Genomic DNA, 72,089 nt, shown 5'->3' on the forward strand with positions numbered 1-72,089 from the left:
GAGATGAATTAAATATCCAACTCAAAGTGAGAAAAAGCAACAAAATATACTGGGATTTTATAGCTTAAAATATAAATTAATACCTTACTCGGTATCAGTAATTACAGAACCAGGAGGACAGACATGTTCAGGAGAACATGCGTGCATTTAAGATTTCAAAAAAGAACAGTTTGGATGATAGAAGGTGCAAGGTATGGCTGTGACTGCGAGAAGCTTAAGGGGTCTGTAAGCGATGAACACTGGAATTAACAAAGTCAAGAACGGTTAAAGTACTGAACGGACGCCTTTCAGGACGATGGTGGCAGTCCGGATGAAGAGCTAAGAGTGTGAGCCAGTACCACGGGAAGGGAGGGCTCAATAAGGCGCAGGTGACAGGAATCTGGAGCGTTAACCACCCCGGTGACACAGGTTCAAAGGACTGTAGAGCACTGAGGAAACTGAACAGGTGCCAATTGTGCGCTGGTAGTATCTGTGGGCAAAGAGGGTTGTTTAAACCAAACAGCTGATAGGCAGGTCCACAGCTTGAGGTAAAAACAGACTTTGGAGAATAGCGCAGATAAAGGGGCGCAGAAGCAGTGTGCAAATGAAGCGTCTGAAAATAAGGAAGATGCCTTGAAGTTTTGTTTGGAGCACTGGCTAGGAACGACTAGGAAGGAAGGCAAGCTGGAATGAAGTTTTCTCCAGTTTCTTTTCCAGCTGATCGATCCTGCCACACTCGGTATTTCCACGAGGAATCAATACCAGTCATTCCCAAACAGACTGGTGAAACCACTTTCATCAGGTCGAGCGCCTGGAGACTGCCCCCAGTTACAGAATGGAAGAGAGGCCGGCGCTAAACGCTGTGTATATGTGCTCTCCGGCGCAGCCCACGCCTCCCCCGCTCCCCGTGCCCTGCTCCAGGTGGTCCCGCAGAGACTGCGGAGCCGAGCGCCGCGCCCGAAGCCGCCTCACTGCGAACCAGCCGACACGCTCAAGCGGGATTCCCAATTCCGCACACCCGCGTCCTCACCGCCCGCTGACCCAGTGATACCTGCGGGCACCGCTCCCAGCGGGGGCTCCGTTCGGTCACACCCAGGCGCCAGATCCGCCAGCAGCCGCGGGGGCCGCCGGCCTCGCGGGCGGAGGGAGCCGGCGTGGGTAATCACGCCACAGCTAAGAAGCCGTGACCACACCAGGTGCTTAAACGCCGCCGCCAGATCTGTGTCTCGGAAAAGCCGACGCGCGCCCCCGGCGCACGCATGCGCACCACCCCTGGAAAGAGCCCCCAGCAGCCCTCGCGGCCCCAGTCCGCGGACTTGATGGGGGCTTCTGCAAGTCCCGCCCCCTTCCCCAGACCCCGCCCACCCCGTAGACTGGCGACCAACCCTAGGGCCAGGAACGGGTGGATGGGGGCCTTGGTCAGGGAGGAGGTGAGGGGGAGGTGCAGGGAGAATGGCCTGTCAAACATTCTTAGCTTCCCCCATCCCATCCCGGATAACTGGCCAAAATCTTCCTCACCTTCTCCGTGCTACCCCCACCCCATTTGCGTGGAACCAAAAAACATGGCAGAATTTCGAAAAGATACCGATTTGTGTATAACATGTTTTTCACTGATTGGGTCACTCATTCATTCCTTCTGTTTTGCGTCCAGGTGAAAAGTTTCGCGGAAGTCCATGAGTTCAGTTTTGGCTTGTTGAGTATGAGATACTTTGTGATGTCCAAGAAGCATTATCAAATAGACATGGATAGAAGTGTCTGGAGCTTCGAGGTGTCTCGGGCAGAGGTATGAAATTTGTGTCAATTCTGGGTAGATGATAGTTGAGGCTATGCGTGAGGATGACACTGCAGAAAGAAAGAGAAAAAGCGAAAATGCTAAAAGGAGAGGGTCCAGGATTGAGCCCCAGAGGAAGAACTCAAACTAGTAAATCAGGGAAAGCCTCTCTGGGACAGAGCTTTAAATCTAGACCATGAGTTGAACAAGGTAAAACAAAAGGGGAGCTAGAAGATTTTTTGCTAACTTCCTCTCTGTTCACTACTGTCTTAAGCAAATTAGAAATATCATCTCATTCATCACCACAACACTATGAGGTAGAGATTATCATCCCCCAGTTTTTGGAAATTAAATCTGACAAAGCTAAGCCCCAAGCTCAGATCACTTACTTGTACCACTGCTGTTCACTCAATACTTCAATATTTAGGGGGCCATTAGTAAGTTATTGCAGAATTATGGATGGATATTTTCCAAGTTTGGGGGTACACTGTGTGCTATGAATTGTTTGTGATGAGGTTGACCTTTACAACATTCATATTAAAGTAGCTAGGCAAAATCAGAAATTTAACTTGTAAGTATTGCCAGTACATAGGCTCAAACATGATCCATACCCAATGAAGAGCAGGGAAGTGGAAAAGACACAAAGCAAGAAGGAGAATGACCAGGCTTTCTCTCTTACCTTATGGATATGAGGTTACTGACCATGTGCCTTCAAAGGTCCCCTGAAGCACTAAGACTGCTGTCTAATTGAATGGGGTAATTTTCAGGGTGCAGTCACTTCACTAAAGGACCAGATATTTTTTAATGGAACAGTCTTGTAAGATTTCTCTCAATGTATGACTTTCACTGTAAAGGTAAAGGACTCTGAAGCTATCTGGGACTTGATCCTTGAGATGCATGCAATTGTTTGCTACAAACTCCATTTCCTTGTAGCATCATGACATCCAGATGTTCTGAATTAGAACCTGTGTGTATTCATTTAAGAAAAAATACAGAGAAAACTTGAGTTAAGCCAATCCATTTCCTAGACCACATATTCATTCAGCAATTTTTTATTGATGATCTAATATGTGGTAGATATTGTACTAGCTGCAGGGAATACATTAGTAACACAATCAGATGAGGACTATCTTAATGCCCAACAGAAGCATTCCCTGTGCTAAACCACTGTATCTCTTTACTCAACATTTTGTTTTGTACACATGCTCAGAATATTGTGTTATGTAGATTATAAGTTATACTGGTCAGTCTGGAATCTGTAGGTAGTCAAGACATTAGTGGGAGTGATTTGGTTTCATAGGCCATGTGTAGTGGACATTTGTCAGTTTTTGGCTTCTGATCATTTGAGTACCCTTTCCATATTTATAGTCATCTGGGAGTCTTGGACTAGTTAGAGCCTGCCTCCCTTCATACAAGCTGAATCCACTTGAAATTCACTTTCTTTGTCTTCACTGCAGCTAGGGTATAGCATGTATCTTGGACTCAGTCAATTAGATACTCCCAGTCTAGACTCTGAATTAAGAGCTAGTGCTATGAAAAAGCAAGGACAGCAGACTGTTTCTTTTCTTTTTAAAAAATAGACTTTATTTTTGTAGATCAGTTTTAGACTTACAGAGAAAATAAGAATTACCCTGAGTCTTCATATACACACTTTCCCCTATTATTGACATCTTACATTATAATATGGTATTTGTTACAATTAAAAAAAATCAACATAGATGGCTTATTATTTTTTTTAATTTTATTTATTTATTTATTTATTTATTTATTTATTTATTTATGAGAGTGAGTGTGAGCAGGGGGAGGGACTGGGGGATTGAGGGGGAGAGAGAGAGAGAATATCCCAAGCAGACTCCACATGCAGCGTGGATCCCCACGTGGGGCTGGATCCCACAATCCCAAGACCATGCCCTGAGCCAAAACCAAGAGTCAGATGTCCAGCCAAATGAGCCACCCAGGCACCCCATTGATACCTTATTATTATTTTTTTTATAATGATAATTTTTTTTAAATTTTTATTTATTTATTCATGAGAGACAGAGAGAGAGAGGCAGAGGGAGAAGCAGGCTCCCAAGGAGCAGAGAGCCTGATGCGGGACTTGATCCCAGGACCCTGGGATCGTGACCTGAGCCGAAGGCAGACGCTTAACCATCTGAGCCACCCAGGCTCCCTATTAACTAAAATTCATACACGATTTGGATGTCCTTTCTTGGTTTTTTTTCTTTTCTTTTCTTTTCTTTTCTTTTCCCTTTTATCTCTTTTCTGATCCAGGATCCCACCCAGGATGCCACATTACATTTAGTTGTCATGTCTCTTTAGGCTCCTCTTGGCTGTGAAACTTTCTCAGACCTGTTTTTGGTGATTGTTGCAGTTTTAAGGAGTACTTGTCATGTATTTTATAGGAAGCCCACATAGTAGAATTTGTCTGATCTTTTTCTAATGATTAGACTGAGGTTATGGGTGTAGGGGAGGAAGATCACAAAGATAAAGTGCTATTTCCAACACATCACCTCAAGGGTACATACTGTCAACGCGACTTATCACTATTGCTGTTAACCTTGTTCACGTGACTGATGTAGTGTTTGTCAGCACACAGTTTCTTTCCTTTTCTGTCAGTGGCTGAATAAGCAAGCACCAACCCAAATTCCAGCCTCAGTGAATCTTCAGCTCCAGCAGCTGGTCCTGGGCTGATGGTGTTGGCAGAGTAAATTCTGCCATCTAGTGCTGAATGGCAGCAATGTTCTCATCACACCCATTCTATATGATTTTGGCCTGGGGTGCTGGCTGCAGGACCAGAATTACCATTCAATATTTTTCCTTTTAGCTTAAATCACACATAGTCGGCCTCTGTTACTTGCAACTAAGAACCCTAATCTATACGTTATCTTCATTATTAATTTTGGGTGTATGCTCAAAATTTTTTCTTTTGAAGCTTTCTGGCCGTTTATTCCCTCCCCTCCATAGCAGGAGAGATAGCATGTTTTGGGGTTTTTGCTTTTTCTTTTCTTTTGAGAGAGATAGCAGCTTTTATTAGTAGTGTGAACAAGCCCTACAGGCATCTATTTTGATGGAAGGAATGGGAGAATAATTCTCTCAGCATTTCAGTTATCCATTGCTGTATAACAAACCACCTCAAAACTTACTGCCTTGAAACAGTACCCATTTTATTTTGCTTAGGATCCTGTGGTTTCAGAATTTGGAGCGGGGATGGCAACCATTGGTAATGGGAATATTAAAGAAATGACTATGGTGTGGATGGCTGAGATCGGTGGAGGAATGAAGATCAAGGAATTCTGAGAATGCAGAGTAGTTGGAATATTTCATTTTATGTAAAAATTAGAATACTTAAGATCTATAACAGGAGTAGTGTGTTGGGGAAAGTGACAGTGATCCAGGGGTGAAAGTCTTCAAGGAAATGGGAGAAGTGACCTAGGAATCTAATTTAAAAAAAAAAAAAAAGCTCACAATCCCACTTTCTCATCCCTTACTTCTTTCTTCTTTTCCCCTTTGGCGAGACTTCTCTAAATTAGTGTCCAAATTTTCTGTTTACATTTCCTTACTTTTCCTCCTGTTACTGAAATAGATGTCATTTAGATGATCATGGACAGCCAAGTCACCAACTTCACCTATTAGTGTTTTATCCTTGTCTATATCACTTGTCTATATCCTTGTCTATATCACTTTAACTGCTGTTTGTCTGAGATTGTTCTCTGATCCTCACAGCCCAGATAAGAGTTTGTCTATTGTAGTGCAGCTCCAGTAATTTTAAAAGGGTAGTAACAAATGCAAAAATGTGTACTGAAACACACATTTCATTGTGTGAAACACACATGTCAGTCATTGCTCTGGGCATATTGGATAAAAGTAGAGTCGGAGAAGATAAAATGAAATAAGAGCTCAATAAATGGTTTTATAATGAATGCATGGAGGGCGCCTGAGTGTCTCAGTGGGTTAAGGGTCTGCCTTTGGCTCACGTCATGAACCCAGGGTCCTGGGATCGAGCCCCTCTTTGGGCTCCCTGCTCAGTGGGGAGCCTGCTTCTCCCTCTCCCTCTGCCTCCTCCCCCTTCTTGTGTTCTCTCTCTCTTTCTTTCTCTCTCAAATAAATAAAATAAATATTTAAAATGAATGCATGGGTGCATGAATGAAAGAAATAAGAATTTAGCTACTAGATCTTACTTCACTGGGGAGGTCTTCTACTGCAGAGTCAGTAGTTCCTGACTACTGAGGTCTGTGGTTCCTGGACTCGTATCCATGGCAACTATGGAATGGTTGTCATGGAATCCCCTCTAAACATGTGATTGAGTAAATGTTCGGGTAAAATAGGCAAGTGGCTGTTGGCCAGATTGTTTGGACTAAGGGTTTATGAAACCTGAAGTGGTCCCCAGAATCGACCATTCTAGACACGATGAGCCACAGTGAGACGTGGTTACAGACATCTAAGCCTATGGAGGGGTCAGCCTCAGATTGGGAAACTCCAATTTTAAAATCCCAATTTCTGTTTGGTTTTGGAAGAGATATTCATTGGGTAAAGCGGGCTCATTCGAAGGAGGGTGACCAGAACGAATACAGGGTGCCAAAGCATGTCAGATAAAGGAACTTTAAAGAAACAAGTAGGTGGTTGGCTGTGAGAATTGAATTTGGGCCAATACAGAAACTTACTTCAATGAGTTCTGGTATAGAATACTGAAAATTGTTCTAGGACTAAAACTAGAGAAGTGGGTTCAAGATACAGGATAATTGATTTTGACTTACCATAAGGAAGGTCTTTGTAATAGCTAAGAACCATCTATAGTTGAACAATGCAGGTTTGTACTGCATGGGTCCCCTTATATGTGTATTTTTTTTCGATACAGTACAGTACTGTGAATATATTTTCTCTTATGCTCTTCTTTAAAAAAAAAAAAGATTTTATTTATTTGAGAGAGAGAGTGAGAGAGAGAGAGAGAGAACAAGCCAGGGGACAGCAGAGGGAGGAGCAGAACTGACTCCCTGCTGAGCAGGGAACCTGATATGGGGCTTGGCCCCAGGACCCCAGGATCATGACCTGAGGTGAAGGCAGATGCTTAACCGACTGAGCCACCCAGGTGCCCTCTTATGATCTTCTTAAGAACATTTTCTTTTCTCTAGCTTACTTTATTGTAAGAATACAGTATACAATACATATAACATAGAAAATATGTGTTAATCGACTGTTTATGTTATTGGGAAGGCTTCCAGTGAACAGTAGGCTATTAGAAGTTAAATATTGGGGGAGTCAAAAGTTGTTTGAGGATTTTCCAATATGTGGGTTGGCACATGTTGTTCAAGGATCAACTTATAAATGAAAAGGAATGATCCAAGAGAATAGGGAGCTATGTATTCTTGTTTAGGCCAATGCTGGATAATTATTCAATAGAAGTATTGTGGAGTGGTTTAAACCTTGGACCTATGTTTGAGTTAAAGGACTGTTAAATTCCCTTTTTACCCTGATAGTCTATGTTTCTATGAAATGTGGGATAAGATAAAAAAAAAAAAACAACTCAATTTTTTGAAGCTTTCAGGAGAGAACATTATGAACTAGTAAGTATTTTGCTTTTGGTGCCATTTTACAAACTGAAATGCTCCAAGCCATGAATGATCCCAGTATTAAAGACTCTTCCAGATTTATTGATTGCTTCTATCAGAGCCTATTCCTAGGTTTGTATGACTGGGACATCTAAACCTGAAATATCTTTGATGTTAGAATCATGTACGCAATTCATATTAGATGTTATTTCAAAATAATCCAGTTTAAACCTCTTAGATTCAGTTGTGATTATGCTTAAACATATCCATGTTAGCTGAATTAACTACAAACTTCAAAATAGCACTTGATGTGTTTCATAATCAAGAAAACCTGGGGCACCTGGGTGGCTCAGTCAGTTAAGCATCTGCTTTCGGCTCCAGTCATGATCCCAGGGTCCCGGGATGGAGCCCCACATCGGGCTTCTTGCTCGGCGGGGAGCCTGCTTCTCCCTCTCCCTCTGCCTGCTGCTCCCCCTGCTGTGCTCTCCTCAACCCCCCCTCTATCAAATAAAAAATAAAATCTCTAAAAAAAGAAGGAAAGAAAACCTAACTTTTTATCCTTTTATTTCTCCTCCGTGTTCTAGCTTAGTGTGGAGTATTCATGATTTTTAGAAACGTCCTTCACTTTTATGCTTCCTGAACTAATTCATAATTATCTACCAAAATCCTGTACCTCTTTTAAGAATGTTACCATATTTCTAAAAGTCAGACTCAGAGGGGTGCCTGGTGGCTCAGTTGGTTGAACATCCGTCTTTTGATTTTCGCTCAGGTCAAGATCTCAGGGTCCTGAGCTTGAGCCCTAATCAGCTCTGGGCTGAGCATGGAGTATGCTTAAGTCTGTCTGTCTCTCCCTCTGCCCCTCCCACCACCTGCTTGCATGCGCAGGTGCGCACTCTCCCTCTAAAAATAAATAAATAAATAATAAAATAAAATAAAATAGGGGCTCCCGGGTGGCTCAGTAGGTTTAGCCTCTGACTTTAGCTCAGGTCATGATCTCAGGGTCCTGGGAATGAACCCCACCTTGGGCTCACCACTCAGTGGGGAGTCTGCTTGTCCCTTTCCCTCTCCCCCTACCCCCTCCAGCTCTTGGGCTCTCTCTCAAATACATAAATAAAATCTTTAAAAATAAAAAAAATAAAATAAAGGTTAGACCCAGAGATGACTGCCTCTGAGAAAAGGACTTTCTCCTAGCTAGTTTTCAGAGAGCCCCTTTGACATCCTTGTTTCTCAGGCTATAAATTATGGGGTTCAACATCAGAGTCACCACTGTATAGAACACAGATATCATTTTATCCTGTTCTTTTGTGGTCTTTTTTTTTTTTTTTAAAGATTTTATTTATTTATTTGAGAGAGAATGAGAGACAGAGAGCACGAGAGGGAAGAGGGCAGAGGGAGAAGCAGACCCCCCGCTGAGCAGGGAGCCCGATGCGGGACTCGATCCTGGGACTCCAGGATCATGACCTGAGCCGAAGGCAGTCGCTTAACCAACTGAGCCACGCAGGCACCCTTGTGGTCTTGCAGTTTGGCTGCATGTAGGCAAATATTGCTGAGCCATAGAAGAGGACAACAACAGTGAGATGGGAGCCACAGGTAGAGAAAGCTTTGAGCCTCTCCTCTCCAGACTGCATCTGGATCACAGTGGAGATAATATTCCAGTAGGAGACAAGGATCAGGCAGACAGGAGCTAAGAGGATGACCACACCCATTGCAAAGATGGCCATTTCTGTGCTGTAAGTGTTGTCTGCTGAAGCCAGCTTCAGTAGGGCAGGAGGTTCACAAAAGTGGTGATTAATAATGTTCTGTCCTTGATAGGGTAGTTGAAAAGTAAAGGTGGTATCCACCAGAGACACTAGTGCGCCATTGGCCCAGGAGCCTATGGCCAACTGGAGACACACCTTTTGGGTCATGATGGTGGAGTAGTGCAGGGGCTTGCAGACAGCCACATACCGGTCATAGGACATCACTGCCAGCAGTGCACACTCTGTACACCCAACCAGAAGGAAGACAATTATCTGTGTCATACACCCAAAAAAAGAAATAGTTTTCCTCTTTACAAGGAAGTGGACCAACACTTGAGGGACAATGCTAGTGGAGAAGCAGAGACCTGCGAAAGAGAGGTTTCTAAGAAAAAAGTACATGGGAGTGTGAAGTCGAGAATCCATGGAGATGAGAATGATGATGAGCAGGTTTCCAAGCACAGTCAAAAGATAAATGATGAGAAAAGGAATAAATAGCAGGATCTGGGTCTGCAAGTCCTGGGAAAGGCCAAGGAAAATAAACTCAGCCACAAAGGTTTGGTTTTCCTCTCCCATTGAGATTTATGCCTCTTTACCTGTTTGCACAAATAAAAAGAACAAACTTTGGGTTTGTGACATCAAGTCCTATAGAAGAGTATCATTTAAAGCCCAGTTTTTTTTTGTTTTTTTTTTTTGTTTTTGTTTTTAAAGATTTTATTTATTTATTTGAGAGAGAGAGAATGAGAGAGAGCACATGAGAGGGGGGAGGGGCAGAGGGAGAAGCAGGCTCCTCGCCGAGCAGGGAGCCCGATGTGGGACTCGATCCAGGGACTCCAGGATCATGACCTGAGCCGAAGGCAGTCGCTCAACCAACTGAGCCACCCAGGCGTCCTAAAGCCCAGTTTAAAACCAAATTGGATATTCCTAGCTTTTTGCTATTCATGTCATTCTAATTAATACTACATAGAATATTTTAATTCTTATTAGTTGGTTGTAATGTAAATCCACTTCATTTTTTCCCAAATCTCCACTTCCCAGTGCCACTTATTTATAGAGTGTGACATTGTTAAAGCCTTCTTAGCTAGTTCTGATATGAGGATATTAGACTTCCTGGGGATTTTACTAAATGGCTGTACACATATTATTACAAAACGACTGTGTATACTGTTAGCACTGTTACCATGCATAAAACATGCATACCACTAACTGTTCAAAATACTACCTATTTAATTATAACATATGCTTAAAAAATGTGAAACAGCTTTCAGGCGTCAAACTTAATTTGACCTCTTAAAGAACAACAAATTCTTCTTGCTTTAAAAATAAAGCCTTAGTATTTAATACACTAAGTATTATTCTATTTGGATTAAAGAGTAAAATACTGAAAGTAAAACAATAGAAAATAGGAAAAATAAGTTAAAATTCCTGTGATTCCTGGATTGGATCAACTGATAGAAAATCTGTCCAAGAAACCATGAAGGAAAACATATAGAATTTACAACATAAATTGACAGAATTCTGTGAAATAATAATATTATGAATTAAATTAAAGGAGAAAGTACAAACTGAGGAAAATATTTGAAAGAGATATCAGACAGAAGTTGATGTCTTCATTTAATTAACATTATGTATAAAACACTATGAAAATTGTTGAGGCTAGGAAATAATGGGCCAAGGATTATTTACAAAGAAGAAATGAAAATAGCACTTAAATATAAGAAAAATACTCAGTATTCTAACTAAATAAGTACAACACAACAATGAGAGATACACTTTTCACTGGGAAATTAGTTAATATTTAAAAAAAAAACCCACATCACAAAATAGTAACTAATATTTTATTGAAAATTTAACTCATGACAGGCATGAAGGGTTCTATATAATTATATTGTCCCAATAACATTATAAGGTAGACATTTTTAATCTTATTTTGCAGATGAGAAAACCGAGGCACAGAAAAGTTCAGCTACCTTCCCCAAATCACACAATTAATAAATGGCAAAATTCATTAACTGTAAAATGAGGGTGCAGAAAAAAAGACATTTTTGTACAATGCAAGTGGGTAGAAAATTAGTCCAATCTTTCTGGAAAATAATTTTGTCAAAAGTATTTAAAAATTTAAATATTTATATACTTTGACCCAGTTCTCAATAATATGGGGGTGGGAGAAATTCTGTTTTTACTAGTCCTTTTTTCCGATGAGGAAGAATCTGATTTGTGACATTCTAGGATGCTGCTTGGTCCATATTTACTACCAGCTAGCGTTACTGTGCTTTAAAAGGTCATGCATGTTCAATCTCCTCACTTCTTCATGGAACTGGACTGATAAATTTAGCAAAGTCCCACTTGAGCTGTAAGGGAGATTGAAGATTTTGAAAGACTTTAGACAAGACGAAGTACTCCAACCCAGGCTTATCAGAGTTCTGAACTTGAGTGACATTAGGGACTAGTGCAATTGATAAAAAGCAGGGTCTTATTTTTCATATTTCTTGTTTCTTTTGTAAAAATCTAAGAAGAGGAATGACTAGGACTAGAAGAGTATTAGGAGTTCCTGAGTCCCTAGGCCTCATTTCATATAATACCCCCAAATATTATCCCAATTTCTAAATCCAATTCTAGGAATCTATTCTAAATAAATGGTCTAAATTGAAGAAAAATATTCACAGGGAAATTTGTTTATCATGTTATATAATAATGGTTAAAAACAGACATATTGACAAATGGAATATAATAAAGAACCGAGAAATAAACCCACACATATACAGTCAACTGATCTTTGACAAGGGTGCTGAGAATACACAATGAGGAAATGACAGTCTCTCCAATAAATCGTGTTGGAAAAACTGAATAGCCACAAGCAAAACAATGAAATTGGACCCTTATCTCACATCACATACAAAAATTAACCCAAAATGGATTAAAGACTTAACATAAGACCTGAACAAGAGTCCAGGGCCTGATGGATTCTCTGGGGAATTCTACCGACCATTCAAAGAAGAAATAATACCTATTCTCCTGAAGCTGTTTCAAAAAATAGAAACAGAAGGAAAGCTTCCAGACTCATTCTATGAGGCCAGCATTACCTTAATCCCCAAACAGGCAAAGACCCCATCAAAAAGGAGAATTTCAGACCGATATCCCTGATGAATATGGATTCCAAAATCCTCAACAAAATCCTAGCTAATAGGATCCAACAATACATTAAAAGGATCATCCACCACGACCAAGTGGGATTTATCCCCGGGATGCAAGGGTGGTTCAACATTCACAAATCAATCAATGTGATAGAACACATTAATAAGAGGAGAGAGAAGAACCATATGATCCTCTCAATTGATGCTGAAAAAGTATTTGACAAAATACAGCATCCTTTCCTGATTAAAACTCTTCAGAGTATAGGGATAGAGGGAACATTCCTCAAGTTCATAAAATCCATCTATGAAAAACCCACAGCTAAAATCATCCTCAATGGGGAAAAGCTGAGAGCCTTTCCCTTAAGATCAGGAACACGACAAGGATGCCCCCTCTCGCCACTATTGTTCAACATAGTACTAGAAATCCTAGCAACAGCAATCGGACAACAAAAAGAAATAAAAGGTATTCAAATTGGCAAAGAAGAAGTCAAACTCTCTCTCTTTGCAGATGACATGATACTTTATGTGGAAAACCCAAAAGACTCCACCCCCAAATTACTAGAACTCATAAAGCAATTCAGTAATGTGGCAAGATACAAAATCAATACACAGAAATCAGTTGCTTTCTTATACACTAACAATGCAACTGTAGAAAGAGAAATTAGAGAAACGATTCCATTTACAATAGCACCAAAACCCATAAGATACCTCGGAATAAACCTAACCAAAGAGGTAAAGGATCTATACTCTAGCAACTACAGAACACTTATGAAATAAATTGAAGAAGACACAAAAAGATGGAAAAATATTCCATGCTCATGGGTTGGAAGAATAAACATTGTTACAATGTCTATGCTACCCAGAGCAACCTATACCTTCAATGCCATCCTGATCAAAATTCCAATGGCATTTTTCAAAATGCTGGAACAAACAATCCTAAAATTTGTATGGAACCAGGAAAGACCCCAAATCACCAAGGAAATGTTGAAAAAGAAAAACAAAGTTGGGGGCATCATGTTGCCTGATTTCAAGCCATATTACAAAGCACTGATCACCAAGACAGCATGGTACTGGCACAAAAACAGACATATAGACCAATGGAACAGAATAGAGAACCCAGATATGGACCTTCAACTCTATGATCAAATAATCTTCGACAAAGCAGGAAAAACTATGCAATGGAAAAAAGACAGTCTCTTCAATAAATGGTGCTGGGAAAATTGGACAGCTATATACAGAAGAGTGAAACTTCACCATTCTCTAACACCATAACCAAAGATAAACTCAAAATGGATGAAAGACCTCAATGTGAGACAGGAATCCATCAAAATCCTAGAGGAGAACATAGGCAGTAACCTCTTCGACATCAACCACAGCAACTTCTTTCAAGATATATCTCCAAAGGCAAGTGAAACAAAGGCAAAAATGAATTTTTGGGACTTCATCAAGATAAAAAGCTTCTGCACAGCAAAGGAAACAGTCAACAACCCACAGAATGGGAGAAGATGTTTGCAAATGACACTAGACAAAGGGCTGATATCCAGGATCTATAAAGAACTTCTCAAACTCAACACCCAAAAAGCAAATAACCAAGTCAAAAAATGGATAGAAGACATGAACAATTCTCCAAAGAGGATATACAAATGGCTAACAGACACATGAAAAAATGTTCAACATCACTAGCCATCAGGGAAATTCAACACTACATCAAGATACCATCTTATACCAGTTAGAATGGCAAAAATTAACAAGGCAGGAAACAACAAATGTTGGAAAGGATGTGGAGAAAGGGGAACCCTCTTATACTGTTGGTGGGAATGAAAGTTGGTACAGCCACTTTGGAAAACAGTGTGGAGGTTGCTCAAAAAATTAAAAATAGAGCTACCCTATGACCCAGGAATTGCACTACTGGTTATTTACCCTAAAGACACTGATGTAGTGAAAAGAAGGGGCACCTGTACCCCAGTGTTCATAGCGGCAATGTCCACAGTAGCCAAACTGTGGAAAGAGCCAAGATGCCCTTCAACAGATGAATGGATAAAGATGTGGTCCATATATACAATGGAATATTACTCAGCCATCAGAAAGGATGAATACCCAACTTTTACATCAACATGGTTAGGACTGGAGGAGATTATGCTAAGTGAAATAAGTCAAGTAGAGAAAGTCAATTATCATATGGTTTCACTTATTTGTGGAACATAAGGAATAGCATGGAGGACAGTAGGAGAAGGAAGGGAAAAATGAAGGGGGAGGGAATCAGAGGGGGAGATGAACCACGAGAGACTATGAACTCTGAGAAACAAACTGAGGGTTTTAGAGAGGATGGCGGGGGGATGGGTTAGCCTGGTGATGGGTATTAAGGAGGGCATGTATTGCACGGAGCACTGGATTTTATATGAAAATAATGAATTGTGGAACACTACATCAAAAACTAATGATGTATTGTGTGGCGACTAACATAACATAATAAAATTAAAGTAAATTTAAAAAATAAAGTAATGATCATATAAATACTCACTGGATTTGAGAAAAGAGTGGAGGACATCAGTGAGACCCTAAGGAAAGAGATAAAAAAGAATCCATAAGAGATGAAGATCACAATAAATGTTATAAAAATACACTTGATGGAATAAATAGCAGGCCAGAGGAGGAGAGGAATGAATTAATGACTCATAAGACAGAGTAATTGAAAGTAATCAAGCTGAGCAAATGAGAGAAAAAAGAATTATGCAAAAAGAGAATAGGCATAGGGAACTCACTGACTCCACTGAGCCTAATAACATTTGCATTATGGGGATTCCAGAAGGAGAAAAGAGAGAAAAGGGGGCAGAGTATCTGAAGAAGTAATAGCTGAAAACGTCCCATAGCTGGGGAAAGAAACGGAAATCCATATCCAGGAGGCACAGAGAGTCCCCCAATAAAATCAACTGAAGGAGGTCCACCACAAGACACATAGTAGTTAAAATGACAAAAAGTAGGAGTAAAGAAAAAAAATTTAAGCAGCAAGAGAAAAGAAGATAGTTACATACAAGGGAAACCCCATAAGACTGTCAGCAGATAAACAGAAACTCTGCAGGCCAGAAGAGACTGGCTGATATATTCAAAGTGCTGAATGGGAAAAATCTGCAGCCAAGAATACTCTATCCAGCAAGGTTATCATTCAGAATAGAAGGAGAGATAACGAGTTTCTCAGACAAACAAAAACTAAAAGAGATCATGACCACTGAACCACCCCTGCAAGAAACATGAAAAGACATTCTTTGAGTGGAAAGGAAAGACTTTAAGTGAGACTTAAGTATCACAAAATGAAAGGATGTAAAATATGACACTATATACCTAAAATATATGTGTGCTTGTGGGGTGGCGGATAGGAGTAAAGAATGGGTTCAGGCTTAAGCGACCATCAATTTAATATAGACTGTTATATGCAGAAGATGTTATATACAATCTGAATGGTAACCACAAACCAAAAACTAGTAATAGATATGCAAAGAATAGATAAAGGAATCTGAGTATATCACTAAAGAAAGCCAACAAGCCATGAAAGAGAGCAAGAGAAGAATCAGAGAAAAACTACAAAAATAACCACAAACAAGTAACAAAATGGCAATAAGTACATATCAATATCTACTTTGAATGTAAATGGACTAAATGCTCCAGTCAAAAGACACAGGGTGATAGAATGGATAAAAAAACAAGACCCATCTATATGCTGCCTACAAGAGGCTCATTTCAGACCTAAAAACACATGCAGATTGAAAATGAATAGATAGAAAAACATTTACCATGCAAATGGAAGTTTAAAGAAAGCTGGCGTAGCAGTACTTATATCAGACAAAATAGACTTAAAAACAAAAACTATAACAAGAGACCAAGAAGGATAGATCATTGAAGAGATCATCCAAACATAAAATCAACAGGAAAGAGTAGCTTTGATTGACACATTGGACCAGATGGATCTAACTGATACATTCAGAACAACCCATCCTAAAATAGAAGAACACACAGTCTTTTCAAGTGCAGATGAAACAGTCTCCAGAATAGATCACATATTAGGCCACAAAATAAATCTTAACAAAATCAAAAACTCTGAAGTCATACCATGCATCTTTCCAACCACAATACTATGAAGCTAGAAATCAAACAAAAGAAAATATCTGGAAAGAGCACAAATCCATGGAAGCTAAACAACATGCTACTGAAGAATTAATGGGTCAATCAAGAAATCAAAGAGGCAATTGGGGTGCCTGGTGGCTCAGTTGGTTGAGCATCTGACTCTTGATTTCAGCACGGGTCATGATCTCAGGGTGTTGAGATTGAGGCCCATGTTTGGTTCCATGCTGAGCATGGAGCCTGCTTAAGATTCTCTTCCTTTCCCTCTGCCCATCCCCTCCAGCTCATGTGTGCCCATACCCTCTTTCTCTAAAAAATGAAAAAGAAAGAAAGAAAGGAAGGAAGGAAGGAAGGAAGAAAGAAAGAAAGAAAGAAAGAAAGAAAGAAAGAAAGAAAGAAAGAAAGAAAGAAAGAAAGAAAGAGAGAAAGAAAGAAAGAAGATAGCAATTAAAGAGGAAATTAAAAAATACATGGAGACAAATGAAAATGAACACACAATGGTCAAAAATCTTTGGGATGCAGCAAAAGCTTTTCTAAGAGGGAAGTTTATAGCAATATAGGCCTACCTCAAGAAGCAAGAAAAATATCAAATAAACAACTGAACCTGACACCTCAAGGAGCTAGAAAAAGAACATCAAACAAAGATTAAAGCCAGCTGAAGAAGGGAACTAATAAAGTTTAGAGTGGAAATAAATTATATAGAAACTAAAAAAACAATAGATCAATGAAACCAGGAGCTGGTTCTTTGAAAAAATTAGTAAACTTGATAAACCACTAGCCAGAATTATCAAAAGAAAAGAGAAAGGACCAAATATAAAAAATCACAAATGAGAGAGGAGCAATAATAAACAACACCACAGAAATATAAACAATTATAAAAGAATATTATATGCCAACAATTTAGACAACCTAGAAGAAATGGAAAAATTCCTAGAAACATATAAGCTCCCAAAACTGAATCAGGATTAAATAGAAAATTTGAACAGACTGATACCAGCAATGAAATTGAATCAGTAATCAAAAAACTCCCAGCAAACAAAAGTCCAGGACCAGAAAGATTCACAGGTGAATTCTACCAAACATTTAAAGAAGAGTTAATACCTATTCTCCTCAAACTATTCCAAAAAATTAGAAAAGGAAGAAAAGCTTTCAAATTTATTCCATGAGACCAACATTACCCTGATACCAAAACCAGATAAGGACACTACAAAAAAAAAAAAAAAGAAAACTATAGGCCAGTATTTCTGATGAACATAGACGCACAAATCCTCAATGAAATACTAGCAAACTGAATCCAACAATACATTAAAAAAATCTTTCACAGTGATCCATCAACATGATACAGGATACATCACACCAACAAGAGAAAGAAAAAAAACCCATATGATTGTTGCAATAGATGCAGAAAAAGCATTTGACAAAATACAACAACCATTCATGATAAAAACCCTCCACAAAGTAGGGGTAGAGGAAATATACTCAACATAAGGGCCCTCCATGAAAAACTCACAGCTAGCATCTACTCAATGATGAAAAACTGACAGCTTTCCCCCTAAGATCAGGAACAAGAGAAGGATATCCACTCACACCACTTTTATCCACCATAGTACTGGAAGTCTTAGCCACAACAATCAGACAAGACAAAGAAATAAAAGGCATCTAAATTGGTAAGGATGTACTTTCACTATTTGCAGATGACATGATAATACATATAGAAAACCTAAAGATGCCACCAAGAAACTGCTAGAACTGATGCATTCAGTAAGGTCACAGGATACAAAATCAATATACAGAAATCTGTTGCATTTCTATACATTAATAATTGAAACAGCAGAAAGAGAAATTAAGAAAACAATCCCTTTACAATTGCACCAAAAAGAATAAGATACCTAGGAATTAACTTAACTGAGGTGAAAGACCTCTACTCTGAAAACTATAAAACACTGATGAAAGAAATTGAAGATGACACAAATGGAAAAATATTTCATGCTCATGGATTGAAAAAGCAAATATTGTTAAAATATCCATACTACCCAAAGCAATCTACAGATTTAACACAATCCTTATCAAAACAACAACAACATTTTTTCACAGGACTAATTAAAATAATCCTAAAATATGTATAGAACCAACTACAAAAGAACCTGAATAACCAAAGCAATCCTGAGAAAAAAGAAAAAGCGTAGGTACCACAGTCCCAGATTTCCAGATATACTGCAGAGCTGCAGTAATCAAAGCAATATAGTACCAGCACAACAGGTGCATAGATGTATAGATCAGAACAGAGGGTTAAGAAAGAAAACCATCATTATATGGTGGATTAATCTTCAACAAAGGAGGCAAACATATGCAATGGGAAACAGACAGTCTTTTCACAAATGGTGTTGGGAAAATTGGACAGCTACATGCAAAAGAATGAAACCAGACCACTTTCTTACACCATATGCAAAAATAAACTCAAAATGGGTTAAGGACCTAAGTGTGAGACCTGAAACCATAAAGATCCTAGAAGAGAGCACAGGCAGAAATTTCTCTCTATTAACCATAGGAACATCTCTCTAGATATGTCTCCTGAGGCAAGGGAAACAGAAGCAAAATAAACTATTGAGACTACTACAAAAGAAAAGTCTTCTGCACATCAATGGAACAATCAACAAAACTAAAAGACAACCTACTGAATGGGAGAAGATATTTGCAAATGACATATCCAATAAAGGGGAAGTACTTAAATATATGAAGAATTTATACAACCCAACAGTGTAAACCCAAATAATCCAATTAAAATAATGGGTGGAAGACATGAACAGACATTTCTCCAAAGAAGACATGCAGATGGCCAATGGACACATGAAAAGATGCTCAACATCACTCATCATCAGGGAAATACAAATCAAACCCACAATAAGGTATCACCTCACACCTGTCAGAGTGGCTAAAACAAAAACACAAGAAACAACCAGTGTTAGTGAGGATATGGGGACAAAGAAACCCTTGTGCACTGTTGGTGGGAATGCAAACTTGGGTAGCCACTGTGGAAAGTAGTATGAAGGTTCTTCAAAAAGTTAAAAATGGAATTGCCATGTGATCCAGTAATTCCACTACAAGGTATTTTACCCGAAGATACAAAAACACTAATTTTTTTTTTAAAGATTTTATTTATTTATTTGACAGCAAGAGAGGGAACACAAGCAGGGGGAGTGGGAGAGGGAGAAGCAGGCTCCCTGCAGAGCAGGGAGCCCAATGTGGGACTCGATCCCAGGACCCTGGGATCATGACCTGAGCCGAAGGCAGACGCTTAACCGACTGAGCCACCCAGGCGCCCACAAAAACACTAATTTGAAAAGATATATGCACCCCTATGTCTATTGCAGCATTATTTACAATAGCCAAATTATGGAAGCAGTCCAAATGCCCAGCAATAGATGAATGGAGAAATAAGAAGTGGTGTATATATACAATGGAATAGTACTCAGTCATAAAAAAAGAATGAAATCTTGCCATTTGCAACAACATGGATGGATCTAGACTATAATGCTAAGTGAAATAAGTCAAAGAAAGATAAATACTATATAATTTAACTCTTATGTGGAATTTAAGAAAAAAATAAACAAAGAAAAGAGAAACCAAAAAATAGACTTTTAACTGTAGAGAACAAACTGATGGTTACCAGAGGGGGATTGTTGGGGGGATGGGGGAAGTCGGTGAAGGGGATCAAGAGGACACTTATCACTGATGAACACTGAGTAATGTATAGAATTGTTGAATCACTATATTGTACATCTGAAACTAATATAACACTGTATGATAAGTATATTGGAATTAAAATTAAAAATAAAAGCATATAGGGTACAACAGTATCCCAAAAGAATAAAACACCATGATCAAGTGAATTTTTTCCATGAATGCTCAGAAGGATCAATATTAGGAAATTTATTAAAGCATTTCTTCATATTAACAGATCAAAATGAGCATAAAAATTTAATCTCAGTAGATGCTGCAAAAGCCATTTGATAAAATTCATCTTTCATTTCTAGTGAGCATTTTTAGTAAAACAGGAACTTAGATATACTTCAGTTTAGGAGGAATTTGAGTATTCCTTTTATGATATTATGTATTATTTAAAATCAAAGGTAGCATCATGCTCAATAGTGAAATATTAGAAACATTCACATTAAATTCTGGGTTCAGAAAAGGTGTCTGTTTGCAAAGCGTTAGTTATGCAACAGAAATTAGAAATAGAAACTAGAATATTGGAAAGCAAATGGTAAATTTATCATTATTTGTAAATGAATTTTATTTTCTGTCTGGAAATCTTAATAAAATCTACTGAAAACTGATTAGAAACAATAAGAACTCTGCAAACAAATTCATTTTCATATAATATGCTTTTCTTATATATTAATGAGAACTAATTAGAGAATTAATTAAATGTTGCTACAGTTCGTAACAGCAACCTCTCCCAAATATTCTGTTGTGAATTTAATAGAACATGGTCAAAACCAATGCAAGGGGAAAATTACACTCTAGTGAGGAACACAGACATCAACATGAATAAATGGAGAAATATGCCTAATTCCCAGATGGGAAATTAAAAAATTATAAAGATATCAATTCTTCCTAAACCATTGATTCTCATATATTAATGTTCCTAATAATTCTCTCTGTGAGAGTTTGTCAAAAATAAATATTTCTGGGCTCTGGAGATTTTCAGTATGTTTGTGGTTGAACAAAGACATATGCCTTTCTAACAAGTATTCTGGTGATTTTGATATGATTATTCCATGGACTACATTTTGAGACACACTCCCCAGAAACACTCTAAAAATCAAATGCAATAATAATCAAAATCCATAAGCAATTTCTGATGGGAAATTTAACAAGAAAATTCTGTAGTTTATCCAGAAGAATACATGTGAAAATATTCAGGGAAAATATCTGAAAAAAGGAAAATGAAAAGAACTGTTTTGGGGGTGAGGGTGGGAGATTTAACCTATCTGATATTAAGATATACTATTAAATCTGATTAGTTTATATATATTGTATTAGCTCCAAAACCAACATCTCAATGCAATAAAGTAGATAATAAAGAATCAAACTCAAGAATATAAGGAAATGGATGATACAAGTGTCATCTAAATTAATAGAGAAAGGTATTTTACTTAAAAATGGTGTTAGTATACCTGGCTATTGGTTTGGAAACAAAACACTCACACATCAATTCTTACGCTCCCCCCCGAATCCAGATGGATTAAATACTTCATGTTACACAAAACAAAACACAAAGACGTTATAATATTACTAGTAGAAACTGTAAGTGAATACTTTCTGTGATCTTTCTGTGGGAAAGCACCTTCTAAGGATGCCATGAAAAGCAAAACTGTTAACTTAAGATGGGGATATTTTATTATAAAACAATGTAAAACTGAGTGGTTAAATAAAGAACATACACATTTAAAATATAAACATCAAATAGGAAACTACAACATCAAAGAGATTTAAAAAGAATAAAAAGAATTCCAATGAAAATGTGCAAACAGGATGTTAAATAGGCAATTCAGAGAAGAAATGCAAATGCCCCAAAATTGACTGGGTAAAGATGTTCCTCCTCAGAAAAATAGAAAATAAAATAATAGCTATTGTTTCTCTCACATTAGATTAGCAAAGGTGAAATAGATTGAAATCACCCACTGTTTTTTTGAGAGTGGGGCAAACAGATATGAAAAATATAGGCATGTAACATTTATAAAATCTCTCTGGAAGGCAATCTGAATATTAAAAATTTACAAAATGCAAACAATGAATCATGGAACACTACATCAAAAACTAATGATATAATGTATGGTGATTAACATAACATAATAATAAAAAAAGAAAAAAATAAGAAAAAAAATTACAAAATGGACTTGCCTTTTTTCCTGACCAGTGCTATTTTTAGGACTTTACATTCTGGAAATAGTTACCCATATGCATAAAATTCTGATTCAAAGGATATTCACATATAGGATTGTTTCCAGAATAAAACAACTCACAGTCTAACAATAGGTTATGTGTTAAATAAATTATTGTTTTCCTATATAATATAATCTATACCATATAGAGAAAAGTGTAAGAGTAGAGATGTGTGAATCATACAGACATAGGTTAAATCATTTCCCCCTATTTCTTAGCTCTGTGGCCTTGGCCAATTGATTTAGCTCCTTTATGCCTCTGTTCCCTAGTGTGAAATAGATATAAACCACAAATTCATAGTATGGATATAAAGATTAAATTAAGAACTTAATGGAAAGTAGTTCACACAATGTCTGACAGCTACATTTAAATGGCTGTTGTGATCAAGATGCAGTAACCTTAAGCCATTAAAAGTAAGTAGATCTATATTTTCCATAGAACGATGTTGCTCTCACTGTTGAGTTTCAAAAGAGGGTTGTGAAAAAACATGAATGGATATGACTCATACAGATGATATGTGTGTGTGTGTGTGTGTGCTTGTTGTGTATCTTTTTCTCTAGAGATGATTCCATTAAATACCCTTACCTCATTTATAAACTCTTAACATGCGACAAAAACTTAGCATCCAGGGAGACCTGCATAGTATATTTAAAAAATGACTATCACTCTATCCCTTAAAGGTAGGATTTGCACATCTACATATGTACGTGTATATGTGGATTGGGAAGACCTCCAAACAGGAGAGTAATAAAAATCAGTGGAAAAGGAGGTTAAATATGATGAAATGTAGTATCATTTACATTCCAAAGAAGGCCAGGGATAAGGATTTTTTCATGTCCTAAAGATTTCATATAACTTTGTCAACTTTACTAATTAATGAAGCAATGACGTATCTTTATCTAATTCAGATAAAAAATGAGGAAGAAAAAAATGGGATGGGAAAATACAATAAGGAGAAAAGAAGTTAGAAAAAAAATCAGGGAACGGAAACTGAACTTAGAGGACAGGAACCTAGAGACGTGGAGAAAAAGAAAAAGGAAGAAAGACAGGAAGAGATCCGTAAGCCTGGCTGTGTCCCCAGACCAAAGGGACAGACAATGTATCTTTTATCCTCGGAGGCCCTAATTACATGGTAACTATGGCCTTTCCAGATCTCTCCTCTTAGTGACTGTCTCACACACACACAATTGCATACATGGCATTATTCCTTGTCATATACACACACCACATGCTGCATATACCTACACATTCTCAGCTCACAATATCTTATATAAACAAGCAGACATCCACACACCACAGATATACTCACTGAAGTATTTCATATTCTCATATACGTACCCTCACAGCCACCAAATCTTTCACAATAAGATGTCACAGAGTAGGTACTGAGCCAACTGGATACTGATACTGACCAAGGCTGGGTGTTTTGGGAACCCACCATGCCTGACTTGATGTGAAGGATACCACAGTATGGGGTGTGTGTGTGTGAGGGCACCAGCAGTGGGGACTAGGATCCTCTTCGGGACTAGAAGGACAGCACTGATTGTAACGGGACCCACGCTCTCCTGTCTGCCCTAACTCACCAGGGGGTTGGAGGCAGCAGTGCCGGCCTTCCTAGAACAGTGTACCATGCAGTCCTGATTCCTTCACATCTCCTAGACCCAGAGAACACTCAAGAGCAAGGAGCTCTTGATGGGGTTCCTCAAAGCCAGATTCCTGTTTTCCTTCCAGCCCCTTGCCTGTTCAATGGGAGATGGTGGAACACAGGCAAGCTGAGAGAAACAATGAAGCCTGAAGGGCTGACACAGGAGGGAAAGGGAAAATCAGGCAGTTGCTTTTCAACAGCAAGAAGCACAGCCTCTGTGATCTCTCTGGAAGGAGCCCCATTCCTGATGAAGAAAGTCTGGAATAGGATTTTTGGGCTGGCATTCTGGAGAAGGGTGGGAATGAAATTGTTGTCTCTGGGAGTCTAGCAAGGAGAAACATTGATGTGTAAGAAAGTAAATGACCAAATTTACCTTTCCCAATGCCATGCCCACCTCCCAACCCCCAAACGGTACTGAAGATGCCTACAGACTGAGACCCATCAACAGCTTGTCCACTCTCACCTGAGGACAGAGAGGAGGCAGAATCTGGGCTGCAGGGTCACTGGTGAAGGAATCGAGGATCAAGTGTGGAAGGGAATGATTTCTGTAGCCTGCGGATCCAGTCTCAAAAGACCGCACCCGTTGTGGGTTGGTGCCTAAGCAATGCCTCCCAGGGCCTGCACTAGAGTCATCCCTAGGAGTCTGACTCCACCCCCAGCCTTTCTGCCTTAACTTCACTCAAGGTACAAACTCCAATTCTCCTAGGTCCCAGTTCTGGAACAGAGCATTTTTCCTTCAAGGATATATTTAAAGGTGAGGTCCTGAGAGTATGTAAACAGAGCATTCCCTGGAGATTTAAAAGCCCTTAACTTTATTACCTTTCCATCCTCTGAGATATACTAGGGTACTCAGTGTTATATTTGAGGTCACAGACTAAAGTCTCCAACTCATACAAACACCTCTCTTCCAAACCTTACACCCATGTCATTCCAAATAGCTCAGCAGATGTATTCTCAGGGGTTCACAAGTTATCAAACTTGTGTTTTCATTGATATGGTAATTAAATAGAAGTGAAAATAAGCAGATATTGGGTTGTCTGGATGCCAACTTTCTGAGTACTGCAGCTGCACTGCAGGCCTTGTGTTTCCATTTTGGTTTATGGTTGTTTTGGTGCCATATGATCACCTTAAGTGGTGGAGTTGAATTTGGTTAGCATGGTCTTAATAGCAACATGATAGCAGGGGTTCTGGGTGGGCTCTTATATTAAAGTTGTTAATTTACTGGACATAAAGTCCAAGCTTTTTTTTGTGGGAATAATTCACAAAGTACAATCTTATAGAATGAGACTTTTACACTATTAAATTAAGGCTTTGAGGGGCACCTGGGTGGCTCAGTCTGTTAAGCATCTGCCTTCGGCTCAGGTCATGATCCCAGGGTCCTGGAATCAGCCCCACATTGGGCTCCCTGTTCAGCAGGGAGCTTGCTTCTCCCCCGGCTTGTGTGCTCTCTCTCTCTTTCTCTCTCTCTTAGTCTGTCAGATAAATAAATAAAAATCTTAAAAAAAAAGGCTTTGGTTTGGGCACATGAAAATGGAACTACTATAGCACTCTCAAGCTAATGAAAACATTTTTTAAAAGGTAAATTTTAGATCCAAATGATGCATTTTGATATCATCTGAAGGTCAAAAAGTGTAAGAGAAAACAGGTGAAAGAATCAGGTTATCAGATGGTAGTATAGCCATGTGGGATTCAAGGAAATGGCTTAAAGTTGTTAATCCCCCAATCATATTTCAAGTGGCAATTTAGTTTCAGCAAAACATCATTCATCACCTTAAGGAAATGCTAGTAATTTGAATTTTATTGTTTTATTGTTTTGTGGTTTGATTTACACATTATTTACAGTTTAGTTTTGATTTCACAGCACCTATAAATCTAACTCATTAAAAATAAATGATTATGTTCCATGGTATAAATATGCTGTAATTTACTTAACCATATCCATATTATGGACATATGGATTTTTTCTAATCTTTAGACAATAAAATAGTGCCATAGTGAACTTCTTTGAATATATATCTTTGTGTCCTTGTCAAATATACTTGAAGCGTAACTTCCTGAGGTTTAATTGCAGGGTCTAAAGTTACATTCCTTTAAAATGTTGATAGATATTGTCAATTGCCCTATTAAAAAGTTGCATTAATTTGCAGTCATCAAAATTGCATAAAAGTTCCTATTTAGTTACACCTTTACTAACATTTGGTATTGTGAAACTTCAATTTTGTTAATCCATTAGGTTAAAAAAATGGTATCTTACTGTTAATTTATTATATGATATCTTAATTATACTTAAGGATGAGCATAATTTTATATGTTTATTGATCATTTTCATTTCCTTTTTCTGTAACATGACTATTTCCTTTGCTAGTTTTCTTTTACTGCTGGGTAGAACCCTTGAGTATTATCAAGAATTGGCTCTTTGATTTTGTGTTAAAAATAAGTCTTCTTCTACTTTGCCAGTTGATTTTATGGATTTTTATATCACACATTTATAATTTAATCAGTCTTTTCCCTTATGATTTGATTTTGTGTTAATATTTGAAAGGTCTCTGTTGTTAAAAGGGTATGCTTTTTAAAAATCATCTTTTTTCTTCTAAGATTTTCATAGTTTTGTTTACATATATGGCTTCATTTACATCTTGATACATCTAGAATTTAAACATCTAGATATTAAACTCTTGCTAAATTTGGTCTATTTTACACTATGTAGTCTGTTCCTTCACTGACTTTGTATTTCTCTACAGTACCATGCAATCTTAATTTCTCCTGTTTTTTTTGTTTGTTTGTTTTCAGGTGTGAAGAAGTGAGTTAATTATATTCCTCAGTATATGACATATTGTATGATTAGTGATTTCAAAGCCCCTCTCTTGTTTATTTATGCATTTATTTTATTGTTTGCTTAATATACACCCATACCTTATTCTCACTGACCTCATAACCATTCTAACGTATGTGATGTTTTTAGTTTGTCCTCAAAAATGATTTTGTGTTTGTGCATATATTTTTATTTTACATAAATGATACTGTGTTATATGCCTCTTTGTTTACCTTTTTACTTGACTGAGTCTTTAAGATCATTTACAATGCCACATGTTCATCTAATCCTTCTCACTGTTGTGCAATATCCTTGGTGCATATCTCTTGCATTTTCATTTATCGCATCTTCCAGTGAAGGATATCCACATTACACAACACCTTGTCAACACAAATAACAGAACCACAAATATTACAGGAATATACCATATGACTGTACCATTCTCTATGTGAGAAATTTTGGGGCTCTATATTTAGCAATAATTGTTATATCATAGAATATGCACAGGCATAAGGTGACCCAGTAATACCAGATTCCTTCCCAGAATGGCTGTATCTCTCTACATTTTCCCAAATGAAAATGAGTGCCTCTCTCTTCTACTTTTTGCCAATGCTCTACAGTATCTGACTTTCTAATTTCTGCATGCCTAATAGGGGTAAATAGATATCTCTTTGTTGTTTTAATTTGTACAATACTAATGAATTTCAGTATTTTTTTCTATTCTTGTAGCCCTTTGAAGTTAATTTTTGTGAATTCCATTGTATATCCTTTGCTTTTTTTCTATTGGGGGTTGCTTCTTTTTCTTCTTGATTTTTAGAATTTATTATGAATTCCTGATAGTAAATTATTTCTTATTTGTTTTACATAGCTCAAATATCTCATCCATTTTCTCATCTATCTTCTTAACTTTGTTCATAATATTCTTTGAAGACAAATCCCAGATTTTGAGGAAATCAGATTCATCAAGTTTTTCATTATAGTCTGTGTTTTGAAGGTTCCTTGCTGTAGGTCAAAAGATGTTCTCTTATGTTCTCTCCTACAATGTCATTGTTCTATTTTAACTCTTAGTAATTTAGCCCATTTAGAGTCTACCTTCTTGTGTCATGTTAGGTAGAAATCCAGTTTTATTTTCCTCTAGCTAGTAAGCTAGTATTTACCAATACTTTTTACTGCACTCTTTGCCCTCTTCCATATGATTTTTGGAATTAACTTTGTTGTACATTAAATTTCACATATGTCTACCTAAGAGTTCTCAATTCTATATTTAAAATCAATTAGCCAACATATAGTACATTTTTTAAAAAAAGATTTTATTTATTTATTTGACAGAGAGAGACACAGCGAGAGAGGGAACACAAGCAGGGGGAGTGGGAGAGGGAGAAGCAAGCTTCCCGCCGAACAGGGAGTCCGATGTGGGACCCGATCCCAAGACCCTGGGATCATGACCTGAGCCGAAGGCAGACACTTAACGACTGAGCCACCCAGGTGCCCCCAACATATAGTACATCATTAGTTTCTGATACCAGTGTTCAATAATTCATCAGTTGCATATAACACCCAGTGTATGAGCTCTCAATTCTGTTCCACATTTAGCCCTTTTTTTTTTTCCACCAGCGCCACCTGGCTTTAATTTTTGTGGCTTGGCAATATTGCCAGGAGAAAAGGAAGAGGTTCTATTTCTAACTATGGTTTTAATTTGCAATTCCTAAATGCCTGCTAATGATGTGCAGCATCTTTTCATATTCTTGTCAGCCATCTGTATATCTTGGAGATAGACCTTTTCAAGTCCTTTGTCCATTTTTAAATTGTGTTGTTCATCTTTTTTGGTTTTGAGTTGCATGAGTTCTTTATATATTCTGCATACTAGACCCTCCTCAGATATTTGATTTGCACATATTTTCTCCCATTTTGTGAGATGTCGTTTCACTTTCATGGTGAGAGTAAGTTAAGCAACAAAAATGGTTTCAGTTGTCTTTTTCCTGATTAAACATTCATTTGGTTGCTATAAACTTCTATTTTCCAGAATCCGGATAAAGTTTTCTCTGACAGTATTTATCACGTTTTTTGTATTTTTGTTGTTGTTGCTGTTGTTGGGAGGGCCACTTGGAGTTCCCTACTTTACTATTTTCCCTCTAATAAATAATTTTTGATACAGTTTTGGCTATCTTAGTAATCATTACAAAGAAAATTTTGGGATTTTGTTAATCTTATCATATTTATATTTTGTTTTCTATTTCATTGATTTCTTCTTTTATCTTTATTATTTACCTGTTTCTGCTTTTGGATTTGCTCTGCTAATCCACACCCCTGCCCCCAGTAGTTTGAATTAAATGCTTAACTTCATTTTTTTCTCTTTCCTCTCTCCCTCTCTTTAAATGAGGTATTACATACAGAATGTGCACCAATCTTTAGTATAGCTCAAGAAAGTCTATGTATGCATATGTCTGTATAACTATTATATAGATCAGAATGTAGAACCCTCACAGCCATCAAAAGGCTCCCAGTCAACTCCAAATCAACAGTCTTTCAAAGGTAACTGTTATTTGGAATTCTAAAAATATTAATTAGTTTTTGCCTCTTCTTCAGCTTCATAGAAATGGAAATTTATAGAATATAATTTTTATGTGTCCAGCTTCTTATACTAAACATCTTTCTGTACGTGGTTGCATGTAACAGTAGTTCATTCTTTTATTTATTTTTTTAAGATTTTATTTATTTATTTGACAGAGAGATAGCGAGAGCAGGAACACAAGCAGGCGGAGTGGGAGAGGGAGAAGCAGGCTTCCCGCTGAGCAGGGCCCGATGAGGGGCTCGATCCCAGGACTCTGGGATCGTAAACCCGAGCCGAAGGCAGACGCTTAACAACTGAGCCACCCAGGTGCCCCAGTAGTTCATTCTTTTAAAAATACTTAGTAATATCCCACTGCATGACTGTATCACAATTTATTCTTTCTACTATCTGTGGAAATTTATAGTTTCCACTTCTGTCTATTATGAGTAAGGCCATTATAAAAATGCTTGTACATACTTGTGGTGGATATAAACACCCATCTCCATAATGGGTGTATACCACAGAGAAGTGAAATGACTGGATTGTAGGAGGGAAGGCATATATTTAAGGTTAGTTTTCAAAGATGCTTCCAAATGGACATTTTGAACTGATTGTACCAAATTATGCTCCACATCTTCAGTCATTTTAATCCATTTCTATGAAGCTTAGTGGTATTTCACTGTGGTTTTATTTTTTTAAAGATTTTATTTATTTATGAGAGAGAGAGAACGAGCATGGGGAGGAGACAGGGAGAGGAACAAGCAGACTCCACCCTGAACATGAAGCCTGACATGGAGCTTGATCCCACAAACCTGAGATGATGACCCGAGCAGAAATCAAAAGTCATACACCTACCAACTGAGCCACCAAGGTGCCCCTCACTGTGGTTTTAATTTATGTATTCTGGTGGCTAATTATGTTGTGTATCTTTTTACATGCTTATTAGCCATTTGTATTTCCTATGTTGTAAGTACATGTTCTAGTCTTTGCCTATTTTAAAAACTGGATTTTTCTGACTTTTCTTATTTGTAGGAGTTCCTTATATATTCTGGGCATTAGTCTACAACTTAGCATCAAGTTATTAAAATAACTATGTGTATAAATAAAGACAAAGAAAATACTGTTAAAATGTTAATAGTTGAAGAATATCATTATCTGGGGCACATCATATTTACATTCTACAATTGATGAAGTTCTTAAAAATCCTACATAGAGTATGTAATGTAACTGGGCTGCAACCTAGAACCTAGAAACCAAATACTTAATTGCAACAATACACCACTTCCCAAAAAAGAAGATAGGTAAGAAGAACTGGTAATGGGGCCTATAAATGGGGATGTGAGTGCTAACTGCATGTTATTTTCTGTTCTCCTTATAACCATTTGGGAACCTCTGAGAGGAAACACAGCTCAAGATCCACGCTAATGATTCAGAATTCTCCTGAGCACTTCACAAATCCACTCCAGAAACTGCTCCTACTATCCTTCTGTTGTCTTCATTTAAATGGAACTATTGTGGCATAGTATGTCCTGATGTCAAGAAGACTTTTAGATAGAAGAGAAGGACAAGGGAGTGTTGGGGATTCCCTTCTCTGCCTTGTCCTTGATGTTGACCTCAGAGATTTTACTGAGCTCTTTGACTCAGATGACTTATGACAAGATACCCTCAGTCTTGGAGTCTCCACTCTGCCCACTCCTGCAACCAATACACCTGCAACAGATTTCCCCTCAACACTGAGATGTTTTTACTGGCTTTGACATGTTAATTTGGTTTTTTTTTCCTTCACCAGATGAGAAAATGTTGGTAAGACTATTAAAGGAATGGAAAGATGGAAAGAGATGGCACAAGGTGAACAAAGGTAATAACCTGGCGTATATTGGGAGTGAATTGGTTTCAATCTCTTCACAAATTTGGCTTTTAAAATTCAACTAATTTTGTCCAATCAGATTCTTAGGGCTAAATCTTCTGTAATAAATCTAGCCAAGGTTTTTTCCATAGTGGATTTACCTAATCAAACCACAACTACAAGGTCAAATTCTCTGTAAAGAAGAGCCATGGTCTTCACCTAGAGGAGACATAAGCAGAACTTCCATGGAATCAGTATTGATCTTTTGAGTAGGAATTTTATGCCTCTGTTGAGCTGGGCTTGGAAGACAGTAAGTGGGTATGGAGGGTAGGGAATGGGTGATCTTGAGCACAAAAGATCTTAGAATCAGAACTGAAATTTAGTATTTTCTCTTGGTTCCTATGGATTCCCTCACTATCGTCTTCCTACAAGAAATGTCAGATTAGACAACGCATGGCTCCCTGACCCTATCATCTTGTTTAATTCATAATATATGTCATTTTTAGAGAAATGAACTTAAAAGTTGATGTTAAGTCTAAGGATAAGGCAGAATAATAGGAGAGAAAGTTTGACAGTACACATGATTTCCATTCAGAAGCTTCCTGACCCTGGGGGCAGATTCACAGTCAACTGGGGGAATATTTTCTCCTCCAAATTTGCATTAGAGAATAATATGCTTTTAAAAACAAATCAGGAGAGTTCAGGGGTGTAGCCTTCTACTGTTGTACCAGGGTCAGTGAGAGCTGCTATCATCTGACAGATCACAAGTCACATTCATCTCTGACTCACTCTGACCTCTCAGTCTCCCAGTGTTTTGGCTCAAGTAAAATCACCTCAAAAACCATGTGTTGTACACTTAGTCTGTACCAGCTTATTGTATTTGCTGTGAATAAAGAGGAGTCAGATGAGGTCCCTGCCATTCAACATCTTATTGTCACAGGGAAACAAATATCAATGTAATGTTTTTAACTATGATGGCAGTAAGTACATGATGCTGAAGGTACACTAATCTATCTAGTTTCTAGATATTTGTGAGTGTGTTTATTTCTGTATGTCTGCATGTGTTGGGAGAGAGTGGGGGTGGGGAATGGGAAACATGTGTGGATTAGAATGGAAGGTGTTCCTGAATAATACTTTTACTAAATGGAATCTTTAAAAACCTGTAGTTATTAGCAAGATGAAGGTATAGAAATCAGCAATATCCTGTAGCTGCCTTTCCATTAAGTTAACCACTGATTATAAGCATCACATAAAACTTTGTGAGAAGTGTTTAGTTGTATGTTCTCTCTCTTTCTCTCTTTTCATCAAAACTGAGAATGTTTACTTACCATTTAATTTTCCCTGAGATTAGAGACATGCATTAATTTCTATTCTGTGAGGGGTGTGAACTGTGGTGGAGAGAGAAGCAAAGTCTGAAGGACCTGGGGAGACTCTAAGAACTAACCAGGTAACACCTTCCACTAGATGGATGGTAATTCTGAAGGTACCTAACAAAATAGCACATGGTCTCAAAATTTACTTTATGTCAGCTATTTATGCAGTAGACTACATTTTTCTTTAGAAGCAATTCTTTATTAGCTAGATTTAAGTAATTGTTAGGTCATACAGACTCACTTGGCCCAGCACATGCATTCATTAAACTATTATTTGCTGTGAATCTATGATGTTTCCGGGACCACCCTGACACTGAGGATAAACTGTGACTATAGTTTGGTCCCCCCTATCTGAAATTCTTTGGCCTCAGGAGCTGGGTCTTTTTTCTGTACCTCTAGTACCAACCATGTGCTTGGCCAATGACATTTGATCTACAAATAAGGTGACTGAATATTCAAAGTGTGATGAATGTTCAAGGAAAGTGATGCTAACTCTAGTAGTGGGTATACCACTGAATAAAGGGATTATGCCCAGCAAAAATCAGTGGGGTATAAAAATACAGTGTGTCCTAGGTATGTGGCAAGGAAAATGGCTGGAAACATGGCCTGTGGTCTGATAAGGGAACCATAAACAATCATCCAGCAGAGATGTGATTGTTCACATTAATGTTTTATTTATTCATGTATTCTTTCAATGATGAATTGGAACCTTTCATCACTTTGACTCACAGACCTATCCAGATGCCTAAGACTCCATTATCAGATTACATAGAATGTGATCATATCTTTTTGAAAAAACTGGGCATTTCTTTAGCTTAGGACTTCTTCACTTGAATTTCAGAGTGTTCCTCAATTAAGATGTGAATGCTACTTCTTTATTTCTACTTTTTTAACTGGAATTCAAAATTTCTTTCTTGTTTGAATGTTGGTAATTAAGCCAAAGTATTATTAGCAGTTATCTATGACTTTATCACCAACAGAAATCACAGGTATTTTTATATCACATTGCAGTTATATCTCCTTTAAGCTCATTATTCAGAAATTAAGGTGGTTATTAGACCTGCCACAACATTTTGAAATTTAATGTGTTAATGGAGAAACACATGTATTATTATATTACATATTTGCTTTCTAAAACTTTTTTGAAAAACCGTACTTTGATATGAATGGTTTCCTTGGTAATCCTACACATTCTATGTGATGCATTTAAAACATTATTTTGAGGCACCTTTACCAAACAGATAAAGGGTTGAAAGCCTAAACTTTGCATAGTACCTTAAACTTCAGACTTTAAATTTCCCTCCTTTCTTTTTGAACAGTTCCATGAAATTTTATTATTGCTCCCAAAGTCTTGCAAATCTCTCTAGGAATAATGACACTCCACACCCCAACCCTCCCAGTTTTATTGGGAAATAATGGACATATATCACTGTATAAGTTTAAGGAATATAGCATGATGGCCTGATTTCCATATATTGTGACATGATTACCACAGTAGGTTCAACTAACATCCATCTTTTCCTATAGATACAATTAATAAAGAAAAGAAAAAAAAGGAAAAATAAAAATTTCTCCTCGTGATGACAGTTCTTAGAATGAACTCCCTTAACAACTTTTGTGTATACTATAAAGCTGTATTAACTATAGTTACCGTGTTGTCCATTCCATCCCTAGGACTTATTTATCTTATAACTGGAAATTTGTACCTTTTGGTTACCTTCCTGCATATTGTCCTCCTCCCATCCTCCGCCACTGGTAACAAGTCTGATCTCTTTTTCTATCATTTGGTTTGTTTTTGTTTTTAGATTCCACATAAAAGTGAGATCATACAGTATTTGTCTTTGTCTGACTTAATGTCACTTAGCCTAATTCCTTCAAGTTCCATCCATGTTGCTGCAAGCAGTATGATTTCCTAGTTTTTCATGGATGAATAATATTCCCTTATATATATACCACAATATCTTTATTCATTTATCCATCAAGGGACACTTAGGTTGTTTCCATGTTTTGGCTATTATAAATAATGCTGCTATGAACATGGGGATGCAGATATCTTTTCAAGTCAGTGTTTTCATTTCCTTTGGATATATTCCCAGAGATGGAATTGCTGGCTCATGTGGTAGTTCTATTTATTTTTCCTAGGATCCTTCATACTCTTTTCCATAGTGGCTGTACCAATTTGCAATCCTACCGACAGTGCAAGGGTTCCCTTCTCCATATCCATGCCAGCATTTGTTATCTTTTCTCTTTTTATGATGGACGTTCTTTTCTTTAAAAAAATTTTTTGTTTATTTATTTGTCAGAGAGAGAGAGAGTGCACACGCACAAGCAGGGAGGGGGCAGGCAGAGGGAGAAGCAATCTCCCTACCAAGCAAGGAGCCTGATGTGGGACTCGATCCCAGTACCCTGGGATCATAACCTGAGCCTAAGGCAGACGCTTAACCAACTGAGCCACCCAGGCCTGTGATGGCCATTCTTTTTTTTTTTTTTTTAAAGACACATTTATTCAGCGTCATGATCAGACTATTACATTTAGCAATCAACAGCATGGGTGCAAAAAAAAAAAATCTACATTAAAACCCTTTGTTGGAATGCTTTACACTTTCCACAGAACAAAAACTAAAATAACCTGTTACACCATTAGTCACAAATACAGTCCTCGAGTTTTTTGCCCATACACGTGAGTATTGCCTAACGTCTTCTTTGTAGCAGCTAGGCCCTGCTACCACTGTGCTTGGCCGAGTTCACAAATCTGTTGTAACCTGTAGCTTCCCTGTCACTTCTCTGGCTCTCCTCTCCTGCTAAGCTTTGTTTCCTGGCAGTAATTAAAACCTTCTGCTGCTACCATAGCTACTGCTGCTGCTGGAACCACCACAGCCACCTTGGTTTCGTGGTTTGGCAAAGTATTGGCCTCCACCACCATAGGGGCCAGAGCTTCTGCCTCCAAAATTTCCTCCTTTCATGGGTCCAGATTGAGGATTGATTGTTGTAATTGCCAAAATCATTATAGCTTCCACCACCCCCAAAGTTGCTTCCATCATTACCAAATCTGTTATAGCCATCCGCACTGCCACCATATCCACCACCACCTCGACTGCCACCAAAGCCACCTCGACCACTGAAGTTCCATCCACGACCAAAGTTGTCATTCCCACCAAAACCACCTCCACGACCACCACCAAAGTTTCCAGAACCACTTCGACCTCTTTGGCTGGATGAAGCACTAGCCATCTCTTGCTTAGATAGGGCTTTCCTTACTTCACAGTTGTGGCCATTCACAGTATGGTATTTTTGAATGACAGTCTTGTCTACAGAGTCATCAAATGTTACAAAAGCAAAACCTCTCTTTTTGCCACTGCCTTGGTCAGTCATGATCTCAATCACTTCAGTTTTCCCATACTGTTCAAAATAATCTCTTAGATGATGTTCTTCAGTGTCTTCTTTAATGCCACCAACAAAAATCTTTTTCACAGTTAAGTGGGCACCAGGTCTTTGAGAATCTTTTCTTGAGACAGCCCTCTTTGGTTCCACAGCTCTTCCATCCACCTTGTGTGGCTTTGCATTCATGGCTGCATCCACCTCCTCCACAGTGGCATACGTGACAAACCCAAAGCCTCTGGAGTGCTTGGTGTTTGGACCTCTCATTACCACACAGTCCGTAAGTGTTCCCCAGTGCTCAAAATGGCTCCTCAGACTCTCATCAGTTGTTTCAAAGCTCAAACCTCTGATGAAGAGCTTCCTCAGCTGTTCAAGCTCTTTGGGAGACTCTGACTTAGACATGACAGCAGTGGGCGGGGAGACTTTAATGTTCCTTACTCGGCGGCATCCATGGGCTGAAAGCTATGATGGACATTCTAATGGGCATGCAGTGATACGTGTCCTTGTGGTTTCCCTAATGACTAATGAGTTTTTAAGTTCTTCATATATTCTATATACTAACTCTTTGTCAGATATATGGTTTGCAAATATTTATTTCCATTCCATAGGTTGGTTTTCACTTTGTTGGTAGTTTCTTTTGCTGTGCAGCAGCTTATTAGTTTGATGTAGTCCCACTTGTTTATTCTTTAGTTTGTTGCTTATGCTGTAGGTGTCATATCCAAAAATTCATTATCAAGACTCATCACAAGGAGCCTTATTCCTATGTTTTCTTCTAGGAGTTTCCTTGTCTCAGGACTTACATTTAAGTCTAATTCATTTGAAGTTAATTTTTGTGAGTCTAGTTTCATTCTAACACATGTGAATATCCAATTATCCCAAAACCATTGATTGAAGAGACTGTCTTTCCTTCCTTGAGCACTCTTTGTTCCCTTGTCCAATATTAGTTGTCCCTATATGTTTGGGTTTATTTCTAGGTTCTCAATTCTGTTTCATTGGTTTATTTGTCTGTATTTAGGCCAGTACCATACTGTTTTGATGACTATAGCTTTATAATATAGCTTGAAATCATGAAGTGTGATGCTGCCTGCTTTGTTCTTTCTCAGCATTTCTTTGGCTATTTGGGGTCTTTTGTGGCTCCATATAAATTTTAGGAGTGTTTTATCTACTTCTGTAAAAATGTCATTGCATTCTCGATAAGGATTGCATTGAATCTATAGATAGCTTTTGCTAGTATTGACATATTAACAGTGTTAATTCTTCCAGTCATGAACATGAGTTAGCTTTCCATTTATTTGTGTCTTTGATCTCTTTCATCAATATCTTATAGTTTTCATAGTAGAGAACTTTCACTTTTTCAGTTAAATTTATTCCTAAATATTTTATTGTTTTTGATGCTATTGTAATTGGGTTGGCTAACTGAACATAAAAAAAAAAAAGACAACAAAGAGCTTAGCCAGCTTTAGAGCTGCTGTCCCACTGTGCTCAGGCAAGAAATCTAATTTGTAGCTGCACTCATCACTGAATACAGCCTTCAGCTGTCCAGCCAAAGAATCTAACCTGAGCACACTGGAAGCTGCAAAGCCCGTCTACCAGCCCAGCCTACTAAACCATATGATCAAATTATTATTATGTACCTTATTTAATTAATAATAATTGATCAAATAAATCCCTATTCCATGTCTATAAAAGGGCACAAAAATGAAAAAGATATAGTTTTCATAGGAGTTTTTCATCTCTGGGAGATATAGACTGATGATGCAAGGCAGTGAGAGATGATGGGCTAGAGATGGTGGATTAGTGCTGTTTAGTCTGAACACAGAAAACTAGTCAACCTGGTGGCATCAGATGGAAATATTGTGGTGGTGTGTCTCCTATTTTGGAAGTTTATTGATGGTTAAGATTGATATTTGGGAGTTCCAGCCGAAGCTGGGGATGGGGTTGCCAAAGAGATGATGGCATACTACCCAATTACTCCTTGGCTTCCCAGCTCTTTCAAAAACAGGTTATTTTCTCCAAACAAAATGTCAGTTCTTCAAAATACTTTGGCTTTTTAAAATTTCTTATATCTTAGTGACTATATTTTGAAGGAAGAGACAACAGTCATATCCCCAAAGAATTAAAAATCTATACCATCATAAGACAGGGGAGTGTGGCAATAGCAGCATAAGACTCAAGGGTTTTGGTTGATAATAAAATGAAATTAAATGCCAATATTTTATAGATTAATTGAATCTTTTTTATTATTAGATGTTTCATATTCCAAATAAAGATGATTCTTTTGATCTACTCTACATTTGCAGATGACACTAAAAATGAATGCACCCATCCTTAAAATATTAAGTTTTCCAACACTGAAAATGTTCCAACTAAAGCATCATGATCCTCTTCTACATAAAGGGGATTCTTGGAATGGTTGGTAGTGATTGAGGGCAATTCCAAAGCCCTCCAAATCTGATTTATATAATCTTACAGTTGATATGGACCTATATTTAGCATGAGGTGACTTCTTATTGAAAAAAAGAGACAAACTATGAGACAAACTAATCAGACACAGGTGATGGAATTCCTCCTTCTGGGACTCTCTGATGACCCCCACACCGAGAAGCTGCTATTCATTTTATTCCTGGGCGTCTACCTGGTCACTGTGCTTGCAAATCTGCTTCTTATGTGCCTTGTTCAGGGTGACTCCCGGCTTCACACACCCATGTATTTTTTCCTCTGCAACTTATCTCTGGCTGACCTCTGTTTTTCTACCAACATCATTCCTCAGGCCCTAGTCCACCTGCTATCCAAGAAGAAGTTCATTTCATTCACACGTTGTGCAGCTCAGCTTATACTCTTCCTCATTTTTGGATGTACACAGTGTGCCTTTCTGGCTGTGATGTCCTATGATCGGTATGTGGCCATCTGCAACCCCTTGCATTACCCTAGCATCATGACTTGGAAGGTGTGTGCCCAGCTGGCTGCAGGATCATGGACCAGCGGCATTCTGGTGTCTGTGGTGGATACCACTTTTGCACTAAGGCTACCCTACCGAGGCAGCAATAGTATTGCTCATTTCTTTTGTGAGGTCCCTGCACTGTTGATCCTGGCATCCACAGACACCCGCATTTCAGAGACGGCCATTTTCCTCATGGGTGTCATGATTCTCCTCATACCTGTTTCCCTAATTCTGGTGTCCTATAGCCACATCATAGTAACTGTGATCAAGATGAAGTCAGCTGTGGGGAGGCTCAAGGCATTCTCCACCTGTGGCTCCCACCTCATGGTGGTCATCCTTTTTTATGGATCAGCAATTGTCACCTACATGACACCAAAGTCTTCCAAAGAACAGGAAAAACTGGTGTCTGTGTTCTATGCTGTGGTGACACCCATGCTTAATCCCCTCATCTATAGCCTGAGGAACAAGGATGTGAAGGGAGCTCTGAAGAAAGTAGCCACAAGGAATTTCCCATGCAGGCTTGAAATCTGCCACTGACTGTGAGAACCTCTTGGCTCCCTACTTTTAAGACTTGCGAAGCAGTTGCCTTAGCAAGATTGGAATATTGTAAGATTCTTATCCTTGGGCCTTGTGGACCTACCCTCCATCCTTCATCAAGCACTTTCTTTGTAAAAGAAGGACAGTAATTCACAGACCAATAGAAGGAGGGTCTGGTTTTTTCTTGTTGTTTTTTTGGCATCTAAGAGTTAGGAAATCCTGCAAAATACATTCACACTTTATGAACGCTGGAACCTCTAAAATCCATCTTTTTTTCACCATGTTATATATTACTATTAATCTATCCCAGATCCTACTCCAATTCTTTTTTCTTTGGCATTTCTGAATCTCTTTGCATCATCACACAATCAATACATTAACGAGCATTACTTATTCACTTACTATGAGCTAGGTGCTAGATGTATGTGTGCCGGCACACATGTCTGTATGTGTGTTTGAAGTGGGTGTGAAGAGCATGGGTACAATGAAGAGCATATATGAGTTCTGCTGTCCTTCTCACACTCTTATTAGGGACATGGATATTTTATATCTCAGATAAAGGTAAAGACAGGATTTTGGAAACTAACAAGAAATAGTGACATTGGAAGCCTAGCAAGAATGAGAAAGAAGCTGGTACCAACCCTGGGCCTGAAGGACAACCTGGACTTGGAGAGGGTAGCTGTATATAGAAAGCCATGAGACAGGAGTTGTGGACTTAGGTGTATGGAAGCGGGAAAGCCACAGGAATAAATATTTCAAGCTCATTCTCTACTTACCTTCTGATATCCTGTTACTGTATTCCAAATAAAATCTAGGATAACCTCCCCATCTGAAAATTCTGTCTACAAAGTCCTTTTCCTGGTTAAGTAACATGTTCATAGGTTCTGGGGTTTAGTACATGGACATCTTGGGGGACCATTATTCTGCCTACCATAAAAGAACAAGTAAAGTACATGTGAAGGAATGATTAAAGTTTGGCTAAAATTGGAGATTATAAATGTATAATGGTGCCAACCTACTTAGTTATGTGATTGCTATCATCAAACAGAACCCCAGGATCTACATTTTCATTTGCAAATTCTTATAGTGATAATTCAGAATGTGCTGACTTTCTAGAGGCCCTGCTACATGAAAGGTGAAGGGTACACTGTGTGGGAGATTGAACTGGTCCTCGTACCTCCATGGGACACAGAGTTAGAGTTATTTATAGTTTGTGGAGAGGACATGCCTATGCAGTAAATGCTTTTTTATTGTTAATTATCAATAAATTCTTATGAATAATTTACACATATCTATGGTGTCCACACCCCAAGTTTGCTATTTTTCAAGAATCCACAGCTGGCCTATGTTCACTGGACAAAATCATAAAGATGGGCTGCTACACTGGTTGAGTACTAGGCAAGTTTAAGAAAGACAGTTGATTTCATCTAACCCTAATATGATTACATAAAAATCTAGTTAACAACGAATCTTTGGGTTATTCACAGCAGCTTCCTAGAATTTTGTCCACTTAAATTGGGATGCCTAACACCCTTTCCATCAAACAATTCTCATATCCAAGGTGAATAATCTGAGATTGAGGCAGTGTCTGTGTGGAGTAGTCTTTCTCCAGATGAGGCACAGACCAATTATGGTAGCAGAGGAAGAAGTCCTCATTTGCTAGCCTAGTAGTACATGGGTACTTTATAGTACAGTTCTATGCTGTGGTGACACCCATGCTTAATCCCCTCATCTATAGCCTGAGGAACAAGGATGTGAAGGGAGCTCTGAAGAAAGTAGCCACAAGGAATTTCCCATGCAGGCTTGAAATCTGCCTATAGGCCAGTGGAAGTTTTTAAGTATTGTTTTATTGTTTTCTTTCTCACTAGAATAAAATTCCACAAGGTAAGAAATTTGTGTATTTTATTCAGCACTGTGTCTTCCGGGCCTAAACAGGGTCTGACACATGCTGAATGCTGAATAAAAATGTATTGAAATTGTGAGTTCAAAAAAATGAGTGGAAGAATGACACAAAACTCTACTATTTATTATCACCATTGTCATAAGTTTATCTTGTAAGCAAAAAGATCCTTGAAAGTTGCAGGAGAATTTTTGGACAAATAGAAAATGTAAAGCAGGAGATTATTAAAAAAATGGATGAAGAAGTTCAAGAAAAGTTAAAACAAGTAAAGAATGGCAAATTGTAGTATTGTCACTACAATTGTCAACCTTCATATTAGCTCCCAATCTGTGTAAACTAGCAGCATCCTCAGATATGTTGGTCCCACAGTCCTACAGAATCCTGGGCCTACAGAAGTTCTCCTTCATCACTCATGTTCTTTCATTTAGAAACAGATACTTGTGAAGTCCAAAATCCTGGGGTGTATATCATGGCTCTTAGAATGAGTAGGGACCAAAACCCATTTGAGCAGTTCTTTTTTCTTTCCCTTGTCCTTGCATTCTACCCCTTTGGTTTGCATCTCAGTCAGTCATAGTTTCTGAGGGCCCAGGGTCCTGTGGATGACTCGCCTCAGTGCAGCCTTCACTTCACTATTCCTTAAGCTGTAGATGATAGGGTTCAACACGGGAGTCACCACTGTGTAGGAGAGAGATAGCAGTTTCTTGCTCTCAGGAGAGGTGCTGGATCGGGGTCGGAAGTATGTGAGGATCGCAGTGCTATAGAAGAGGGAGACAACCAGGAGTTGGGAGGAGCAGGTGGAGAAGGCCTTGTGTTTCCCCTCAGCTGAGGGCATCCTGAAGACAGTGGAGAGGATCCGGACATAAGACCCCAGGATCAGCAAGAAAGGGAAGAGAATGAATAAGACAGTGGCTGTCAGAGCCTCCAGTTCAAACAGAGAGGTATCAGCACACACGAGGGCAATGACAGGTGGGCTGTCACAGAAAAAGTGGTTCACTCTGTTGGAGCCACAAAAAGGGAAGCTGAAAATCCATGTGGTTTGCACGGTGGCCACTGGAAACCCTGAGAACCAGCAGGCAGCTGCTAGCTGGGCACAGGCCCTGCGGCTCATAATGATTGGGTAGTGCAAAGGGTCACAGATGGCCACATAGCGGTCACATGCCATTGTGGCCAGGAGGCAGCACTCAGCAGCCCCAAAGAAGAAGAAGAAATACATCTGAGTGGCACAGCCAAAGAAGGAGATGGCTGTGTCTTGGATGATCAGAGTCCCCAGCATCTTGGGCACAATGACCAAGTTGAAGCCTATTTCCAGGAAGGACAAATTCCTGAGGAAGAAGTACATAGGATTTTGTAGAGAAGAGTCAGCTGTAGTGACCAGGATGATGAGAACATTGCCCATTAGGGTAACCAGGCAAATAGTCAAAAAAAGGAGAAACAATAGAGCTTGTAGCTCAGAGGACAAGGTTGAAAAGCTCACAAGAATGAACTCACTGACAATTGTCCAGTTTTCCCACGTCATTCTTCTGCCTAGGATTTCATTGGGAATTCATGCTTCAGAAGTTAGAAGTCTCCATATGTTATTTAGACCTCTATTATACCCTTAAAAAGAAAATCTCCTGTGGCCTCATTCTCCACCTCTCTTGTTATAGTGGTTCAAATCAAAAGCTGTACCTTCTAGAGGAGATTATGCTAAGTGAAATAAGTCAAGCAGAGAAAGTTAATTATCATATGGTTTCACTTATTTGTGGAACATAAGGAATAGCATGGAGGACATTAGGAGAAGGAAGGGAAAAATGAAAGGGGGGAAATTGGAGGGAGAGAAGAACCATGAGAGACTATGGACTCCAAGAAAGAAACCGAAGGTTTTAGAGGGGAGGGGGGTGGGGGGATGGATTAACCCAGTGATGGGTATTAAGGAGTGCACATACTGCATGGAGCACTGGGTGTTATAAGAAAACAATGAATCATGGATCACTACATCAAAAACTAATGATGTATTATATGGTGACTAACATAACATAAAATAAAATTTTTTAAAAAAAACTGTACCTTCCACAATGTAAAAAGATAAGTCTATTCTTTAGATTCATGATATTTTGGAAGAATCCTAACCTGTTTTCAGAGTGAACTGAGGCATACCATATATATCTATACAGTCCTTGATTTTTCTTTGCTCTACAGAGTTCAAAATCACAGCTTCCCTTTGGGGTTCCTAAGAAGCCAGGCCAAGAATTTCTGATGAGAGGGGTCTTAATGCACAATGAAAGGTGGTGAGGTCATCCAGGGTATATTTTCTGCAAAATGAGAGTAGGAAAGAAAAAGTCAAGGAAAGTGAACCAGCAGTTACCAATGATCCATGAGGAGGAGACTTGAATGTGTCCTAATCTCAATCAGCCCACACTCACAATGATTTCAGTATACTGGAGGAATCTTCAATATATTAGAGTATTTCTTCATTTCCAAACTCAGAATATGGCAGTTTACACAAGGAGACATGGAATATAGAGACTGTGGTTTATTTTGATTCCTGGGTTAAATATACTTGATGTGGCTGTATGTGATCAGAAAAGGGAACACAGACTCAAGATAGTGTCAGACCATAGAAAGAATCCAGATGTACTACATATAAACCCCTTCATCAGCTTTTGTTGTTTGCCTTGTGTCTTGAATTTCAAGAAATATGAGCTCAAGTGTTACATGTTAATAAAGACCAACTCAAAAAATAGACTAATAATATTAAATCCTGTGAGAAAGAAGCAGAAGGTTTAATCAATACAAATTGAAAATTGGGACCCTGAAATTCTGATGATTATAAACTTACATGAAGGAATATATCTAAAGCACTTGCATGGTGACTGGTACATAACACATGCTAACCATAAATGCTAACCATTATAGTTATTATGATATAATGCTAGATCTAGCTTTCAAAATCTACTCCTTTTGTTTTTTAAGATTTTATTTATTTATTTATTAGAGAGAGAGAGAGAATGAGAGAGAGAGCATGAGAGTGGGGAGGGTCAGAGGGAGAAGCAGACTCTCCGCTGAGCAGGGAGCCCGATGTGGGACTCGATCCCGAGACTCCAGGATCATGACCTGAGCTGAAGGCAGTCGCTTAACCAACTGAGCCACCCAGGCGCCCCTCAAAATCTACTTCTTGTCTAACCTATTTCCCAAACTCAAACTCACTATAGTCCCTACTTTTCAATCGCTAGAAGAAAAGCATAATTTATTAATATTGATTATCTTCTGTGTTCCAGGCACTGTTCTAGATACTGAAGATAATATATCTGTAAATAAAATGAACAAAAATCTCTGCCCTAGAGGACCCCTCCCAAGATCAATGAGAACAGACCAACGCCCCAACATATAATAGTACAACTTACAAATCTTAGATTCAAGGATATAATCCTGAAAGCGGCTAAGGGGAAGAGATTTCTTTTTTTTTTTTTAAAGATTTTATTTATTTATTTGAGAGAGAGGATGAGAGGAGAGAGAGAGCACATGAGAGGGGGGAGGGTCAGAGGGAGAAGCAGGCTCCCCGCTGAGCAGGGAGCCCGATGTGGGACTCGATCCTGGGACTCCAGGATCATGACCTGAGCCGAAGGCAGTCACCTAACCAACTGAGCCACCCAGGTGCCCGGGGAAGAGATTTCTTACATACAGAGGGAGGAACATCAGATAATGTCAGACCTGTCCACAGAGACTTGGCAAGCCAGAAAGGGCTGGCAAGACAAATTCAGGGTACTAAATGAGAAGAACATGCAGCCAAGGATACTTTATCCAGCAAGACTGTCATTCAGAAAGTATGGAGAGAAAAGGAGCTTCCAAGACCATCAGAAACTGAAGGAATATGTGACCACCAAGCCAGCCCCGCAAGAAATATTAAGGGGGGTTCTATAAAGGAAGAAAGACCCCAAGAGTAATATAGAACAGAAATTTACAGAGACAATCTATAGAAACAAGGACCTCACAGGCAACATGATGACAATAAAATCATATCTTTCAATAATCACTCCCAATGTGAACAGCCTAAATGCTCCCGTGAAATGGCACAGGGTTGCAGATTGGATAAAAAGACATGAACCATCCATATGCTGTCTACAAGAGACTCATTTTGAACCTAAAGATACATCCAGACTGAAAATGAGGGGATGGAGAACTATTTTTCATGCCAACGGCTCTCAAAAGAAAGCTGGAGTAGCAATTCTCATATCAGACAAATTAGATTTTAAGCTAAAGACTATAGTAAGAGATACAGAGGGACACTATATCATTCTTAAAGGGTCTATCCAACAAGAAGATCTAACAATTGTAAATATCTATGCCCTCAACATGGGAGCAGTCAGCTACATAAGCCAACTGTTAACCAAATAAAAGAAAAGAACCAAAATAAAGAAACATTGATAATAATACTTTAATAGTAGGAGACCTCAATACTCCACTCTCAGCAATAGACAGATCACCTAAGCAGATCAACAAAGAAACAAGAGCTTTAAATGACACCCTTGACCAGATGGACTTCATAGTTACATACAGAACATTCCATCCCAGAACAACAGAATACTCATTCTTCTCAAAAGCACATGGAACTTTCTCCAGAATAGACCACATACAGGGTCACAAATCAGGTCTCACCCAATACCAAAAGATTATTCCCTGCATACTCTCAGACCACAGTGCTTTGAAACTGGAACTCAATCACAAGAAAAAATTTGGAAGGAATTCAAACACTTGGAAGCTAAAGACCACTCTGCTCAAGAATGTTTGGGTCAACAAGGAAATTAAAGAAGAACTTAAATTATTCATGGAAACCAATGAGAATGAAAACACATCGATCCAAAACCTATAGGATACTGCAAAGGGGGAAATACATAGCCATCTAAGCCTCACTCAAAAAAGTAGAAAAATCCCAAATGCACAAGCTAACCTTACACCTTACTGCTAAAGTAGAAAAATCCCAAATGCACAAGCTAACCTTACACCTAAGGGAACTGGAGAAAGAAAACATATAAAACCTAAAATAAACAGGAGAAGAGAAATAATAAAGATTAGAGCAGAGATCAATGACATAGAAACCAGAAAACAGTAGAGCAGATCAATGAAACTAGAAGCTGGCTCTTTGAAAGAATTAATAAGATCAATAAACTTCTGGCCAGACTTATCAAAAGAAAAGAGAAAGGACCCAAATTAATAAAATTGTGAATGAGAGGGGAGAGATCATGACTAACACCAAGGAAATAGAAACAATTATTAGAAATTATTATCCAAAAAAGAAAAAAAAAGAAATTATTATCCAGCAACTATATGCCAATAAATTAAGCAACCTGGAAGAAATGGATGCCTTCTGGGAAACCTGTAAACTACCAAGACTGAAACAGGAAGAAATTGACAATCTGAATAGACCAATAGCCAGTAACGAAATTGAAGCAGTGATCAAAAACCTCCCAAAAAACAGGAGTCCAGGGCCTGATGGATTCCCAGGTGAATTCTACCAAACATTTAAAGAAGAAATAATACCTATTTTCCTGAAGCTCTTTCAAATAATAGAAACAGAAGGAAAACTTCCAAACTTGTTCTATGAGGCCAGCATTACCTTGATCCCAAAACCAGGCAAAGACCCCATTAAAAAGGAGAATTACATATCAATATCCCTAATAAATGGATGCCAAAATTGTCAACAAGAGCCTAGCAGATAGGATTCAACAATACATTAAAAGGATTATCCATCATGACCAGGTGGGATTTATTCCTGGGATGCAAGGGTGGTTCAACATTCACAAATCAATCAGCGTGATAAAACACATTAATAAAAGAGACAAGAACCATATGATACCCTCAATTGATGCAGAAAAAAGCACTTTTCAAAATACAGCATCCTTTCCTGATTAAAACTCTTTAGAGTATAGGGATAGAGGGAACATTCCTCAGTTTCATAAAAACCATCTACGAAAAGCCCACAGTGAATATCATTTTCAGTGGAGAAAACCTGAGAGCTTTTCTCTTAAGATCAGGAACACGACAAGGATGTCCATTCTCGCCATTACTGTTCAACATAGTACTTGAAGTCCTAGCAACAGTAATCAGACAACAAAAAGAAATAAAAGGTATTCAAATTGGCAAAGAAGAAGTCAAACTCTCTCTCTTCACAGGTGACTTGATAATTTATGTGGAAAACCCAAAAGACTCCACCCCCAAATTACTAGAACTCATAAAGCAATTCAGTAATGTGGCAGGATACAAAATCAAAACACAGAAACCAGTTGCTTTTCTACACACTAACAATGTAACTGTAGAAAGAGAAATTAGGGAATCGATTCCATTTACAACAGCACCAAAAACCATGATACCTAGGAATAAACCTAACCAAAGAGGTAAAGGATCTATACTCTAGGAACTACAGAACACTTATAAAAGAAATTGAAGAAGACACAAAAAAATGGAAAAATATTCCATGCTCATGGATTGGAAGAATAAACATTGTTAAAATATCTACGTTGCCCAGAGCAATCTATACCTTCAATGCCACCCCAATCAAAATTCCAATGGCATTTTTCAAAGTGCTGGAAAAAACAATCCTAAAATTTGTATGGAACCAGGAAAGACCCCGAATCACCAAGGAAATGTTGAAAAAGAAAAACAAAGCTGGGAGCATCACGTTGTCTGATTTCAAGCCATATTACAAAGCTGTGATCACTAAGACAGCATGGTACTGGCACAAAAACAGACACATAGATCAATGGAACAGAATAGAAAGCCCAGGTTTGGACCCTCAACTCTATGGTCAAATAATCTTTGACAAATCAGGAAAAAATATGCAATGGAAAAAAGACAGTCTCTTCAATAAATGGTACTGGGAAAATTGGACAGCTATATACAAAAGAATGAAACTAGGCCATTCCCTTACAGCATACACAAAGATAAATTCAAAATGGATGAAAGACAATGTGAGACAGGAATCCTTCAAAATCCTAGAGGAGAACATAGGCAGTAACCTCTTCGACATCAACCACAGCAACTTCTTTCATGACACGCCTCCAAAGGCAAGGGAAACAAAAGCAAAAATGAACTTCTGGGACTTCATCAAGATAAAAAGCTTCTGCACAGCAAAGGAAACAGTCAACAAAACAAAGAGCAACTCACAGAATGGGAGAAGATATTTGCAAATGACATTACAGATAAAGGGCTGGTATCCAAGATCTATAAAGAACTTCTCAAACTCAACATGCAAAAAACAAATAACCAAGTCAAAAAATGGGCAGAAGACATGAACAGACACTTCTCCAAAGAAGATATACAAATGGCTAACAGACACATGAAAAAATGTTCAACATCACTAGCCATCAGGGAAATTCAAATCAAAACCACATCAAGATACCACCTTACACCAGTTAGAATGGCAAAAATTGACAAGGCAGGAAACAACAAATGTTGGAGAGGTTGTGGAGAAAGGGGAACCCTCTTACACTGTTGGTGGGAATGCAAGTTGGTACAGCCACTTTGGAAAACAGTATAGAGGTTCCTCAAAAAATTAAAAATAGAGCTACCCTATGACCCACCAATTGCACTTCTGGGTATTTACCCCAAAGTACAGATGTAGTGAAAAGAAGGGCTACATGCACCCCAATGTTCATCGCAGCAAACTGTGGAAAGAGCCAAGATGCCCTTCAACAGATGAATGGATAAAGATGTGGTCCATATATATAATAGAATATTACTCAGCCATCAGAAAGGATGAATACCCAACTTTTGCATCAACATGGACGGGACTGGAGGAGATTATGCTAAGTGAAATAAGTCAAGCAGAGAAAGTCAATTATCATATGGTTTCACTTATTTGTGGAACATAAGGAATAGCATGGAGGACTTCTCATAACAGGAGAAGGAAGGGAGAAGGAAGGGAAACTGAAGAGGGGGAATCAGAGGGAGAGAAAACCATGACAGACTATGGACTCAGAGAAACAAACTGAGAGTTTCAGAGGGGAGAGGGTTCGGGGGATGGGTTAGCCCAGTGATGGGTATTAAGGAGGGCAGGTATTGCAATGAGCACTGGGTGTTGTATGCATGTAATGAATCATGGAATACTACATCAAAAACTAATGAAGTACTGTATGGTGAATAACATAATAAGAAAATTAAAAAAAAAAAACCACCTCTGCCCTCACCTTCTAGCAGAGAAAAGAGATTATATGCAAATTATGTAAATAGGATGTATAATATGTTAGGTGGTGGTAAGAACAGTGGAGGAGAATAAAACAGTGGAGAAGGAGATAAGCATTTGGGGTGTGGGGAGTGTCAGAGAAGGCTTCCCTGAGCAGATATTTGAGTAAAGTACTCAGCAGATGCAGGACATTTAGTCAGGGTGGTAAAAGAAGGAGGGAGGTAAAGAGCAAAAACAGTGAGAAAATGCTATTTTAGAATTTTTGCTGATTCCTATTCATTTAAAAAAAAACTCAACCTTGGCATTGCTTTTTTTAATGAATTCTTTGATACTTTGTCAATTTTCAAATAAGAGTTAACATTTAATGAGCATCAAATAAGTGCCAGACACTATTCTGTTTTGCATGCATTATGTTAAGTCTCACAACAAACTGAAGATATGGGGATTTTTATTAAGCCCACTTTACAGCTGAAGAGGCACATAAAAGTTGAATAATGTTTCCAAGGTTAGACAGCCAGCAAGTGTTGGTATCAGAACATGCCTCCTGGGCAGTCCGACTCTGAGTAATGGCTTTACCCACCAGGTGACTCACCCACTCTCAGAATAGATATGAGTCTGAGCTCACAGGTGAGGGAAAGCAGGAGTTTTGGGCATAGGATGGTAGTAATAGAGCAAAAAGGAAGACAATTTCTAGAGAACATCAGAAAGGTATTAGCAACACTGGAGAGCTGGAATACTACTTTCATAGTTCTAATACTAGAATAATAGTTAATTTATATCTCCATCTTCATACTGTAGATGGCGTACTACTTGACAGTACAAATTGTGTTATTCAACTTTTCATCCCAATTCCTAGCAAGGTAGAGAGAGGCCCAATAAGTTGTTATTGAATACATGAATGAACAATGAACAAAATGTGGAAAATGATCATGGAAATATTTGTATAGACAGAATGTAGGCACAGTGAGCCCCATTCGGAAGGAACTTAGACTACATACATCAATGATACAGCCTCATACAACTTACACAGATTTAAAGAGTGATAAGGGTTCTAAATTACACTCATCATCTTCCCCTATCCCCACCTCCTTTTATCTACCTCATTTCAGGAAATGACACACCTGGCTGCATGACCCAGGAATTGGGACAAAAATCCTTTAATTCATCCCCCAAACTTGATTATTTTTCCTCCTAAACACCAATTCAGTGTCATCTTCTACATCCCCACCACAATTGCCTATAGATTCTGGCTCTTATTTTCTCTGGCCTGTAATATTGCAGGAACCCGATTCTGGTTCTCTTCAAACCATCCTTGACTTGTGTGTGATCTGATAGCAACTCCAATTAAGTTACTCACCTGCTTAATGTCTTTCAATCACTGCCTACTGTCCCTGGGATAAGTACAAACCCTTTAACAAGGCCTTTTTCTCTGGTATCTGCTTTATTTTTCCAGTTTCAGCTGTATGTTTCCCTACACAGCTAATGCTCTGGTTGCACAAAAGTATTTTCTGTTCTGTGCATACATCATGTTCTCTCACTCCTCCTTGTACTTGTGCATATGGCTCTCTGCTTTTGGAAACCTCCTCCTGCAATTATGTATAATTTCTTCTCATCTTGCAAGTCTCAGCTGAAACATCATTTTCTTTGTGAAGTTTCCCTGTGCTCCCTTGACGTAATCAAGGGATTATTCTTGGAGCGCCTGGGTGGCTCAGTCAGTTGAGTGTCTGCCTCTTGATTTCGGCTCAGGTCATGATCTCAGGGTTGTGAGATCTAGCCCTGATTTGGGCTCCATGCTGAGCATGGAGCCTGCTTGGGATTCTCTCTCTCCCTCTCCCTCTGCCTCCCCCATGACGCCCCCCCACCCCGCTCACACTCACTCTCTCTCTCTCGAAAAAAAAAAAGGATTATTCTTCTACTTTTTTATAATGCTTTGTGTAAAACTCTATTAGAGCACTATACAATTGCATATGTGTGCATATATTTATATTATCTAATTGTTAATGCCAGGAGGAAAATGTATTCAATCATCATCATATTTTTGCACCTAACAGAGTGCTTAACTCTAAGTGCTTGGTAATTAATGTAGCCTAAGATTTAATTACTTTTAGAGCAGTTTAATGATGCTATAACATCTCTAAGTTGAACTTACAGTTAAGACCTCTGAATGTGTGTGTGTGTGTGTGTGTGTTATAGGTGGTACATTCAGTTTTGTCTTCCAATATATATTTATTTTAAATGTTTTGCTATGTTCTGAGAAGTTATTTTAAAAGCTTTATTATAACAGCTTTGCCTCACTCACTGTGCCACAGATGTCCACTCCCCTCAAATATTTAATCAAAATGTTTCCTAGGACAGAACCACGACTCTGGGACACATCACTTAAGCCATATCCCAAAATGAGTTGGCATCAATTTTTTAATTTCTACTTTTTGGGTTATTTAGCAAAGTGATCTATTTTTTTTCTATCAGTGACTTTAAATCATTTCAGACATGAGTTGGGTATAAATAAACAGTTATATGTACTGTTTGAGAATTTCCTAATGACACACAACCAGATGATACTACTTAGACACTGGTTACCATGTAACAAAAGGCTAGAAAGGTTCTCAGAAAAGGTTCTCAGGCCAAAAGTTCAGATATTATCAAAGAAAGTCTCAGTTAAGGAAGCAGAGATGACCTTCCCTTTTCTTTCAAACCACATCCTACAGAGAATCTCCACACTTAAGTCCAATGAGGATGAATAAGGGCAGAGGCAGGGGCAGGGGCTCAGAACCCCACTTGCTTGGCTTTCACTTTTCTCCTGTCCCCTGAAACAACCCCTTCATGTTTCTTCTTAGGGCCCTACAGCTGCACAAAACAATATGAACGCATGATTCCAAATTTTGCATTTGCCTCCCTCCCACAGTTGTAATTCCATATTTTCCTTCATCTGTCTTGATCCATCTCTAAACATCCCTTTATATTGCCTTCTTTTGATCTAGCTTTTCCTTTCTTTCTCTTCCATTTCTCTCACCTTTCTCTTCAGTTTTTACATTTTGATCTGTTTTCCTCTACTAAGCAGGGAAGAGATGGTGGAGGGGAGGTTGCTGGGACAATATTCTGAAGAACTGATCTTCCTGTAGCTGCATGCATGCAATTGTGGTTGTCAGAATGTTATCAATGAAGTATAATCCAGCTACTGTTTTACTACTGGTCTTGCAAGCACAAACCCTTGGATAAATGTAGTTGTGTTTGCAGCCATCAGAGGGAGAGAGAACCGTATGGAAGGGGGAAGTTATACAGAAACTTAGCTGAGGTGGTCTGGCCAGCTACACTTCTATCCAGAGTGTCTCCTTTCTGTGGTAACATCTTGGAGATTCCTGCACTATTTGAACAAGAGAGAACTAGATAACATACTTGAGAAAACTTTGTGAAACTGGGGAGCCTGGGTGGCACAGTCGGTTGAGCTTCTGACTCTTGGTTTCACCTCAGGTGGTGATCTCAGGGTCCTGGGATTGAGCCCCGCCTCAGGCTCCCTGCTCAGCGGGGAGTCTGCTTAAGACTGTTTCTCCCTCGGGGCGCCTGGGTGGCTCAGTCGTTAAGCGTCTGCCTTCAGCTCAGGTCATGATCCTGGGGTCCTGGGATTGAGCCCTGCATCAGGCTCCCTGCTCGGCAGGAGGCCTGCTTCTCCCTCTCCCACTCCCCCTGCTTGTGTTCCCTCTCTCGCTGTCTCTCTCTGTCAAATAAATAAATAAAATCTTTAAAAAAAAAAAAAAAAAAGACTGTTTCTCCCTCTGCCTCTCCTCACCCTGCCTTCTCTCTCTCATAAACAAACAAACAAATAAATAAATAAATAAAAAGCCTTGTGAAACTCCCACATAAATGATAGTTTGAGGCCACATAGTTACAACAGCAAGGACTTTAGAGTCATAAATTCAGAGTTAAAGTTCTGGTTGTTGTTTTTTAGCTGTGAGACACAGAGCTATTGACATGACATTTTCTGAATTATAGTCTTCCCAACTGTAAAATGACTATTATTATAGATGCCCTAACCATGTGAAATTAGATAATATATGGGCAAATGCTTCAACCATTCTAAAGCCCAATACATATATTATCAGTGTTTTACATCTTTTCCCAGATTACTTAATTTGTCGAGTCTTGTAAAACTCCATGTTTTTTTACCTGAGACCTCTGATCTTCCTTCTTGTTTCCTAGGAATATGTCAAAGAAGATACATTTTCTTGATAATAAGCCATCATCCTCTTTACAAGAGTTCAAGTCTGTGCTCTGTCCACTTCACTCTTTACTTACCTCCTGTGAGTGAAATTCGTATCACATTCCAGAGAACCCCTGGTCTCTCTCAGCTGCTCTAGAGTACCTTGAGACTATATCCAAATGAGCAACTCTGGGGGAGTCCTAAAATATGGCTGTGACATCTGTGCAAATCATTTCAGAAAAGCCCTGGATTGTGTCTGTGCCAATCATTTCAAAGTTGCTTTGGGTTGTACTTGTCTCAGTCCTCATTGCTGGTGAGCTCTGGGGTTCTGCCATGTCACATTCTCAAAGAAGCTTTGTCCAGGGCTGTGTCAGACACCCCAGGTAAATCCTGGGCGGTGGCTGAGTCAGTCCCTATAAAGAAGCCCTGAGTTGTGCAGCATTTGTCATTCCAAAGAAGCTCTGATCTGGGCCTGTGTCAATCACTCTAGAGGATTCCAGGCTGGGTCTCAGGACTATTTTGGTCCCTGCTGTTTACTGTAATAGAGTGATTCCCCCAATGCTTCCTCTTCTTCAGGTCAAGTCGTAGGTTCACTTTTTGACAGGTGTGAATTTTGAGGAATTCCCAGGAGTGCAAAAATTCATAAAGATTCTGCAAAATCTCATAAACGGAGGAAGATCTTTGCTGCAACTCCAACTTTTCCTGCACTCATGAGGCTACAAGAGAGCAAAGGGAAAAACCTTAAGGGTCTGTCTATTCTCCAAGGTTTGCACCAGAGAGAGATTAGAAGAGCATGCCAGTGTTCTTTTTTCCCCTCAGCTTTATTGAGACAGATTGACATATAACATTGTGTAAGTTTAAGGTATATAATGTGGTGACTTAATACATGTATTTATATTGAAATGATTAACACAATAGAGTTAGTTAACATGTCCATTACTTCACATAATTACCTTTTTGTATATGTGTGTGGTGAAAACATTTAAGATCTACTCTCTTAGCAACTTTCGAGTATATAATACAGTAATGTTAATAATAGTCACTATGCTGTACATTTGATCCCCACAACTCATTCATCTTATAACTGAGTTTGTACCCTTTGACCAACATCACCCTACCCCAACCCCTGATAACTACTATTCTACTCTCTTTTCCTTTGAGTTTGGCTTTTTCAGATTCCACATATAAGTGAGATCATACAGTATTTTTCTTTCTTTGTCTGACTTATTTCACTTAGCATAATGCCCTTGAGGTCCAACCATGTTGTCCAAATGGCAGGATTTCCTTCTTTGTTATGGCTGATTAATATCCCATTGTATATATCTATACAAATGCCACATTTTCTTTATCCTTTCATCTGTAAATGGACACTTAGTTTGTTCCCATGTCTTGGCTATTGTGAAAATGCTACAATGAACATGCGAGTGCAGGCATCTCTTTAAAACAGTGATTTCATTTTTATCTTGCCAGTATTCTTTTATATCTCCCCTCACTTTGATTCTCACTGGGCTGGTTCTTTGGGAGTGTTTCTGACCTGGATTCAGAAGTTTCCAGGCATGGAGAGGAGAACTCTAATCATTGTCTAAGCCATAGTGGAGAATATTAATGAAAACCATAAGCAGTTGGTTGGGGGTGCTGTTGGTTGAGGAGCTATTAACTCCTGGTTAAGATGAAAAGAAGAAAGTCTGACTAACAGTCTTAAAATCCTAATCCTTCTGGAATAAGAATTGAAGTTGAGTTAGTAATATGATGTCCATGCTTTGAGATAAAGTTTCCCCAAGCTGATTAGGGCTTCATCCAAAGACTTTAATGCATAGCTGAACATTTCTTATAGTGCTTCTGAAACAGAAATTTTATTGTGTGTTTCTTACTGAAAGCAGTAACCATATCTGACTTCTTCATTATTATTTGCTTAGTATTTAGCTTAGTGTCTGCAAATATGTGCTTGAATTTTTGTACAAGCCATATTTAAAACACTGACCTTCTTCATCGGCCTTCACCTATATGAACTGAGATTTTCCATTTCAATTAATTAGGCTGGCACGTTCATCTTGCACTTTGCTGTAGGGAAGTATAGCATATTTCCAACAAAAGTGATAACAAAGGTGACTCAATGGATAAAAAAGAATAGCTATTTATTCTTCCCCCTGATAACCTTTCTCCTTGTCTAGGATATAACATAAATTCATGTTAGTTCCCATGTTTACTTGGAATTACAACCAAAAGTATTGTGAGAATGGAAATAGCTACATGACTTCTCTCTGCCATTCTTCCTCTCATCCTTTCTCTCTTCTCAAATCCTGAGTACTTACATTTGGAGGAGGAAAAATTGTATTACAGGCTCCAATGGCCAATGAGCAAATGCACAAGGTTTACTTTGAATGTTTGTTTATTCATTCAACAAATAATTCTTGGATGCCTAACATGAACCAGGCGGTGAAATTTCAGTAGGAAATTTTATAAACATTGTTCTTGTCCTCATGGAACATATAGTTTAAATGGGAAGACAAATATTAAAGAACCATATAAAAATGTGAAATTCTAACTGTGATGGATATGTAATTAGGAGAAAATGATGTAGCTACAAAAATAGCACCACCATTTCCCATTTCCCTGGACATAACTCAAGTAGGGACTTGGATTACAATTTAATAAAGTTATGAGCAGCAATCCCAAAGTTTCAGCCATGTCTTCACCTAAGGCAAAAGCCTTTCCAATATAAATTAATCATCACGAACTATTTTCTCAGTGCCAGCAATCCCAAAGGGGCCTCTGTAAAAGTGGAAGATGAAGTAAAAGGAACTATCATTGCCCTATATAATGATGTGGGGGTCTGAGTCTACTGTGAAAAATAAAGATGCCTTGAAAATGATGAATTAAATAAGAAAATATTTATTTCACACATATGTGTTTGACTCCATTGTTTCTGATGACCAATGCATATCTTGGGAGATGAGTTTGGATTTGCGTGTTTGATTCAAACTACTCATTTGGAAAAAATAAATGTATCAGAATTCACACTGCTGGGTAGATGTTGAACTTGGAGAGGTTGCTGTATGTTGAACTGAGCTCTAGATTTAGCATTTCAGTAGTTATTTTTTTCAATGACCATTTTTTAATGTTCTGATTAGAGACTTTGGAGTTTTTTCTTGACCAAAACACTCAGATGATGAATAGCACTTCGGAAGGGCAGACTGTAGTAGACACTGCTGGAGTTTCTCTTCAATCCTCCTCAGTTATTTTGACTAGCTCTGAGCATCCTTTGTCAGCTTCTGTAAGCTTTACTTCTAGTAGCTTGTACCTGAGCCCTTAAGAATGCCCCAGGGCACTGGGAGAGAGTGGTGTCTGGGAGCTTTAATTCTCACTCTTCCCCACGCCCCAGTCTGCCAGTAGTCAGTGGATGACTGGAATGGAAGTACAAAAGCCTACTTCTTATGACATGAAGCAGAACAAACTAAGCTTTATTTATGCTCTGGAATTCCCTGCTGGATTAGGCTGGGTCTGGGATTGCACCCAAAATTATATTTTTCTTAGCTTCTTCTCCATTCATACTCTATTTCCCCCACTCATTTAATGGTTTCTCCTTAATAACTCACTTGCACTTGAGTCCTTGGCTCCATATCTGGTTCTGGGATAACCCAATGAAAGCAACTGGTCCCAAGGCAAGATCAGTTACTGCAAGTTTGGGGAAGATGTTTCTAAAAGTTGAAAGGAGATTCATAACAGGGATATGAAGGAAAAGGCTTGACTGTTCTGGAAAAAGTCTCTTTCATGCTACTTTTATGGATCTCCTCCAGACTCTCAGAAAACCTATACTCTACCACAGGAATTGGTCTTGGCCTAGAATCAAATTCTCTCTCTTGACCACTGTATTTCCTCACATGCAATCCACCATCAAATCCTGTCAATTCTTCCTCTAAAAATTATTTAGAATTAATTTCTACTGATACCTGATAAATTCCATTCTCTATTCCAAGTCACCACCACTTCTCAACCAGATTACCCATTTATTTATTCATCCTTCATACACTATTGAAAAATTGGAGAATAATTTCATTATAATGTAAAGTTTGTATTGGGCAAAGCAAACCAGAATAGATAAAGTGATAACCTTCAACACTGAAGTAAATGTCATGAGACCTTGGCATCTCTTAGCTGTTCTAAAGAAAATTTTAGAAGTAGGCCTGTACTTGAGGCTCCATTCACAAAGAGGAGCATCTCTTGTTTTGTGCAGCTTTTGGTTCCTGGAAAGTGGCACTGACTCTCATGACTGTATAAGGGCTGCCCACTGGTTCACAGCATCACATCATCTGCATTATCTCGGCACCAAATACCCTTCTACTAAATAAACCATCACTGACATTTTCATCCTATTGTTACTATGCATGTTAAATATCTACTGTGGCAACCTCCAGTATCACTGAACTGAATGTCTGAGCAGTCTGTGTTGTCTCTCCAAATACGAGCTGTGTTTCTGTTAAAACTCTGGCTTCAGAGTTGCATTATTCTGAGTGGTCTGCCCTAATCCCATTTTTCCATAGTATTTTCAGTGTAGAGTTTTTCAGAACATAAGTTTTTCAGGAATGTCCATGTCAAATAAAACAGAAATACTTGTGCTGCTTTCATTTTCAAAGAGTTACAGGTACACTGGGGGAAGACAAACATGTAAAAACAAGTATAGCAAAGTATATCCAAAATTTAACTTATCTGTTGATAAAATTGGAGTAGATGCATGTAGGAGAGAATTATTTATGCTGCTTGAGGGATCACAGTGGGACCTTGAAAGATGAGATGGATCTGTCTAAAATAAAGATGGAAAGAATCTTTTAAGTAGAGAAAATAGAGTATCAAACATCACTAGCTGCTAATCACCTAAACTATTAATTCAGAAGTCTGAATTAAATTCACCATTTTCTAGGGAGCCTGGGTGGCTCAGATGGTTAAGCGTCTGCCTTCGGCTCAGGTCATGATCTCAGGGTCCTGGGATCGAGTCCCGCATCGGGCTCCCTGCTCCTTGGGAGCCTGCTTCTCCCTCTGCCTTTCTCTCTCGCTCTGTCTCTCATGAATAAAAAAAAAAAAAAATCTTAAAAAAAAAAATTCACCATTTACTCAAATTTTCTTCCATATTCTTCAAAATTTATTTCCTTCCAATTAAAATTTGAGTTATTTTTTTACCTATTATATAAGCAAAATTCCAAATTTTTGATGACAAATGTTATTGATGTGGCTGTGGGGAAACAAGAACCCTTGTAAACTGCTGGTGGGAGTGTAAAATGGTACAATCAATTTCCAGGGAAATTTGCCAATATATAGCAACATGATACATTTGTTGATACATGATACACAGAAATTTCTAGATTTCCATCTGTCAGATATACTGGCAAAAATATGAAAATGTTTATATAAAACTATTTTTTACAGCATGATTTGTAATTGTAAAAGATTCGTTAAGTAAACCATGGTATATCTAGAAGACCGAATACTATGAAATTATAAAAAGAATGAGTAATATTGTGGTTAAAGAAGAGCTATGTTGCAGTTAGCTAGATCCATTTTAAACTTCAATGAAAACAGAATCACAAGACATTAAGGAGGGCACGTGATGTAATGAGTACTGGGTATTATATAAGAATGATGAATCACTGACCTCTACCTCTGAAACTAATAATACATTATATGTTAATTAACTGAATTTAAATTTCAAAAAACAGAATCACAATAGAAATTTATAACATTACTTCAACAAGGTTTAAGAACTTGAATATGGGATAGAGAGACAGCCCACGGAAGCTCAGCTCATTCTTCCCGGGAAAAATAGGGTAAGGAATAAAATGATTGTGGGGTTATAAAGGTGTAAGTATGGGGATTATCAATACACTTTCCTATATTCATAACACATACCAGTGAGCTTAGGAGAACTGCTTCAAGGACATGCGAACTGAAGTAAGACAGTGATGAAAGTTATGCATTGGGAGGGGTCATAGGGTTTTCTATCTGATGAATGGAGTCAGATCTGCCAAAAGGAAGAGAAAGTGACATGATGATTTTTACTGATTTTGTCCTGTTATTAAATGTGTTCACACATCAGGATTATAAGCAGTTTTATACTGTTCACAGTGTGGACACAGGAATGTGAATATCTGGAATTACTTGGCACAGAATTGTTCAAATACCAATAAGAAAAATAAAATAAACCTACAAAGAGCAGAGGAGTTTTCCAGGTGGCAGCAATAGGTCTTATCTACTTCTGTGCTCTTTTCCCTGCACTGAGCTTCAGCAGCTGAGTTTCATCCCAACAGAGATGGGAAGAGAGGCAGATGATCCCAAATAGGAAACTGACTGCTCCCCATTCAGTACACTTACTCTTCCTAATGTCTATGGGATGCAATTTCTAAGGTCTAAAGCCTTGCGGAAGGTCCGGCCAAGAGCATTCTTCACCTCATTTTTTCTCAGGCTATAAATGATGGGGTTCAACATGGGAGTCACAACAGTGTAGGATAATGACAGCAGCTTTTTGCTCTCAGGAGAATTATTGGATTTAGGCCAGAAGTAGATGAGGCTCAAAGATACATAGAACAGAGAGACAACAAGGAGATGGGAGGAGCAGGTAGAGAAGGCTTTATGCTTCCCTTTAGCTGATGGAATCTTAAGGACGGTAGCAGCAATGCGAGTGTAGGAACACAGGATCAGCAAACAGGGTATCATGATGACCAGAATGGTTCCAACAATTGCATATATCTCAAACAGTGCTGTGTCTGCACAGACCAGCCTCAGCACAGGTGGGCTGTCACAGAAGAAGTGATTCACCTTGTTGGTGCCACAGAATGGAAAGCTGAAGAGCCACGTGGTCTGCACAGTAGCTACGGGAAAACCTGGAAACCAGGAGGCAATAGCCAGTTTGGCACATGTCCTTTGGTTCATGATGACTGCATAGTGCAAGGGACTGCAGATGGCTACATAGCGGTCATATGCCATGGTGGCCAGGAGGAAGCATTCAGCACCTCCAAAGAAAAAGGAGAAATACATCTGTGTGGCACAGCCAAGGAAGGAGATGGTTGTGTCCGAGGCCAGCAGGGTCCCCAGCATTTTGGGCACAATGACTAGGTTGAAGCCAATCTCCAAGAAGGACAAGTTGAGGAAGATGTACATGGGACTGTGCAGCATGGGGTCAGCCAAAGTAACCAGAATGATGAGGCTGTTTCCCATCAGGGTGACCAGGTAGATGATTAGAAATGTCAGGAAGAGTAATGACTGTATTTCTGTAGGTAGGGAAGAGAAGCTCATGAGGATAAACTCTTCAACTCTTGTCCAGTTTCCTCTAGCCATAGATATAGAAATGAATCCTAGTTGTGATCATGGAGAGAGATTCTTGATTGGAAGAGTCAGACTCTGGATTTGTTTTTCAGATTTCTTTTTTGTGTCAGGAAAAGAGGCAAGATCAAGATCTCAGTTGGAAGAGGAAGGGCCTTGTATTGTCTAAGAAAAAAGACATAAGGAAGAATGGCCAGAGCTTAAACTCAGAGATGGGCCTGGGCCAGCTTCTGGAGGATTTCATATTTCCCTATTTGTACATTAAGGTGTACACAAAAGTTATACCAAATCAGAACCTTAAGTCTCTGAAGGGGTCACCAAAGGGCACATTTTGGGAGAAGTGATATTCCTGAAAGCACATAACCTTTTGAGAAACAAGCCCAATGTTCATGATTTCGTTAAAAACACATACATGTTGGATGCCTGGGTGGCTCATTTGGTTAAGCATCTGCCTTCGGCTCAGGTCATGATCCCAGGGTCATGAGATTGAGTCCCGCATTGGGCTCCTTGCTCCGCGGGGAGCCTGCTTCTCTCTCTGACTGCTTCTTACTCTGCCTGTCACTCCCCTCTTGTATGCTCTCTCCCTCTATCTGACCAATAAATAAATAAAATCTTTAAACAAACCCCAAATCTACGTGCATTTATCAAAGCTTTAGAAATATATTTATAATATAAGCAGAATAATGCATCTAATAATTTTTCTACTCTTCATGAATCTTTTTTGCTGGCTGAAATTTGGGAGGTAAGTGAGGGGCTAGCATGTATTGAGGACAGTTAACACATGCCTGTGTTTTGTCCTTTTATATGTGCATTTTATAGGTGAGGAACTGATCCCAGAGAAGTTAAAGAACAGCAATTAAAGTGGTAAATCTCAAATCCAAACCACATTTGTTGGATTCCAGAGTTCTCAGATTTTTGCTGGACCATGCATCATTGGACTGCTCTGCCTTGATCTGAAGACTAACTCATTAATGCTTAAGAAAATCAAAATAGGAATTTCTGCAAAATTACATTTTGTATTATTTGTTTCTAATTTGCAACTTACTATCATATGCTCTTCTTTTCTTGTTATCTTGGTAATCTAGAATATTGAATTCTAAAATGGAGGAATTATTAGATGAAATGGGAAAATAAATAAAAAAAGAATTGGACGTGGTTAGGGAACTACTGTACAAAAAAATACAAGCTTAAAAACAGAAATAAAAACATTTATTAAGAGCAGTAGAGGGCGCCTGGGTGGCTCAGTCGGTTAGTCGTCTGCCTTCAACTCAGGTCAGGATCCCAGAGTCCTGGGATCGAGTCCCACATTGGGCTCCCTGCTCAGCGGGGAGTCTGCTTCTCCCTCTGCCCTTTACCCTGCTTGTGCTCTCTCTCACTCACTCTCTCTCAAATAAGTAAATAAAAATCTTAAAAAAAAAAAAAAAAGAGCAGTAGAAACCAGAATTGAAACAAAGTAGAAGAGAAACAAACATGTGGTCCTTGTTTTGGATACATTCCATCCAACAGACTTTTATTCTATGCTCAGCAATTTGGACCTTATTCCATAAAGAGAGTCACCTGAATATTTGAAGCACAGGAGTGACATTGTTATATATGCCATGTAGAAAGATCACTCTGACATTGAGAATAGATGGTATAGGGTGGAATTATTTGGAGGGATCAAATCTCTATACCTGGGATCAAGACGACCAGATGGTATGCTCATCCTTCTATTTCATATATAATCCATTTTTAAGCAGTAGACAAACTAATGAAGAGAAGCTCAATATTAGTCCGGTCATGGTGAGTAATTTGAATTTCAAGGTTGTATTTAAAACTCCAAAACATCTATTCAGGAAAATAAAATCATTTTTGACAAAGGATAATCATCAGACCAATCTAAGATTTCTCTGAAACACTAAAAATTAAATGAAGCAATGTCTACAGCTTTGAGCTCAACTAAAATACAAGTTTCAAAAAAAATAATAAAAGGATCACTGATGCAGCAAACAGAGGATTTTAATTAGAAACTCCTACTGTCATTTAATACAATGCAGCCCTGTGCTTTTCAGAATAAGTAAATAGAGAAAGACATGAGAGGTATGACAACAATAATTCAAATTAATGGGATGAATCCAAGACATCAGAATAGTTGTTCCCTTTCTTAAAAAAGAATCTGAAAGAAACTGAAGACATATTGAATTGTTTTCAATATGTATTCTCAAAAAAGCCCTGTGAGATATTAAGTATTGAATAAGTAGTTATAAAAATGACGGTCTTATGTCAGAAAAGACCATGGAGGCTGGGGTGGAGTGGGGGTGAGGATGGTGACGATGATTATCAAATTAAAAGGCTGTGTTAGAAACTAAGAAAACTGAATTGGTGAATTAGAATACAAGTTTGAGAAATTATACTCACATTACTGAGAAAAATTTTGAAAATAGGAAAATAATGAGAAGAATAATGAAGTAAAGCACAGGAAATAAAATAAATCTGATAGGCATTCCAGAATGACATGACAAAGAAAAGAGAGACAATACTCAAAGAAGTACCAGGGGAAGAACAAACATCTCTGAGCTAAAGGAAGGCATGACTTTTAACTGAAAGAATCTCTAGGTTCAAAACAAAATAAATTTTAAAAGGTTTACACAAACATTTCTTTATTATTAGTGAAAAATTTTTTTTAAATTTGAAGATAGGGAAAAATTCTGTTAAGTAAGTAGACTAGAAAATGATAAAAATAAAACAAAATTAATTTTAAAGACCCCTATAAACCACAACCAAACAAAAACTTTAGCCCAACTGCAAAGGCAAAAAAACCAAAAAAACAACAACAAAAAAACAACCAGAGAACTCTGTTTCTAGGAAAATGGGAGAGATGTGCTTTTCCTTATTCTTTCTAGACATTATATGTGAAAGGAGCATAACTAAAACTAAAACCCCTAGACATTATATGTGAAAGGAGCATAAGAAGATTCTGAAAGATGGACAGAAGTCAGAGGAGCTAGGTATCTCAGAACCCACGGAAGGTCATGGTAGTAAGTCCATTGGGATTTCATTTTACCTCATATAACACAGACTACTTTCTCAATATAATTTGAATATCTGTAAAAATAATAGCCAACTTACAAGTAAAACATTAGAGCAGAGATTCTTAAATTCGGGGGATCATGCAATCTTCTGAGAATCTGACAAAAACTATGGAATCTCTCTCCTTCAAAAAAATATATAATATTATATGTATTTTGGAGGAAGTCTGAGATCTCCTGAAGTCCTTCTGGAGACTCCCAACTTAGTTTCACAAAAAGTTTTGGAGATTTTGGCCAGTGCAATTAGACCAGGAAAATAAATAAGAAGTAAATATTAGAAAGAAAAAGATAATGTTATTATTAGAGGAAGATGAAAAACTATCAATATTAAGAAATACAATTGGTTGGCCAGTTTCAAGATTGATATATCAAATAAGTGGTTTTCCAATATTCATGAAATTGGAGTCTGGGGGAGTCTGCTTTTCCCTCTCCCGCTCCCCCTGCTTGTGTTCCCTCTCTCGCTGTGTCTCTCTCTGTCAAATAAATAAATTTAAAAATCTTAAAAAAAAGATATTAAAACATATTATAATACTATTTCACAATGTTTTATTATATTCTCTCTTATATTAAAATGTTTTGTTATGTTTATTTGTTCATGCTTTGAAGATTGTACTTTAGGCAAATAACTGAAACAGAATGACTCCCAGCAGCAGTGCATATATAAGACAAATTCAATAAACAGCTTTGGGGCAACTTGAAGGGAAGATAAATGTTACAGTCTCACCTTAAACAATACACCAAAATACATCAAATATGGATGATTTAAGTGTAAATAGGAAGCTGTAGTTGAATTTGAAAAGAAATGTAAGTTAATATTTACATTAGCTTTCTGAAGGTCTTTCTCAGCATAAACTCTAAAACAGAATCTAAAAAAGATAAGATTCATTGATTTGAACATATAAAATTAAATGTTTGAACATTAAAAGCCTAACATAGAAATTAAAGATAAATTCCAAATAGAGAAAATATATATGAGATAAATTTCAAGAGATCGTTGCAGTTTATCCAAGAGAAAATTAGGTAAAGCTATAATCATTCAATTCACATAATCAGAAATCAAATGCCAAAAAAACATGAAAAATGTTCAAAGTCATCAGAAATCAAATGCAATTTTTTTAAAACAGAGATTATCTTTCTCAAAAATTTAAAATATTAATTATTTATTTGGGGTAAAAGTGAAAGAATATAGACATTTGAACACTGTAGGTCCAAATGATAGGTGGATTTCACAGTATGTATCAGAGACCCTTTGAACTAGCAATTACATATCTACAACTTTATTTATTTATTTATTTTTAAAGATTTAATTTATTTATTTGACAGAGAGAGAGACAGCAAGAGAGGGAACACAAGCAGGGGGAGTGGGAGAGGGAGAAGCAGGCTTCCTGCGAGCAGGGAACCCGATGCGGGGCTTGATCCCAGGACTCTAGGATCATGACCTGAGCCGAAGGCAGATGCTTAACGACTGAGCCACCCAGACGCCCCCATGTCTACAACTTTAGATTAAGATTATGTGTAAATTTTATCTAGTAGAATTCTCCTCTCAACTCTATTTACAATAGAATAATTGAAACAAACAATAAAGGATAGTCTAAATATGTAAAAATAGATCAGTGAAATAAATTGTACTACATCTGTACTATGGAATGCTATGAAGTAACTTTTTTTATTAGTTTCAGAGGTAGAATTTAGTGATTCATCAGTTGCATATAACACCCAGTGCTCATTACATCAAGTGCCGTACTTAATGCCCATCACCCAATTATCCCTTCCCCTCACCCACCTCCCCTCCAGCAACCCTCAGTTTGTTTCCTAGAGTTCAGAATCTCTTATGGTTCACCTCCCTCTCAATTCTCATCTTATTTTCTTTTTCCTTCCCTTCCCCTACGTTCATCTGTTTTGTTTCTTAAATTCCACGTATGAGTGAAATCATATGGTATGAACTAATTTTAAAGTATGTTGTAAGAATATCAAATAACATGGGAAAATATTTAATATGTTTTGCAAAGTTGGTAAGTTAGGCTACAAAATAGTAGGTTCAATGTAAGACATTTATTTTGAAATGAAAATTTATATATATGCATACATGCATGCGTAAATATACATATAGAAACCTTCAGTTCTATTCCTTTGTTAATATCTTAGTGATATAATTACAAACGCTTTAAATTTCTTCTTTGCATTTTATATTTTTTGTACTATCTACAGTGAAATATATTGGTTTTTATTTGAAGAACAAATACTTGGACATAATAAGGAATAAAATACTTACAACACAAAAAAACCCATAAGTAAAAGGGAAAGATAAATGACAAACAGGAAAAATATTTGCAATAATGGCAACAAATAAAAAGCATTTGTCTATCTGATAAGTAATGAGTCATATAAATAATTTTTTAAAAGACATGATCTCCCCAAAAGAGAAATAGAAGATGCAAAATTTTATTCCACCAGAAAGTGCCAATGGCCAGTAAGCATATAAAAATTGTTCTATTTTGCTAGTAATAAAATTAAAAATTAACATAGAAATTCAGTTTCTTCATAAAACTTGAAAAATTGAAAAATATTCAGTGTTAGGGGTGGTGTAGTAAGCAATATATTATTTTGTTTAGGGCTGTGTAAATTAGTATAATCTCTCTAAAAATCAATTTGGCACATTTGTGTGAGGATTCTTCACTGTTCATACATTTTGATGCAAGAACCTCTCTTGTAGAAGAGATGGAGGCAATGATTTTACATGTAAGTTTGTTCAGTGCCAACCATTAGTGATAACTTGAAAATAATCATTAATAGATGAATGAATGGTTCAATTACAAAGCATGAATTTAAGGAAATATCATGCAATCATTTAAGTGATTTTGAAGAACATTTAATGCTGTAGTGCAATAATCACCATATAATATTAAATGAAAAAATAAGATGCAACCCTGCACACATATTAATTTCTAATTTTGTAAATATATGCTTCTAGAAAGAGACTGAAAGGGTATATGCAAAATTTAAGTGATCTACTTCAACTGGTAAAAAGTGGAGATTTATTTTCTTATTTTTATTTCCTATATTTCTAAATTTTCTACAGTGAGCTACCTTTGTTATATAATAGCAATAAAAACCTTATGAATGAAAGTGTTTATAATCATATGATGACCAAGCCAGCAATTCTGAGTATCTAATAGACTTATGCTTTGTGCTTTACATTCATTCTCTCATTTTCTTCTTACAGCTATGATTTAAATGCCATCATTATCCTTTCTATATCAGAGATGAGTAAAAAAATTTAAAGCAGATAAATAATTTTGTAGTTAAGAAACTTTGTAATTGCATGGAAATTAAGTGACAGAGCCACAATCAGAAAAATTTACAATAAGAGCAATTATGAGGTTTTCAACAAAGCATACAAAATGAACATAACCTAAACTTTAAGTGTCACCTTTGGTCCTTCCTCTGCTTCACTGTTGAGCTTCTTACCATTTATTTGACAGGTCAGTTTCCTTTGTTTCTGTGCCTTTGCATGTGACATCATTTCTGCCTACACATACTCCCTTCTCCACCTGGCTAACCTTCCTTCTGATTTTCAAATTCAGCTCTGTCTTTGTGTGGTGCTTCCAAAGGGACTAGTCATCTTCTCTACTTTCCTACACCCTTTAAAAATATTTCAAGTATTCAGATATTATAATTGCCTCTTTACATCTAGATCTGTAAGCTCCTTCAGAAAATTAACTGTCTCAGTCATCGTTACAGGAGGAAGTCCAGTGTCTAGTCAGATAAGCTATTAATATGGGCTTTAGGATGACTGGATGAATGAAAACATGAACTTGACACAGTTCATTCTCCCCAGAGTTTCCATTCATCACTGGAATTCTTACTTTTCTCAATGACTGCTCTCCCTTTAGTCACTCCACTTTCATGAGACGCTCCATTTCAGGACAAAGTGTAGTGTTTGGTGCTGGTGAAGAGGATTGGAAAGGCAGAGGGAGGAGAGATGGAATGGCCCGTTGGATTCCCATAGAACTTCTGGAAGAAGAGATGGCACCCTGGCTCAAGAGTGGGAGGCATCACAGAACCTGGTGGCTCATGGCCAGCCCACAGGCCCTTCCCACCTAGTCTCTCCAGAACTTCTGCAGAACGTTTCTCTGCTAATCATTTGACTGACTGCCCCAGGAGTAGGAACCCACTCTTCTAGGCCTTCTGCACCCATAAAGTTGTCCTAAAGAAGTAGTGTACTCTGATGTGCTCTCCTTCATGAATGTTCCATTGAGGCAAGTCTTCCCTGAGTTAATTAGAGGAAAATTGAACTTGGAGGAAGTATATGTCCTGTGGAGGCTGCAGGTCTGGGTCAGAAAGCTTTAGAGGATAGAACTGGGAAAAAAAAAAAAAAACTAGAAATCTCAATCTTTTTGTGGTCTCAGATCTCACTTATGACATAGCAAGAGAGGAACTGATGAGATCTTCCCAGTATGGACATAGGAATAGAATGGGGTGTCCCTCCAAATCCTGCCAAACCTGGTCCAGTTGAGCACTGGAACTTGGAGAGGAGCCCTTGGCTAATCTGGCCATTAACAGAAACCTTACCTGTGCCCAGCAGGGAAATCTGCCTTGTTCAGCTCTGCCTGACACCCATACTTCATGCTTGCCCTTGAGTGTTTGAAGAGCTCTGGCTCTGTTGTCAGAAGAACCAAAAGAGGAACCAGAAAGTCTTACTTTCTATCCTGCATGAGCCATTAGTGGCTGGACTCAAAGCCAGGTCCCTGCTGCCTCCTTTGTCGGGCATGAGTGAGCACACTACATGGGCTGGCCATGCTCCCAGTCCTAACTTAGGAGAGTTATTCCCAGCTATGCCTCTTTTGTCCTCAGAGCGAGCTAAAGGGCTGGCACTTGTATTTTCCCCCAGGTGTTATTGGGCTTACCTTAGCTCCTCTTTCTTCCCTTCCTCAATGGTGCCTGACCTTTCTTGAATCTATTGTCCTTTAAGACCACAATGAATTTCAGATGACAATAGGATGAATTTCAAGAAAAGAAAAGAAAAGAAAAACAAAAACAAAAACCCTCTTGGCTAAGGGGAAGTAGCATTTTGTAGAATAAAGCACTAAATTTGAAGTCAGAGTGACCTAAATTTAATTCTAGAACTGGATCTGTCTGGTTTGTGATGCTTAGCAATTTTTAAAAATTTATTTATTTTTATTTTTATTTATTTAATTTTAAAGATTTTGTTTATTTGACAGAGAGAGAGAGACACAGCAAGAAAGGGAACACAAGCAGGGGGAGTGGGAGAGGGAGAAGCAGGCTCCCCACGGAGCAGGGAGCCCGATGCAGGGCTCAATCCCAGGACCCTGGGATCATGACCTGAGCCAAAGGCAGACGCTTAATGACTGAGCCACCCAGGTGCCCCCAAAATTTATTTATTTTACACCCAACCTCTACACCCAGCTTGGGACTCGAATCCACAACCTTGAGATCAAGAGTAGCAGGCTCTACAGACAGCCAGCCAGTCTGATGCTTAGCAATTTTTAAAGTTTATTTAAAAAATCAACATGAAGAATATCATATACACATCATACAACTGCATATATTTTATAAAAAGGAAATTTCAAATATATAAATAAAGTTTATTATAGAAATTTTCTATAAAGATATATAGATAATTGTTAGTAGTTGCCTCTCAGCAGGGAAATAGGGTGCCAGAGGTCAGTATTGAGACAGATATCTACTTTTGATTGTATATAATTTTATACTGGTTGAATTTTTGACTTAAAGAGTTGCAAAGATAGAGTAAGAAGTCCTTTTTATACTCTGTACAGGTTTCCCTAGTTTTAACATCTGTACAGGTTTCCCTAGTTTTAACATCTTAAAGTTCATTTCTCAGAACTTAAAAAATTAACGTTAGTATAATACTATTAAGTAGACTGCAGGCCTTATTTGAATTTGATCAGTTTCCCACAAATGTTTCCTTTCTTTACCAGGATTCATTACAGGGCACTACATTGCATTTAGTTTTCATATATCCTTACTTTTCTCCAATCCGTGATATTCTTGTCTCTTGGTTTTTCATGATGAGACGGGTTTTTTGTTTTTTGGTTTGGTTTGATTTAGTCTGGTTTATTAGTTTGATTTGGTCTGGTTTGGTTTCGTTTCGTTTGGTTTAGAAAGGGGGGAATAATACCACAAAGTAAGTGCCCTTCTCATCACATCACATTGGAATGTGCACGATATAAACATGACTTATCACTACCCCCTTTCCACATTCTATTCCTTAGAAGTGAGTTGCTAAGTCCAACCCACATGCAAGGAAGGGAAATTTATCTCCACCTCCAAAAGGAAGGAATCTGGCTGAATTTTTATCCTGTGCAAGTATTTGTGGGGTTTTTGTTTTGTTTTTGTTGATAGAAAGATATTTGAAACAAAAAACTAACATTCTGGTTTCCTCCACTGATTAATAACCTTGTGACCTGGAAAAAATTATCCCATGTCTCAGTTTCATATGTATAAGATGCCCAGTAAAGACATCTCAAAAAGGAAATGAGATAAAGTATAGAAAACATGCTAGGTCCTGACAAATGTCATATATGGTAAGGTTCCATTAAGATGCTATTTGACCTGGGACTTGAAAGTTGCCATCAAAGAGGGAAGGGGCATTCCAGTTGACTCTATGATGACCAACATCACTACTAATACTGCCACCAACACCATTTCTGCAATTACTAACTTAGATCTTTGTATATACAAATCTCTTTGCTTTGGGGCGCCTGGGTGGCTCAGTCGTTAAGCGTCTGCCTTCGGCTCAGGTCATGATCCCAGGGTCCTGGGATCGAGCCCCGCATTGGGCTCCCTGCTGAGCAGGGAGCCTGCTTCTCCTTCTCCCTCTGTCTACCACTCTGCCTACTTGTGCTCTCTCTCTGTCAAATAAATAAATAAAATCTTTAAAAAAAACAAAAACAAAAACAAATCTCTTTGCTTTGTATATTATTCCTCTTTACTTTTACTTGGTTAACTCCTACACACTCTTCTGATACCAGTTCAAATGTTACTTCCTTGAGAAGAAAGAAGTCTTGCCGTGTGTGATAACATGGATGGAAGTAGAGAGTATTCTCCTAATTCAAAACCTTATCTTAACCCAAACCCTAACTGCTAACCACTAATGGGTAGCCACTAACCCTTAACCCTAATCCCTCACCTTGACCCTAACACTCACCTAAACATATCCCTCTGGAGGGGTCTCTGAACTGCAGGATAATAGATGCATATCCTCACACTGGTAATAACCCTAACCCTAACCCTTATTCTAGCCCTAAATTGAACCCTAATCCTAGATCTGAGGAAAAAATATATATATATACAATGGAATATTACTTAGCTATAAAAAGAATGAAATCTTGCCATTTGCAATGACATAGATGGAGCTAGAGAGTATCATTCTCAGCAGAATAAGTCCGTCAGAGAAAAACAAATACCATACGATTTCACTCACATGTGGGATTTAAGAAACAAATGAGCAAAGGGGAAAAAAAGGGAGAGAGGCCAATGAAGAAACAGACTTTTAACTATAGAGAACACATCAATGGTTACCAGAGGGAAGGGAGAGAGAGGATGTGTTAAATAGGTGATGGGGATTAAAGAGTGCATTTGTGATGAGCACTGGGTGTTGTATGGAGGTGTTGACTTACTATACTGCACACCAAAATCTAATATTACACTATATATTAACTAACTGGAATTAACATAAAAACTTTTTAAAAAGTTACTTTCTTGGTGAGGTCTTCTCTGATCTAAAGGCAAATTAGGAATCCCTCCTTTATTTTTTTTAATTTTTAATTTTATTTTTTTTAATTGGATACATCTTTTTTTTATTTTTTTATTTTTTTGTTATGTTATGTTAGTCCCTCCTTTAATTCTTTCTCAGAGTACTATGTTCTTTTCCTTCATAGCAATGATATCGATTTGTAATTATATATTTATTTGTGCAATTCTTTGTTTAATATCTCTCATCTCCATTGGACTACAATGTCCCCAAGGGCAAGGACTCTGTTTTGCTCATCCTTGTACATCCTGTACTTAGCAGTGAGTGTAAAGGAGGATTGGGAAGTGAGCAGGGGAGCAATGAGAACAGTGAGGAGGCTCTTATAATAATAGTTTAGAATTCAGG

The 72,089-nt window shown here is 38.1% G+C and overlaps 4 protein-coding genes and 1 pseudogene across 5 annotated transcripts; 1 reads left to right on the forward strand and 4 right to left on the reverse strand.

The window, feature by feature from the left end:
• Window positions 1-8,494: 8,494 nt before the first annotated feature.
• LOC110576539 (olfactory receptor 2D3) lies at window positions 8,495-9,608 on the reverse strand. The gene is made up of 2 exons (XM_021685726.1): window positions 8,802-9,608; window positions 8,495-8,605 (listed from the first exon to the last, which is right to left on the reverse strand). The coding sequence occupies exons 1-2, from the start codon at window positions 9,606-9,608 to the stop codon at window positions 8,495-8,497; spliced, it is 918 nt and encodes a 305-aa protein (XP_021541401.1).
• Window positions 9,609-35,283: 25,675 nt separating this feature from the next.
• LOC110576537 lies at window positions 35,284-36,238 on the reverse strand (annotated as a pseudogene).
• A 2,128-nt stretch (window positions 36,239-38,366) lies between these two features.
• On the forward strand, window positions 38,367-39,314 carry LOC110576536 (olfactory receptor 2D2). The gene has a single exon (XM_021685725.2). The coding sequence runs from the start codon at window positions 38,367-38,369 to the stop codon at window positions 39,312-39,314; it is 948 nt and encodes a 315-aa protein (XP_021541400.2).
• Window positions 39,315-41,782: 2,468 nt separating this feature from the next.
• On the reverse strand, window positions 41,783-42,730 carry LOC110576535 (olfactory receptor 10A4). Its single transcript, XM_021685724.1, has one exon. It carries the CDS (start codon window positions 42,728-42,730, stop codon window positions 41,783-41,785), a length of 948 nt encoding a protein of 315 aa, XP_021541399.1.
• Window positions 42,731-57,486: 14,756 nt separating this feature from the next.
• On the reverse strand, window positions 57,487-60,911 carry LOC110576534 (olfactory receptor 10A5). Of its 2 annotated transcripts, XM_021685722.2 has the most exons (2): window positions 59,976-60,896; window positions 57,487-57,510 (listed from the first exon to the last, which is right to left on the reverse strand). In XM_021685722.2, exons 1-2 carry the CDS (start codon window positions 60,894-60,896, stop codon window positions 57,487-57,489), a joined length of 945 nt encoding a protein of 314 aa, XP_021541397.2. The 2 variants fall into 2 exon arrangements, with proteins under 2 accessions (XP_021541397.2, XP_021541398.2); XM_021685723.2 differs by lacking the exon at window positions 57,487-57,510 and having other exon boundaries at window positions 59,946-60,911.
• Window positions 60,912-72,089: the final 11,178 nt, after the last annotated feature.

The sequence above is a fragment of the Neomonachus schauinslandi genome, chromosome 11 (assembly GCF_002201575.2).
Source record: "Neomonachus schauinslandi chromosome 11, ASM220157v2, whole genome shotgun sequence".
Lineage (NCBI taxonomy): Eukaryota > Metazoa > Chordata > Mammalia > Carnivora > Phocidae > Neomonachus > Neomonachus schauinslandi.

Bases quoted from the DNA above. Each gene is read 5' to 3' on its own strand.
- LOC110576535 (XM_021685724.1), bottom strand. From the start codon at position 42,730: ATGACGTGGGAAAACTGGACAATTGTCAGTGAGTTCATTCTTGTGAGC.
- LOC110576534 (XM_021685723.2), bottom strand. From the start codon at position 60,896: ATGGCTAGAGGAAACTGGACAAGAGTTGAAGAGTTTATCCTCATGAGC.
- LOC110576539 (XM_021685726.1), bottom strand. From the start codon at position 9,608: ATGGGAGAGGAAAACCAAACCTTTGTGGCTGAGTTTATTTTCCTTGGC. The intron at 8,606-8,801 runs GTGCCTGCGTGG...AAAAAAAAAAAG, and splicing joins CAAACTGCAAGACCACAAGG to ACCACAAAAGAACAGGATAA.
- LOC110576536 (XM_021685725.2), top strand. From the start codon at position 38,367: ATGAGACAAACTAATCAGACACAGGTGATGGAATTCCTCCTTCTGGGA.